This window comes from Doryrhamphus excisus, linkage group LG14 (genome assembly GCF_037039965.1).
Source record: "Doryrhamphus excisus strain RoL-2023G ecotype Guam linkage group LG14, RoL_Dexc_Guam_v1.1, whole genome shotgun sequence".
Classification (NCBI taxonomy): domain Eukaryota; kingdom Metazoa; phylum Chordata; class Actinopteri; order Syngnathiformes; family Syngnathidae; genus Doryrhamphus; species Doryrhamphus excisus.
The window spans coordinates 2,665,845-2,736,741 of record NC_136370.1 but is presented as its reverse complement, the minus strand read 5'-3'; the positions used below and the strand labels follow the sequence as shown (position 1 = coordinate 2,736,741).

The window sequence follows — 70,897 nt, the reverse complement described above, 5'->3', positions numbered from 1 at the left end:
GTATATGGGATTGGTTTTAGCATCTTTAGCATAACAAACTTGGCATAGAGACGTGTATATATGGGATTGGTTTCAGCATCTTTAGCATACCAAAGTTGGCGTAGAGGCGTATATATGGGATTGGTTTTAGCATCTTTAGCATACCAACCTTGGCATGGAGACGTACTATATGGGATTGGTTTTAGCATCTTTAGCATACCAACCTTGGCATGGAGACGTACTATATGGGATTGGTTTTAGCATCTTTAGCATACCAAACTGGGCATAGAGACGTATATGGGATTGGTTTTAGCATCTTTAGCATAACAAACTTGGCATAGAGATGTATATGGGATTGGTTTTAGCATCTTTAGCATACCAAACTGGGCGTAGAGACGTATATGGGATTGGTTTTAGCATCTTTAGCATACCAACCTTGGCATGGAGACGTACTATATGGGATTGGTTTTAGCATCTTTAGCATACCAACCTTGGCATGGAGACGTACGATATGGGATTATTTTTAGCATCTTTAGCATACCAAACTGGGCGTAGAGACGTATATGGGATTGGTTTTAGCATCTTTAGCATAACAAACTTGGCATAGAGACGTATATATGGGATTGGTTTCAGCATCTTTAGCATACCAAAGTTGGCGTAGAGGCGTATATATGGGATTGGTTTTAGCATCTTTAGCATACCAACCTTGGCATAGAGACGTAAACTACCGCTCAAAAGTTTGGGATCAATTGCAAATTTCTTTGTTTTCCAAAGAAAAACACATTTTCATGCATTTCACAAACATTTTTATCCGTTTCACAATCAATGAAAATGAATCAGATGATTAAAATAAGAAGAAGGAAGTACATTTTTGCATAGAGGCCTACTATCAACAACTGTCAGTCCTCTGCATCAATCTCCTGGTATGGCTGCTAATCCAAGTTCATCATTTCATAAGGCTAATAGATTATTAGAAAACCCATCTAAAAAAATCTAAATTAAAACTAAAATCTCTTACCATGCTGTTAACTACTCCCTTCAGACAGCAGCACAAACTGGGTCTAACAAGGACATAAAAACGCCGCACAACTGTGCAAGAAGACAAATATGTGAGAGTGTGTAGTTTAAGACAAAGACGCCTCACAGGTCGTCACCTGGCAGCTGCACTAAATAGTAGCCGTCAAACACCAGTGTCAGTATCAACAGTGAAGCGGCCACTTCAGGACTTTAGACTTCATGGCAGGACTGTCAAGAAAAAGCCATATCTCAGACTGGCCCAAAAATTTTTTCCAAGTGATCCCAAACTTTTGAGCGGGAGTGTACATATATGGGATTGGTTTTAGCATCTTGAACATACCAAATGTATCACAGTGACCCCCTCAGATGTCTGATGAAAAGGTTTTCCACAGTGAAGTAGTGTGTCTTAACAATGCAGGTACTGTAACACAACATGAGATGGAGAAGAAAGAGGACCCTTGAGGGGATATTTAATAGTCGTCCACGCCGTAGCAGACATCACGTTACATTTGGAGCACATTGATTTCCATCACGGAGTGTTTTTTTTCCCCTCCACTCTCCTGTGCGTCGTAGATGTCGTATGCCAGTGACAAGCTGTATAACGGCTACCTGAAGAAGAACATGTCGACCATTGTGAGCAAGGTGAAAGTGAGAGAGATCGTGGTCCATTTGCCCTGCCTGACTGCTCACGACAGGGTGAGTTCTCGCAGTCCGCTTCTTCCTGTCTACTAAACTCTCTGTCTTCACGGTGATTAGCCATGTTGTATTGTTGGTATTGAACAACTACAGTGCTTAGGGTTGAACCTGAATCTTAATAAAGCTCAAAACTGGAGTGTAACTTCATGAAAAAAACGTATAAAAATGTCTTTGCTAGCGAATGAGTTAATAATATATACGAAATTTGAGTGCAACTCCACTGTGCATTTTGTAGAAAATAAAAAAAAGAAATAAGAATATAATAAAAAATAAGACAAATAATAACAAATATATAATAAAATAATATAAAATAATAAAATAATATAAAATAATAAAATAATATAAAATAATTAAAAAGAAATAAAATAATAAAAATATAATAAAAATACAAAAAAATAAGAATAATGAAAATGATAAAAATAAAACAAGGAATAACAATATAAGTGGCAGGTGTCAAAATAAGTGTAAATATATGTACATCAAAAACAATAACCTATACAGTAACAAAATGTAGCATTGCAATTGTGGGCGTGGCTTGTCTTAGTGAACAGAAAAGTGCTGATGTCACTGTGGGCTGGCTAGCTGGCTCTGACAGCTGAATCTGAAAGCCGATTGGCTAAAAAAAGACCCAGCCTCCTTGCTACTTGTGTATTCATGACATGGATATGGCAACACATAGAAGCTGAACTCTGATAGGAAAACATATCTAACGTACACATAGGCTACTGGAAACAATAAGCAAGCAATAAAAAAAGTTTTTGTAAGTTGTAAAGTTGTAAATGCATGTCAGTGCTTCTGGTAGTGGTGCACTACTTCATAAATACTACTGGTATTTATGAAGAAAAGAACCATAAACAAGGTCAAGGTTGATTGCGGCAGACGTTATTAATGCTTTCATGTTAGAAAGAAAAAAAACTTTTTTCTTTTGCATTTATATGAAATAAGAATAATTACGAACATAATTATTATAAAACAACAGAAAAATATATTTTCCTATTTTTCTTCGTTGGGTGGTCCGTGGTTTTCCATTTGTCGCCAAACATCCCCCAAATACTGTAAGGGCTACACTAATTGTCATGGGGAGTACATGAATAAAAATCATTTATTAACTAATATACACCAACAGAAAAAACTGAGGACAAAATCATATAAATATTTAAAAAAGTTGGATTTTAAACAATAAAAAAACACAATGGATAAAATAAGAAAAGCATTAAAATAAATAATTAACCGAAGAACTATAAGAAGCATGAAGAGCTGGTATCGGAAGTATGAATATTTCAGGTTGTTCAGGAAGTTGTTCAGGTCGTCAGTTGTTGACGACCTGTGAGGCGTCTTTGTCTTAAACTACACACTCTCAGATATTTGTCTTCTTGCACAGTTGTGCAGCGTTTTTATGTCCTTGTTAGACACAGTTTGTGCTGCTCTCTGAAGGGAGTAGTTAACAGCATGGTAAGAGATTTTAGTTTTAGTTTAGATTTTTTAGATGGCTTTTCTAATAATGTATTAGCCTTATAAAATGATGAACTTGGATTAGCAGCCATACCAGGAGATTGATGCAGAGGACTGACAGTTGTTGATAGTAGGCCTCTATGCAAAAATGTACATCCTTCTTTGAAAATCATCTGATTCATTTTAATTGTTGTGAAATGGATAAAAATGTTTGTGAAATGGAAAAAAATGTTTGTGAAATGCATGAAAATTAGTTTTTTTTTTATTACAAGTGATCCCAAACTTTTGAGCGGTAGTGTAGATTTAGAAAATGTGTGTTTTAACCAATGACTGGATTAATCAAACAAAATAACAATTAAATTACTAAAATAATTGATAGCTGCAGTCCTATATTTTATTATATTTTTGACTTTAAAGCACCCTACATCACTGCAAAACATACAATAAATATTTTTAATGTTGTGGAACGGGATCTCATGTATGCTTGTAGGAAACGATTGAGGCCAAGAGGGAAATGTGCGGCAATCACGACAGCATGGTTCTTCTTCTGGACTGCCTAAAGAGGAGGGAGAGCTGGCCGGAGCATTTTATCCAAGCGCTGGAGCTGTGCGAGTACAGAACCATCGCGGCTGAGGTCCGGGCAGAATATGATGCTTTGAGAGGTGCCAACAGTAAGCATTCGGTTTTTGTAGTAGTATCATAGTATCCATAGTGCTACACGTAAGTGGTAGTACTGTAATACTGTACTATTTGCTTTGCCTTAGACGCCAACCCCAGCTCCTCTCCACCTGCCGCGGTAAAGGTTCATGTCCATCCAGCGCCATCCACCCCTCCCGTCAAGCCTGGTGGTCACAGCCCGGCTGCTGCTGCTCCGCCATCACCACCGCAGGCCACCCCTAATGCCACCCCTAATGCCACCCCACCTCCGGTAACCAGAGCACAGCCTGAACCTTCCACTGCGACTCCACCGCCTGCGCCCGAGCCTCCGCGTGCCACCGCAACACCGCCCGTGACGCCACCTCCCTCGCCCGATAGAGCACGTCCGCAAAAGATCACAGAACCAGAGAGACCACATCAGGCTTTCCAGGAGCCAGACGAGTACTCTGAATCCGACTTCCAGGGTATTTTGTCTCCTGATCCTGACGGAGTGAGCGCCGGCGAGGTTCCGGTTGGCTGCGCCGCATCTCCGCAACCCGACGAAGCGGCCGAACAGGGTGACACTGAAAGCCCGGATGTGACCGAAACGATGGAACTGACGCCCGAGAGGTTCCCCGTGCAGGACACCAACTTTCCTGCAGACAAGATCCCCGATGTTGACTCAAAGCCTAAAGAAAATTCAGAACCTCCAGCTACACGGGTGAGAAACACCTCATTGTCTTTGTGTCTTTTAGTCTTCATTCTTGCTACATTTCATCGTACTAGAATATAAAACATATATACTGTATAGTATATGACATACCTGTCTGTTGTTGATCATTTGGAATAACAACCGGAAGAGCCCATGTGCTTTGGTTTGGCCTCGGAAAAGTCATGGGTGTCCAAACTGCAGCCCCCTTACGATATACTGGGTTATGAGTTTAGTTTTCAAGTGGGCAGCATCAGAAAGTGACACTCACGTTATTATTTTTCCACCCGCAGACTGTCACCTGCTGCACACAGACAGGAAGTACATCCACAAGCTGCGCCCGTCCGGCTGGAGAAGACGAAACCGCATGCCTGAGCCCTCCCCGCACCCTCCTCACCATGCAACCACAAGAGGGCAGCGACACCGCACCCACCTTGACCTCCATGCCGTACTCGGGAAATTCTGACCGTCTGGAAATAAGCGAATCTGTACAGAACTCCGAGACAGCCGACCCCGAGGAAACCCACCTGGAAGAGGAGGAGGTGCAGGTGAACGTGGTGCACGTCGTCCAGCAGCCGTCTGTCCTCAACCTCGATGGCCAGCACATTGGCAACGGCGAAGCCTCCAAAGACGTTGCTTCTGCTGCCCAAGAGCAAGTGAGTACCCCCTCTGGAGAAAAGTGCAGCAACCCTGAGGTGATGCCTGCTGACATTGCCGCCAAGAAACCCGCCCATGGCAGGCTCGGCACCAACGCAAAGTACGTCATGACAGCAGTGGGCGTGGGCAGTTTGGCACTGTTGATGGCGTGGAAGTTGAAGCATTAAGGTGGAGATCAGGTTTTGGAGAGCGGAAGCGTGCCTTATTGCTGTGGCTCGTCATTGGTGAGTGTATGGTGTGTGTGTGTAGTTTCTCAAAAGTGTTGTATCCGTTAATGACAGAAATGTTTCCTAAGCACTTTGTTGATGAGGCTGGTTAGATATTATTAGATATTATAGATATTATCTTTATTTATTGGACATAGCTGGATCCTTCAAATAGATACTTTTTAAAGCACCCCAAAGTATAGCTGAATTTGCACAAAAAACTCCTGTCAAGCGTCAATGATTTAATTGGCGAAAGCAATAAAAGGTTGAAACAAGATGGAGTGAAACATCCAAGAGGTGTAAGAACGTAAGAAAGCGGTGAATACTTTTATAGGCATTGCAGTACTTAGCTTTCCTTTTTATGTTGACTTTTTTAGCATTACAGTCGAACCTCTAAGGTAAGGATGCCGGTCATATTTCCAAATTTTCACAAATCCATTACAGTCTTCATCTGTCGCCATCATGCAATATTTTATACTGCACGACGGTGTATCCATTTAACATGAATTGTGTAAAAAAAAAAAAGACGTCATGCCTAATACCTGACTGTGGAGGTTGCACTGTATTTTTTAAAGACTGCTGTTTAACTATACATCTTTTTAAATGTTACTTCAAAGTGATTTTTAATAGAAATGAACTTTTGATGTGAAGTTTTTTTCATCATTTCATGCTACATGTCCAAATGAGACAGAGGGTGCTCAAGGTGAACTACTATGGCGGGTACTGTTGCTTCTTACTGGTGTCAATCTGATGTGTAAATATGTACGACTGCTCCCACATAACTAGTGTCATTGTAAATATTGTTGTAGATGGTACAATAAAATATTATAGCAAAAATTTGACATTTTATTTTTTTCATCTTGGAATTCACCGGATCCCATTAGATATATCATCACAAATAACATCAGTAAAGTTAGAATTTACTATTTTACATAAATATTGAATTATGTGCAGCATAAGACTGCACTAGTTAACTGTGTTGAATGACAATGTTGAAAAGCCAAACAATGTTTATAGATATAGTATGTTCTAGGATTTGTAAATGTATAATTGTAAGCATCACTTCATGGGGTCATTTTTACAATCTAACGTTTTATAGGTTCGATTAAAAAAAGGGCAAATTATTAGCATCGTGGTTGGTTCTAACAGCCTTCGATCATCGGATGGCACCGCCCACCCCGGAGAACATAAGAAGGTAACTCGTCGGCTTAATGTAGCTTGTTAGCACGACAATTAGCCTTCTTCGTTGACCGCCAAAACACAACCAATTCCTCCAGTTTTACATCAACTACCGCCTCTATGTCGTAATGCGGACACTTTAATGGCGTACAACGGCCACCAACGCGACGATGACACCGCCGACGAGGACGAAACGCCCACGAAGCACCCGCGCTCCAACAAAGACATGCCCGGGTGCCTCCGCGGCTACGTGGACAAGGAGGTGGCCGCGCCCGCTGGACGTGCCTCGTCCTCCCGCTGCAGCTCCGACGCAATGCCGAGGCTTCGGAGCGACTCCGTGAAGAAGAGCAGGCCGCGTAGGTGTTTTTCTGGAGAAAGGACCATCATGTATGTGTGTGGTCGTATTATGAAGGCGTTATGTCCACATTTGACAGTGATGTTTTAGATTTGAAAGACAAATATGAATAATGAAATGAAATAAGAATGGAGGTGTCATTTTTGGGGGGTTTGTATCGTAAGCGATACACTCAGTGGTGGCTGCCATTGGCGTTACAAGGTAATATTTGCGTTATGGACTGTTGGTAGTCAGCTCCTGTTTAGCAACAAGATGGCGTTGGCGGCACACACTGTTCTGATGACGATGATGATGGTGGTGATGGTGATGAGGAGGAGGATGCTCTGGATGAAGACGCTCAGCTTTATCAGACATTTTCCCTCCAAAACACATCCAAACGTAGATCCACTTCATTAGGTACCCCTGCACAAACCATTGTGATGCAAGACAAAGGAAAAAGGATTGTTTCACTGCACATTTTGTTCCAGTTTTTGTTTTGGATTATGGAGGTATGGAATGTGTTACATATGCTGTGGTTTGATTGCAGCATTCCCATGGTTCGGTATGGACATAGGCGGCACGTTGGTCAAGCTGGTCTACTTTGAGCCCAAAGACATCACAGCAGAGGAAGAGCAGGAGGAGGTGGAGAACCTGAAGAGCATCCGCCGCTACCTGACATCCAACACGGCGTACGGCAGCACCGGCATCAGGGACGTGCACCTGGAGCTGCAGGAGCTGACGTTGTGCGGCCGCACGGGAAACCTCCACTTCATCCGCTTCCCCACGCATGACCTGCCCGTCTTCCTGCAGATGGGCCGCAACAAGCACTTCTCCAGTCTGCACACCAGCCTCTGTGCCACCGGCGGGGGCGCGTACAAGTTCGAGTCTGACTTCCGCATGGTGGGTTCAGGTTTTTATTTTCCCTTAAAGATTTGTTTGGCAGTGATATCATGTCATTACAAGACAACCATACCACAGCAAAGACAAAACATATTCACATATTTATATAAACTGATTAAAAAATTGAATTATTAGACTCATTTAGCTCTTCCCATATCACTTCCGACTTCCAATCCGATTTCAGTCTTAAATATTCATCGGATATCAGCACGGATCATACATACTTTTAACAGTTGTTTGAAAAGACATGATCAATAGTCAGTAACAATGACAAAACTCAGCCATGTGCTTGTGCATCTGCTGTAGTTTTATCCACAATAGGCGCTAAATCGGGGGTCTCAAACTCAATTTACCTGAGGGCCACTGGAGCTAGGGTCTGGGCAAGGCTGGGCCGCATCAGGTTTCCCCCCCCAAAAAAACGCATTTATTAAAAACAGAAAAATATACAAACTTTTTCAGTGCTTTGGTTCCGATTTTCTACAATAAAAGCTCTGATAAAACATTCCACTGTTCTAAAAATATCGTAATTTTTATTTTTCTGCACAAAATAAGATGAAAAAGAAATAAACAAATCAAGCATAAAGAAAATTAATCAGTAATAAATAAATTTAATAATAATAATAAAAGGGCAAATAATACAAACTTAAGAAAGCACATATAGTTGGTGGGTAGACAAATGATTTTTTGCAGATTAAAATGAACAAAGCATTATTAGAGCCCTGTAGACATGACAAAACACGACTATAGTCACATTTATACTCTTTTTATTTACAACATATTGCGCAACTGCAGGGTCTTGAGACACATGCTAACTCGCAAACTAGAGAGCTAGCGACCTAAACGGTAGCCTCCAAGTTATTTCCTTTAAACTTAAATAGCCAAAAATGTACCACTTCCACAAGGATAGGGAGGATAACTATTAAGTTATTTAACCTTTAACATGAACATTAACGTAATAATTTTTTCTGGGTACATGATACCATACAGCATCCATATCAAACTTGCGCGGGCCGCACTAACATTAAACTTTCATATCAAGGCGGGGGCCTCAAACTAGTGTCCTGCGGGCCACATTTGGCCCGCGGGCCGTGTGTTTCAGACCCCTTGCATTAAATAGAACAAAATGTCATAAGAAAAATAACTTCCTTTTGTTTGTTAAAAGTGTTTGACCCCCCTTCACCCCCAGCGAATTCACATGCCGACCTTCCTTCAAATCCAGATGGCGGACTTGCAGCTCAGCAAGCTGGACGAGCTGGACTGTCTGATTCGGGGCGTGCTGTACATCGACTCGGTGGTGTCGAGCGGCCCGTCGGAGTGCTACTACTTTGAGAACCCCACGGAGCCGGAGCGCTGCGTCCAGAGGCCGTACACGCTGGAGAACCCCTACCCTCTTCTGTTGGTCAACATCGGCTCCGGCGTCAGCATCTTGGCCGTCTACTCGGAGACCAACTACAAGCGCGTCACTGGGACCAGGTATTGTATTTCACACGTGAAGGTGTTTTGCTACAGAGCAGGGGTGAACGTAAAACGGGGTGTGTTTTTTGCAGCCTTGGAGGGGGAACCTTTTTGGGTCTCTGCTGCCTGTTGACGGGATGCTCCACGTTTGAGGAAGCTCTGGAAATGGCCTCGCAAGGGGAAAGCACCCGCGTAGACAAGCTGGTTCGGGACATCTACGGAGGAGACTACGAGCGCTTTGGACTGCCGGGATGGGCGGTGGCCTCCAGGTACATTTTGGAACTGTTTTACAAACACTTAAAAAACATCCTCATGATTTACAAAGAAATGTTAGTTTTGGTAATTATTTATTTACACAGAAGAAAACATTTCTGACACGGAGTTCATACTTAAATTAAATTTGTTAAAGTTGTCCTTGAACTATTTGGAGTACAGACATGAAGCGCAATTGTAGTTAGATTTCAATTTCCACTGACACCAAAGGGTAGGAGTTTGAAAAGTGTATGTATGTGCTAACTGTGGCTTCCCGACGTAATAAAGACCAAAAAACAAACTTCAAAGGCGCTCCATACGTGCACCTTTGATGCACAGTCCATGTTTTCATCTTCTCTATTACGTAGCAGTCTTTGTTTTTGGGACAGAAGCCCAACCATTGGGGAGCATTAGGGATGCTCCCAGACACATTTTTTGGCATCCCACACCTTGCTGATCCGATCCGGTACAAATTGTTTGAATAATGATTAGCTTTCGATGCAAACATGAATTTGTGGAATTCAATAAGGCTATCAAAATAAAATATAGTAATGGTAATGGTTTAATTTCATTTGAACATGCATCAGATTACAATTGAGTGCATCCCATAATCAGTTCCCAGTTCCACATGTCCAAAAGGAGTAGGAAGAAGCAAAGCTTATTAAATCCTACCCCTCCATCTGGTACTTTTACAATCAGTAACTGTTACATTTGTTCACTTCCTGCTTTCCATAATACAGTTTAAGGCAGGGGTCTCAAACTCACGGCCCGCGGGATGCTAATTTGAGGCCCCCGCGTTGATATGAAAGTTTAATTTGTTTTTTGATTTGCTTATTTATTTTTCCATCTTATTTTGAGTTGAAAAATAAAAATTAACATGAAACATTTATGTAATAATTTAATAATAAAAAAATTAATTTGTTAATTTGTTTTTTTGATTTGCTTATTTATTTTTCCATCTTTTGTGTCGAAAAATAAAAATTAACATTTATTTGATAATTTCATAATAAATAAAAATTAATTTATAATAATTTATAATAATTTAATGTTTTAGCAGAGCTTTTCCAAAGAACCAAAGCACTGAAAAAGTGGAGGGTATAGCAGAAGCATTGAAGACTATTATATATATATTAATAATTAATATTTAATATAAATAATGTTTATTAATATTTTTATTATATTTTTCTTTATATGTATATTTAATTATATTTTTATTTATTTATTTACCTGATGCGGCCCAGCTTCACCCAGACCCTAGCTCCAGTGGCCCCCAGGTAAATTGAGTTTGAGACCCCTGGTTTAAGGTTTTTTTATTATTTAATTTTTTAATTTTGTAATTTTTATTACAGGGCGGCACGGCGGTCGAGTGGTTAGCGCGCAGACCTCACAGCTAGGAGACCAGGGTTCAATTCCACCCTAGGCCATCTCTGTGTGGAGTTTGCATGTTCTCCCCGTGCATGCGTGGGTTTTCTTCGGGTACTCCGGTTTCCTCCCACATTCCAAAAACATGCTAGGTTAATTAGCCACTCCAAATTGTCCATAGGTATGAATGTGAGTGTGAATGGTTGTTTGTCTATATGTGCCCTGTGATTGGCTGGCCACCAGTCCAGGGTGTACCCCGCCTCTCGCCCCAAGACAGCTGGGATAGGCTCCAGCACCCCTGCAATTCTCGTGAGGAAAAGGCGGTAGAAAATGAATGAATTTTTTATTACAAAATATGGTTATTACAAATTATGCAACTAAAGTGTTGTTGATTTCTTTGATGACACAGCATGACCAACAATGTTTGGCTTTTGTGACAAACCTCTGAGTCAGGCCCCTAATCCGATAACAGATTCAATAAAAGCCAATTTATCTAATTAAAGATAAAACTGGGAAAATTGCACGCAAAATACTTTTAAGGTAGGCCTAATCATTTGACTCTCTTCAGCGCAATAGTCCGTAGTCGTAGTTATGGTCATGAAAGCAGTGGACAGCTAAATCAACAAGGTGGGGGGGTACTCAAAACTAATAATCATTTGGCATGCATGAGAAAGCAGAACAGGAAAACGCTTTCTTTGATCTCTTTGATTACATGGTCCAATAAACAATATGAAGATCCCACAGCACAGCAGCTACAGAACCAATGATGTAGTGGTGGGGAGGAGCCAACTACTCAGCCATCATTCATAGTGCTGATGGGTTGTTTACACATGAGTTTCACGCCACCAGTTGGGCGGGACTAATCCAGTTCATCACACCCATCTACTTAACCTAAAAGGGAACAGGCCAGTTTGAGGTTTTTTTTAAAGTGCTTGTTTCTTCTCGTCCTGCCAGTTTCGGCAACATGATGTCCAAAGACAAGCGTGAGTCTGTGTCCAAGGAAGACCTGGCCAGAGCCACCCTGGTCACCATCACCAACAACATCGGCTCCATCACACGGATGTGTGCGCTCAATGAGGTCAGTACGACAGCATCACGAACAAAGCGAGGTAAAACGCCAAGTGATGTTCCTGCGGTTTCCACGCGCGTCCTTGTGTGCGTTCAGCCTCTTTACGGTGCTGCCTTGTGGCGTCTTGATCAAGCAGCATTGTACAGGGCTATGAAGGCGCGAGGAGATAAGCCACGCCCAGGAAACTCAACAGCAGCCTCACAAACAGAAAAAAAATCATAAATATGGAAATTCTTCTTCAGTACAATACTATTGATTACACTTGGTCTAATCACACCCAGGAGGTGGAGCTCCATCTGCTGCTGCTTCTTTGTTGCCGATGTACAAATGTATTTGTTTGCTCCAACGCAAGTACAGCATTGAACAGCAAAATATGCAAACCACACTTAATGGAATACATACGCCACCTATACCAGGGGTCTCAAACTCAATTTACCTGGGGGCCACTGGAGCTAGGGTCTGGGCAAGGCTGGGCCGCATCAGGTTTTCAAAAAAAAAAAAAAAAAAACGCATTAATTAAAAACAGAAAAATATACAAACTTTTTCAGTGCTTTGGTTCCGATTTTCTACAATAAAAGCTCTGATAAAACATTCCACTGTTCTCAAATATCTTAATTTTTATTTTTCTGCACAAAATAAGATGAAAAATAAATAAACAGATCAAGAATAAAGAAAATCAATCAATCAGTAATAAATAAATATAATAATAATAATAAAAACTTAAGAAAGCACATATAGTTGGTGGGTAGACAAATGATTTTTTTCATATTAAAATGAACAAAGCATTATTAGAGCCCTGTAGACATGACAAAACACGACTATAGTCACATTTATACTCTTTTTATTTACAACATATTGCGCAACTGCAGGGTCTTGAGACACATGCTAACTCGCAAAGCTAGCGACCTAAACGGTAGCCTTCAAGTTATTTCCTTTAAACTTAAATAGCCAAAAACTCACCACTTCCACACGGATAGGGAGGATAACTATTAACAGTTATTTAACCTTTAACATGAACATGAATCAAACGTAATAATTTTTTCTGGGTACATGATACCATACAGCATCCATATCAAACATTAAACTGTCATATCAAGGCGGGGGCCTCAAACGAGTGTCCTGCGGGCCACATTTGGCCCGCGGGCCGCATGTTTGAGACCCCTAACAGCCACATTCTCAATTGGCAAGGTGATAATGGTCTGAAACCGGCTTTAGCTCACGAGCGCCCCCTGGAATGTAATTCCAACACCAACCTCAATGAATGACATGTAATTATATTTGCTTTTTGGATTTTGCATCTTTGCCTTTTTATTAATAAATCATGCTGCTTGAGCCTTTTCAAGCATACGAATGCCTGAATGAAGTGAACTCTAAATGACCCAGGCAGGTGTTGTGATGGCATGTAGTATTCTGCACCGGTCACTAGGTGTCAGTAATGTTAACGCAATCTTTCCGAATCGATCTCCGGAACAACAGACTTTGCAGTTTAGAACGATCTCCCAACAGGCACGGTCATCCCGAACACGATCACTCCAGTCGCCATCCATTCAATGCCCTGCGAATCCAAGGAACCGGACGCATGAAAATATTCACAGACCAAACACAACCGCAGCCCACGCCAAAATAACGTTTTTTTCCCCTTGACCATTGTCTCGCCATTGAAGAACATCGAGCGCGTGGTGTTTGTGGGCAACTTCCTGCGAGTCAACACGCTCTCCATGAAGCTGCTGGCCTACGCCATGGACTACTGGTCCAAAGGTCAACTCAAGGCTCTCTTCCTGCGGCACGAGGTGAGCGACATCGCCGCTTGGTCCAAGTCCAAAATATCTCGTTTGCCTGACTTGTGTGTGCTTTACTGTAGGGTTACTTTGGCGCCGTGGGGGCGCTCCTGGAGCTGCTGCATCCGTCCTGAAGCACCCCGATCCGAGGACTTTAACTTCGAAGGTCCACAATCATGACGGCCTCGGGAAAGATGCCCAAACCTTGGGGAGGGGGCTATGCAGAGGGGCCACTTTGATACGTTTTGTGCAGTAAAGACGGTAAAGGCAACGTATGCTAAAGTACTGTATCTGATATCTGAACACAACAACCATATATCGGTTTGTTTTACAGACATCAAAGCAAACTAGTGTCATATTTAATCTAGAATTGATCCATTTTGCTTCTACATTACACAGAGTCAATGAAAACTGAGCTGGCTCCATGATGTCTGGTAAGGATTTAAAACGTTCACCGTGTTGGCCTGGTAAAGATGTTAAGGGGTCACCAACTTAAAGGAAAACTGCACTTTATTATTTATCATGTCCTTGTCTGCTTTTAACCGTTTTTATATCTTTAGAATGCACAGTAAAGCGAAAGGTGTGTGTGTTCATGACTTGCATAAGGATTGTGGATGATGGCCACATCACAAAGTGCACTTTTCCTTTAAGGGGGTACCACATAGAGCAGGGGTGGGCAAACTACGGCCCGGGGGCCACATCCGGCCCGCCAAGTGTTTGAATACGGCCCGCCCAATCTTTCCAAAGTATTTCATTTAAACTCAACATACAACCTGGCATCATGGCCTGAGCCAACCTTTTGATGGTTTTATCAATTTCGTTTTTTGACATGGTCTGTTGTTTACAAAGTGCTCCTGAAAAAAGGGACACAAGCACATAATAATAATAATAATTATTATTATTATTACATTATTAGATTATTATAATTATGATATTAATGCAAATTATTATATTAATTATATATAATATTATTGTTATATTTTATTGTTATATATTATTGTTATTCCCGCGAGTCAAAACGTTTGCCCACCCCTGACATAGAGGGTAGAAGATCTGAAAAAGTCCAAAATAAGACAATCAACACGGCATTCAAATAAGTTGTGTAGATGACTAAACTAATGCTCCAAACACTGGATCTTTATTAGTGGACTTCACTGTCAGGTCCGCCAGGCTCAGACGCACCTGAAGGCTCTTGGTGTCGTCATGAAAGGTCAGAGATCATCTATAGCCGTGGTCACAGCATCTTGACGCTTTGTGCGACTTTTCACACAAATCCCCCTCGGGCTCCTTTTGTTGCGTTCAAGGCCCCGTCAAGCACATTTAATAAGATGCATGCACAGACATGCATCATCTTGTTAGCGTGGATTACGCCAGAACATCGTACCCGTAAGTGCCTGTCTGTCCGTTGGTTCTTAGCTGAGACAATCGCTTTTTCTTACTGTGATTTTTTTTTTCAGATTCCTGACTGAAATAATAATTCCTGACTCTAATAAACGTTATGACATGTGCTTATGTTTTTGTTTTGTTTTTTCCCTTGTACACCCACTTCATTGGCTCTATTGGGGTGTCCAAACCATCGAGGGCCACGTCCTGAACAATGAAAGGATGCAAGGGCCACGTTAGGACATGCTAAGAAGTTCCATAGATTTCAAGAAAATAATGCATCTCAGATTTGTAATAAAGGTGAAAATCAAATTTACAAATTTGTGCTGCTTTTAGTTATAATAGTAATATGACTTTTCCCTGACCTAATAATCCAAAAATGTGAAATTGAATTTTTCCCTTTGTTTATCATTATGGTGTTGATTATTTTTTTAATTAAGATTTCAACTTGTTTAATCTTTTCATTTTCTTTTTTTCTTGTAATATTTTTTAGCTTATTTCCATGACTGAACTTGTTTTCCACAACATAATTCCCCCAAATGTATTTTTTTTGGTTCATTTTGTTTTTTATTCATTTTTTTGTTAATTTTTTGTTTTTGTTTTTTTACAAATTTTTGCTGCTTTTATTTATAATAGTAATATAACTTCCCCCGATCTAATAATCCAAAAATGTGAAATTGAATATTTCCCTTTGTTTATCATTATGGCGTTGATTTTTTTTTTTTAATTATAATTTCAACTTGTTTAATCTTTAATCTTTTCATTTTCTTTTTTTCTTGTAATATTTTTTACCTTATTTCCATGACTGAACTTTTTCCACAACGTAATCCCCCCCCCCAAAGTATTTTTTTGGTTTATTTTGTTTTTAATTTTTTTTGTTCATTTTTCTTTAATAATTCTACTTTATGCGAGACATTTTTTCCTCATAAAATTACAATAGTCTCCTAAAAATTACATTTTTTTTCCTACCTTTTTCTTTTAATATTTTGATTTTATTTTAAAATTGCAAATTTTGCTGCTGGGTTATTTGTTATGTTATATTGTGTTATTAATTAAAATTATTGCATACTAATTGCAAACTAATTAAAATAATATAATATATATATAAATTAAAAAATATTATTAATATATATTATTATGTTATATAGTGCACGTTACCTTCATGAACTTTTATACACTATTACTATGTAGTGCCGATGATTTTAAAGTGGTTATTAAAATATATGTAGGTGTACCTAATGAATTGTCCGATGCCATTGTGTCGTCACTGTGGCTTGCCTGTGAACCGTCACGTGACCAGCATCGGGAACACCTCGCGGACACGCAAGACTGGAAGAAAATGAGTGAAAGTCAGCTTTTCCCTTCCTTTTCCACGTCCGTTATGCAAGCCAGAACGCCATGAAAGAGTCTGTGTGTTTCCCAGGAATTAGACCCAGCCTTCCCCTCCCTGCCTCCCCCCTCCCGGGCTGTACAGCTGGCAATCTGCTCTACAACGCAAGGCGACGAAGAGGAGTCCTCGGCGGACCTCTTGGCAACTTTTATAAAAATCATACGACACCAATTAACTGGAGTTTTTATCTTGCGTGGGACAATCCTCAACTTTTTGGGGGGCCGGAAAGCAAAAGGGAGCCCCCTGTGTGGCGTGGGACCGTTATATGCTAAGGTATGTCACCGAGATGTCACCTTTCACGGAGCTAATCAGGTAGCACTCATTTTAACTCATTTGTACACAATATGCATAGTTTACTGACATTACCCTCATAAACTTATTCATTCATATCATACAGACCACATTAGTATATTATTATATCAACTAATATGACAATGTGGAGCAGCACAGCAACCAAAGTTACGTCTTTACCAAAATAACTCACTTTATGCTACTTTACTATTCATTGTTAATCTAACAAGCAACCAGACCGCATTAGACCCGGTCCAGTTTGAAAACCACAGTTCCTAGACTTCTTAGATGTGGACCAGATTATCATACAAACCCTAAAGGTTCATAAAAACACAGTTTTTGATTTGTGAAACATTTATTCTATTTGTGAAAACGCAATAAAGGCGCATTCCATGTTTTTCAGCATCTAGCCCACATTAGACCAGGTCCACTTCCGAGACCACCGTACCAAGACTTCTCAAATCTGGACCAGATTCATCTAAAAATCTAAAAATTACAGTTTCTGATTTGTGAGAACTTAATTCTGTTCATGTAGACTCAATAATGGCAAATTCAGCATCTAGACCGCGTCAGACCTGGTCCAGTTCTAAAACCACTGTACCAAGACTTCTCAAATCTGGACCCGATTAATCTACAGACCCAGAAGTTTTAAAAAAATCACAGTTTCTGATTTGTGAGAACTTAATTCTGTTCATGTAGACTCAATAATGGCAAATTCAGCATCTGGACCACATCCGACCAGGTCCACTTCCAAGACCACCGTACCAAGACTCCTCAAATCTGGACCCGATAAATCTACAGACCCAAAAGGTTTTTAAAAATCACAGTTTCTGATTTGTGAGAACTTAATTCTGTTCATGTAGACTCAATAATGGCAAATTCAGCATCCAGACCACATCCGACCTGGTCCACTTCCAAGACCACCGTACCAAGACTCCTCAAATCTGGACCCGATTAATCTACAGACCCAAAAGGGTTTTAAAGAATCACAGTTTCTGATTTGTGAGACATTAATTCTGTTCATGTAGACTCAATAATGGCAAATTCAGCATCTAGACCACATCCGACCTGGTTCATTTCCAAGACCACCGTACCAAGACTCCTCAAATCTGGACCCGATAAATCTACAGACCCAAAAGGTTTTTAAAAATCACAGTTTCTGATTTGTGAGAACTTAATTCTGTTGATGTAGAGTCAATAATGACAAATTCAGCATCTGGACCACATCAGACCTGGTCCACTTCCGAAACCACTGTACCAAGACTTCTCAAATCTGGACCCAATTAATCTACAGACCCAGAAGGTTTTAAAAAGTCACAGTTTCTGATTTGTGAGAACTTAATTCTGTTCATGTAGACTCAATAATGGCAAATTCAGCATCTAGACCACATCAGACCTGGTCCACTTCTGAAACCACTTAATTTTTCAAATCTGGACAGCAGACTCTGAAGGTTCACAAAAACATAGTTTCTGATTTGAACATGGGCTACAGTTGTGGCTATAACCTAGCAAAAACTCAACTCAGAATCGCCGATGTCACTTCCTGTCCACACATCCCGAACACATGTACAGCAACACATGTACCGCAAAACACACGAGCACGTCATATTCATGACTCAAATTACTTCTTTTCTCTCGTTACATCTACTAAATGTGCTCATACAAGTGTAAATGTGACTATAGGGGTGCTATTTAGTGTCTAGAGGGCTCTAATGAGGTTCATTTGTAAATGGGTTTTCTATGCCATAATTATGAAAATACCGTATTCCTTACTGTGTATGTGCAAGGCACTGTTTGACTTCTGACTCTTTAAGGGAAGAAGAAGTCTAGGGACATTGGTTTTCAAAGTGGACCAGGTCTAATGTGGTCTAGATGCTGAATTAAAACAGTGAAATGTGCCGTTATTGCATTTTCACAAGTCAGAAACTGCCTTTCAGAGTCTGCAGTTGAATCCAGTCCGGATTTGAGAAGTCTATTTACATTGGTTTTGGAAATAGATCAGGTCTGATGTGGTCTAGATGCTGAAAAAAACAGAAAAATGTGTTTTTATTACATTTTCAGAAATAGAAAAAGCGCTTCACAAATCTATTGATGTACCTGAAATGTTTTCTCGTGAAAAAGTGTCACGGAAAACAAACATTGAGGACAAACAGACACACGGCCCCTTCAGGGACTTTTCCCTTCATTGGTCCTTGGGTGCTGAAACAGAAGCCAACTTTAGTGTTGTCAAGGTAAGTTTCATTTAGGGATACCTTTCAAACATGAAGGCAACATGATGTACATACGTCATCAATAGGAAAACATGATCAAACGCTAAAATATACATTTAGCGCTGTGATTTTCTCACGTTGGGTTCTCATAAATGGGATACTTTATGGACTTTATGCTGTTGTACATCGTTAAAAAGTCACTTTGGTGTATTCACTCACTCCCATGTAGTGCAAATAGTAGTTTAGCGCGTCCTTTCAGTGGGTCTGGTCCATGTTTTGGAGAGCGAGCTTCCAGTCCGGCGGCCTCTGTACAAACACATCACACTGCTGTATTTGTGTGTCTGCGGGAACACACACACACACACACACACACACACACACACACATGCTCTGGAAAAGCTGTGGAAAAAGCAAAGCCGCCTATCTGTCAATGTATCAAGAGCATGTCTATGTGGCATGCGACAACATGTGCATGGAAAAAAGCTTGTGATAGGAATGTTCGATGCCAGGGTGGATGTATTGTTGTACATATCAGATACACACCGACACACTGAAACATGCTGCATTTGTAGTGTGTGTCATGATTACTAAAAATACATATTGCTTATTGCTCTATGGTTCTACCATATCTTACTTATTGTGTGGAAATATGGGCTAATAACTATAAAAGCAATCTTCACTGGCTAAATGTACTCCAAAAAAGGTCAGTAAGGATAATTCATAATGCCGCCTACAGAGAACATACTAACTCCTTATTTCTAAAATCACAAATACTTCAACTTGCTGATATAGTTCATCTTCAAACAGCTAAAATAATGCATAAGGCTAAAAATAGCTTTAATTAGCTAAAAAAATTACCTAAAAATGTCATCCAATACTTCTCTACAAGAGAGGAGAAATATGATCTCAGGGAAGAAGAACATTTGAAACACTTCTATGCTAAGACTACGTTATGCTAGCCATAGCATTTCAGTATGTGGAATCAAACTATGGAATGGATTGAGTAAGGAAATCAAACAATGCACAACGATGAGCCAATTCAAGAAACAATACAAGCAGTTGATGTTTGCTAAATACAAGGATGAAGAGTCTTGAACCAGTCATGATGTGCTATATATATCACTATATTGACACTTACTATGGTACCCATTATGGCATTGGATGCTCAGATCCCCTCCTACTTTGGTACGTGACAAAATGTTAATTTAATTTAATTTAATTTAATTTAATTTAATTTAATTTAATTTAATTTAATTTAATTTAATTTAATTTAATTTAATTTAATTTAATTTAATTTAATTTAAAAAAATCTTAAACTATATTAAGAAAGCAGGAAGTGAACAAATGTAACTGATTGTAAAAGTACCAGATGGAGGGGTAGGATTTAATAAGCTTTGCTTCTTCCTACTCCTTTTGGACATGTGGAACTGGGAACTGATTATGGGATGCACTCAATTGTAATCTGATGCATGTTCAAATGAAATTAAACCATTACCATATAGTATCTGCCAAAGTGTGTACAGCACTCACTTTTGGACAATACTATTATTGGGACGGGGGTGGGTAATAAATGTGAACACCTTCACTGACGTTCCAATGTTCTTCTCCAGGTGAGAGAATGTTGGCATCAAAGCTCAGGCGTGGCTTTGCCCTCCTCCTCCTCCTTTTCTTCGTGTACTCGCCCTGTTGCGTTTCACAGTCAACCCCGCCCACCGTGACCACGCCTGCCAGCAGCGCTCGTCCCTCACCTTGGTCGGCCTCCCCCCAGCCACAAACACAGAGGTTAAAGGTCAGGCTGGCCGGATACCCACGCAAACACAACGAGGGACGCGTGGAGCTTTTCCACCAGGGCGAGTGGGGCACCATCTGCGACGACGACTTCTCCATAACCAACGCCAACGTGCTGTGTCGCCAGCTGGGCTTCGTCGCCGCCACCGCGTGGACTCACAGCGCCAAATATGGCAAGGGGCAAGGTCGGGCCCCTCTGTTACACCATCATGCAAGGATAATGGTTCATAAGAAAGTGGGAAGGAGAACTATTTGTTAGCAAGTACTGAATATTACACAGTAGTAACAGAGCCAATGTTGTAGTAGCATTGCTAGCACTAATATGTACAGCAAGTGTAAGGAGCCATACTGGCATTTAAAGTGCTTGTAGATGTAGATGAAACTAAAAACTTCATCAGGAGGTTGCCTACAGCCACAGCTGAGACCCATTGAATAAAGGAGCTACTTTGGTTCATTGAAGTTTTTTGTATAACAAAGTTGAAAAAATGTATGGTTCATGTTCGTCACTACGGGTTTCCATGGTAACGCTGACTGTGTGTTACTGATCTGCAGGTAAAATCTGGCTGGACAACGTTATATGCAGCGGCGGGGAGAAAAGTATCGACTTGTGTAAGTCTCGCGGCTGGGGCAACAGCGACTGCACTCACGACGAAGACGCTGGAGTCGTGTGCAAAGATGAGAGGATCCCCGGCTTCGTCGACGCCAATGTCATCGAGGTCAGCTGAGGCAAAGTCACTCATGTTGGCGGAAGCGATGGAGTCACCTTCCATGCCTTTCTCCAAAAGAAGCTCGACGGATGGGTCACCGAAAAGGGTGACATGCTAGCCCAGGGGTGTCCAAACTGCGGCCCGCCATCTATTTTTAACTGGCCCATATCTAAGTCTAAATAGGCAAAGCATTCATTGGTGCCTGCCGGGGCGCTGCGATGATGTCAGCCTCCCTCTGGGCTCCTCTGGTACCCTCTGGTGGGCAGAGCCAATATTATAGCGTCATCCATTAATTTTCTATGCCGCTTGTCTTCCGATTACACGCTTTGCTCAAACACAATGCATTATGGGAAAACGGTCAAATAGTATTTACACCAATAGAGTGTTAAGTTGCTGTGTGATGAGTTTAGTGTTCTTTGTAAAATTATAACAGTTATTTTGAGTAATGAGTAGTATTAAGTATATATACAAATCAGTTTTTTGTAATTTAGTGGGTGCAACTTTTTCACCCTCCAAAGTTGAAATCCATGTCCCTACCCACTGAGTGTTATCTTTACCTGTACCTTTTATCTCAACCGAGGGCCTTGGCTTGGAGCTAATTAGCCAAGCTAACCCTTTGCACTGTAGGCTACGTTCCCTCAGTGCCTGGCCAAAGCATTCATTGGTGCCTGCCGGGGCGCTGCGATGATGTCAGCCTCCCTCTGGGCTCCTTTGGCTCCCTCTGGTGGACAGAGGCAACATTGTAGCGCCGTCCATTCATTTTCTATGCCGCTTGTCTTCCGATTACACGCTTTGCTCAAACACAATGCAATATGGGAAAACGGTCAAATAGTATTTACACCAATAGAGTGTTAAGTTGCTGTGTGATGAGTTTAGTGTTCTTTGTAAAATTATAACACAGTTATTTTGAGTACTGAGTAGTATTAAGTATATATACAAATCAGTTTTTTGTAATTTAGTGGGTGCAACTTATTCACCCTCCAAAGTTGAAATCCATGTCCCTACCCACTGAGTGGTATCTTTACCTGTACCTTTTATCTCAACCAAGGGCCTTGGCTTGGAGCTAATTAGCCAAGCTAACCCTTTGCACTGTAGGCTACGTTCCCTCAGTGCCTGGCCAAAGCATTCATTGGTGCCTGCCGGGGCGCTGCGATGATGTCAGCCTCCCTCTGGGCTCCTCTGGCTCCCTCTGGTGGGCAGAGGCAACATTGTAGCGCCATCCATTCATTTTCTATGCCGCTTGTCTTCCGATTACACCTTTTGCTCAAACACAATGCAATATGGAAAAACGGTCAAATAGTATTTACACCAATAGAGTGTTAAGTTGCTGTGTGATGAGTTTAGTGTTCTTTGTAAAATGATAACAGTTATTTTGAGTACTGAGTAGTATTAAGTATATGTACAAATCAGTTTTTTGTAATTTAGTGGGTGCAACTTTTTCACCCTCCAATGTCCATGTCCCTACCCACTGAGTGTTATCTTTACCTGTACCTTTTATCTCAACCGAGGCTCACGTGGATGAGGACAAGCTGGAGGAGGTGCGTCTCCGGCCGGTGCTGGCGGCGGCCAAAAAGAAGCTGCCCATCACGGAGGGCGTGGTGGAGGTGAAGCACAAAGACGGTTGGGCGCAGGTCTGCGACGTGGGCTGGACGGTGAAGAACACCCGCGTTATCTGCGGCATGCTGGGATTCCCTCACGAGAGGAAGGTCAACAAGAACTTCTACAGGTGGGATCACACTCGGGCTGTCATGAGATTCAATACGGGAGCTCCTTCTTATTTCTGCCTTTACAAACATAACGACAATGTCTCTTCGTAAGGTTAGTAAGGACCTCTCCCAAGGCCTCATGATGTGAAACTAGCATGGTTGAACACCAGGATGCTACGTTCTAACTACATTTATAGGTCAGAAAGATGGTTACGTGGTTTGTGTAGCGAAGCAATGGCAACATTCCCTGCAGAATTCCTTCCTTGTTAAAGCATTTTTGTGAGTAGTGTGGGTGTTTTCCGGAACTGTAACGTTCCCGATTCCAATGCAGCTTGTAATTGGGACAAAAAACACATTTTGTCTCAGTCTGGTGGGTTTTTTGGACTGTGCAGAACCAGCAAGGCTTTCCGAGTCATTCATTCTTGCTTCCCAGACTACATTTGAACAGATGTGCTTTGTCACGGAACCCCGATGAGGATGTTTGTCTTTGCTGCTCACATTCCAGCCAAGGAGCTGGGAAAGGAACGCTTTTTATCCGTGCAGACGTCTCACAGTAGCACGAGGAGAATTGTGTGCGTTTTCTCTCAGCTGTGTGTGAAGGGAAAGGTCCCGATCCGAAGGTTTGGATGGACGGTGATCCTCCAGGCCAGGGGTTCCAAAACTCTACCAACTCAGGGACCACTTGAAAATCTAAAAAATGTCCGCGGCCAAGCTTTGTCTGATAAACAGTACATAGACGATGCTGTGTTCTCAGAGCACTAAACATAATAATAATAATAAGGATAATAATAATAATAGTAGTAGTAATTATTATTATTATTATGATTATTATTATTGTAAAATATTTATTTTAATAATAACAATTGTGATTATTATTATATAATATAATAATGATAATATTAAATAATAGTAATATAATAAATATAATTATAATAATCTTATAATATAATAAGCATAATCATAATCATAATAACAATCATAATAGTAATAATAATAATAATTATTATAATAATATTTTACAAACATATTTGTAAAAATTATTATTATTATTATTATTATTAATTAAATAATATTTAATAACAATAATATAATAATAATAATAAATATTATTATTATTATAAATATTTTACAATAAAAATAATTGTAAAAATTATATTTGCAATTATTATTCATTTGCAATATTTATATTAGCAATGTATTATTATTAATAATAATAATACAAAATTTTTATACAAATTTTAAAATTATTTTTATTGTAAAATATTATTATTATAGATATTTTACAATATAATAATAATAATTATTATTATTATTAATATTTTACAAGAAAATAATTTTAGAAATTGTATTAAAATTATTATTATTATTATTATTATTGTTGTTGTTATTATTAATAATTAAATAATAATATTTAATAACAAATAATATAATTATATTTATTATTATAAATATTTTAAAATAAAAATAATTGTAAAAATTATATTTGCAATTATTATTCATTTGCAATATTTATATTTGCAATTTATTATTATTATTACTATTATTATTATCCTTTGTTTTTAAATGTTATTTAACTACAGAACTTGAAGTTTTGACTTACGAGTGTTGCTTTCATTTCCTGCTGCGGTATACGCGTATGCGTGCGCCTCGTGCCGCATTATTGACGACCAGAGGCGTTAAAGCGGACGACCGAGTCAGTCGTGGTGTACTGTACGTATGAGGTGTGTTCAATGTTTGGAATACCACGCTGTAAGAAACTACGCTGGAATAACTGTGTGCATGTGACGGAATGTGTCGCTGTTGCAGACGTCTGAGAAAGCGCGCCGCCGCCGAGAAGGTCTCCAGGTCAAAGGTTATTGTGTTGGCAGGTGCCAGGTACACTGCCGCCGGGGAAGGAGTAGATGTTAACTATTTAGCAGCATGCTCGTCACTTTGGTGGAACCTCTAAAGTTTTCCTATTGGTTTTTTTCACATTTATACATGTTTACACTTTGGAGGTTCCACTGTAGTTGTTGTTTTGGTATGGAATATTCTCAGGACAATGAAAAGATACCAGCCATTGTTCAGGTTGTCTTAGAAGACGTTTGGCTTCTCCTCCTTCTCCTCATCCAAGCAGGCTTCATCAGTTCATGTTCAAAAGACTAGCTAAGCTCACTCTAGTCTGAAGGGCTCGGAAGTACTGATCCTCAAAGGTTCCCAAAGTGGGGTACACGTACTCACATACACGTGAATAAAAATTAAGCAGTCATGATGTGCTATATATATCACTATTGACAGTTACTATGCAACTCATTATGTCATTGGATGCTCATATCACCTTGAACTTCGGTCCGTGACAAAAAATAAAAAAATACAAATACAGATTAATTTTAATTTTAATTTTAATTTTAATTTTAATTTTAATTTTAATTTTAATTTTAATTTTAATTTTAATTTTAATTTTAATTTTAATTTTAATTTTAATTTTAATTTTAATTTTAGTTTTAATTTTAATTTTAATTTTAATTACATTTAAGATTTAAGTAAGTCAAAGTAGTCAAGTAAGTCAAATTTTATTAAAATTAAAAACATTTATTAAAATAAATTAAAATTAAAATTAAAATTAAAATTAAAATTAAAATTAAAATTAAAATTAAAATTAAAATTAAAATTAAAATTAAAATTAAAATTAAAATTAAAATTAAAATTAAAATTAAAATTAAAATTAAAATTAAAATTAAAATTAAAGGAGAAGAAAGCAGAGAGGAGACAAAGAGATGACGACGCCTGCTCACGTGCGAAGCCAAACGTCTTCTACGACACGTTGCTATCCATCCAGCGTCCGTAGATGAGAATATTCCCAGGCAAATATGGAATGTGATTTCTACGACTACTATGGAAGTTGTGAGTAGCGTGTGCCAAGTTAGAATTCCAACACATTTTGGGATGCTGGCCGTCAGGTTTTTGTATGCTATCTTCTTTGTGGAGTTCTTCAACAACAAACGAGTCACTTGACAACAAACAACTTGGTAGAATTTGCCAAATATTCCAAACTTTTTGAAAGCAAGACGTTCAAGAAAAAACTGCATCTATAGGTGAAATTAACTTTTTCCCCACAGTTTTGTTTTTATTTTAATGGCCCGTGGCCCCTGGGCTGCACTTTGGAGACCCTTGGTGTAAGGGATCTTGACACTGGAGTCAATTTAGTTGAATTTACAGCACAAGAACGCCTTTGGTAGACCAAAAAACTCCAACGAAAGCCCAGATGAGTGATGATTCGAGAAGATTCTAGAAGATTTGAGACTTTTGGGGAGACTATGATAAATAAATCCATGACAAGGTTTAATAAGGAACATTATTCCATCCTGCAACATGATTCATTCCTAGGATTAAAGTGCAAATTCTACACAAGTGTGTATTGTAGTGTTGAAGAACTTTTTAGTCAACCAAATCCATGAAAGACTAACTAACAAGTGTTTTTGATCACATTGTTGTTTTTATTTCATGGCATTTGTTGGGTCAACAAACCTGTCTAATTAACTTTACATTTGCATAAGAATAAGGTTGTGGGGAAGATTGTGTCACTTTTCAGCAAATGTGTGAATAATTCCGCCATTTGTCACAGAGCATTAGCCGCGTTAGCTTCACTGAAAACATGGATCAAGTAAACGTCTATCGGTACATTTGTTGAAAGTGACACTTTCCTTTCCCTTTTTGATCTGCTTCCTATTCACTTTAACTGTGACCTTCTTTGGTTGAGCTACGTGTGCAGTCTAACCCGTGTTTACCTTGCAGGCAGACAGCCAAAGCTAAAGCTAACGCTAAGTCTAAACAGAGCAGCCCAGGCCAAAGGTAAAGTGCCAGCTGACCGTGTTGTGGACAAATTGAAGCAGGCTTGGACAATCCCTAAAATGTGCATAAATTAGCATTACAGTGCTAAAATATGCTAAGGGCGGTATTTTGTCTTTTTTCAAACCTCGCTTCAGTTTGATAACGTTTTATCCACAGCTCTAGCTAGCATTCAAAGTGTATCAACAAATAAAGTGTGCTGTGCTTGGATCTCCTGCAGGTTGTTCTTGCAGCGTCAGAAGAACGTCTTCCACATCCACTCCGTGGCATGCACCGGCACCGAGGTGCACCTGGCAGCCTGCCCCCTGGAGTTCAACAGGCCCAACAGCACGTCGTCCTGCGAGGGCGGCTCGCCCGCCGTTGTCAGCTGCATGCCGGGGCCGCTCTTCATGCAGAGCAGCGGCTTGAAGAAGAAGCCCAAAACCTCGGTAAAGTCGCAACACGTCGATTTGGGGCAGTAGCGGTTATACTAGCTATGAGGCACATGGGCAATTACCAGACGGGCGCCCTCTATAGGTGTGGGCATGCCGGGGGACGGGCGCCCTCTATAGGCGTGGGTATGCCGGGGGACGGGCTGTGGGTGGAATAAATTAAATTAAATTCTGGAAGCTCTATAAAGCTTTCTGCTCAGGTTATTATGTGTACCTGCTCTTCAGGAGTCCACAAGTCAATACAACGCGGCAAAAATTTGTATAATTTTAAGCACCTTTTTAAGCAAACAGCAGGGGGCAGAAAAAAAAAAAACAAAAAATTGTTTCCTCTTTCTCAGAAAATAGGTCTATAATTTTTCAGCAGAAAACAAATTTAAATATTCATTATTTAGTTGGTAATAATTTACAAATACGTGATCATGCAGGACTGAAACTGAGCGATACCGATCACGTGGATGAATTATACATTTTTTTATTTTTATCTGATGAGTGCCAGCGGTGCTTTGTAATGGGGGAAAGTCAGGACTATTCCAAGGTGGGGGGAGGGCAAAAAATGGGTAATTTCTAATAAAATAAGTAATTGCAAGATGTCAGGATGTAGTTTGTTGATGCTACAATAATCGTCCATCAAACATCCACCAAATGAAATGAATGCACTGAAGTACCCCTTATTCTATATTTGAATGAAGGCCTTGGAAGTACTGATCCTCGAAGGTTCCCAAAGTGGGGTACGCGTACGGGGTACGTGACGTGACACTATTGACAGTGACTATGGTACTCATTATGTCATTGTCACCTCATACTTCGGTACGTGACAAAAAAATACAAATAAAAATAAAAAACAGATTTAAAAAATTTTATTTTTATTTTTATTTTTATTTTTATTTTTATTTTTATTTTTATTTTTATTTTTATTTTTATTTTTATTTTTATTTTTATTTTTATTTTTATTTTTATTTTTATTTTTATTTTTATTTTTATTTTTATTTGTTTTTATTTTATTTTTTTTTAATTTTTGAATAGTAATGTTTGGTTAAATCCAGTACAACCTAAAATAACACCCCCAAGTCCTTACAACCTGTGTGTGTGTGTCAGAGCAACGTGAGGCTGAAGGGGGGCGCAAGGCTGGGCGAAGGTCGTGTGGAGGTGCTGAAAGGCAACGAGTGGGGTACGGTGTGCGACGACCGCTGGAGCCTGCAGTCGGCCAGCGTGGTGTGCCGGGAACTGGGCTTCGGAAGCGCCAAGGAGGCCATGACGGGGGCACGCATGGGTCAAGGTGGGCTACAAACAAACAAAACACGCACACAGACCCCAACTAGAAGAATTTACACACTTTGAGAGGCGTCATTCCTCTCTTGGTGTCTCCTTTGGAGCTTCTCTAGCTGAGTAAAGTCATGACAATCGGAACGTCTGTGCTCTGGTTTCACCTCAAGATGTCTTAAGATTCTAGCATGGAGCTAACAAAAGTTCATTTGACAGGAAATCTGGCTTGAAGTATCTGCTGCGGTTTGTGTACGTACGTGGACATAATCATTTGGACCACACAGGAGTTTGTGCCTCATAAATGTTACGTTGACATCACACTTCACCGCAGCCACGTGGCCACATCCCTTCCAGGAATATCCCTAAATATTCCCTCACAGAATCTTGCACAACTCCTACTATGTCAAGTATTCATCCACAATTTACCCACTTCGCTGTGTGCAGGAATGGGCCCCATCTACATGAACGAGGTGAAGTGTGTAGGCAACGAGAGGTCCATCTGGAGCTGCCCGTTCAAGAATATCACATCGGAAGACTGTCAGCACACGGAGGACGCTGCCGTGCGCTGCAACATTCCCTACATGGGCCTGGAGAACTCGGTCAGACGTGTCTTTTTGTCGCTTTACGTAGACATGTTGTGTTTTAGTTTACTTTGAGCGTACGTCGGCGCAGCGCAGTCAGAGGAGTCTGCTTCACCTTGTAATGACGTGTGACTCCCCATACATACGTATTCCTATCATTTTTTGTACACTATTAATGATTCGTGAGAATGAGTCATAACTCATTTCACATCGTGAAATGAGCATCGCCTGTACTTATAAGGTGTTGCAGCTCTGATGGTTGACACAGGAAAATGTGTTTTTAAACTAATGCATGAAGATGTCACATGTACAACATCACTACTATGCTGACATCTTCTATAATATCTGCTAACTAACTCCAAGCAACATTAGCCACGTTTACATGAGGAGTTTTTCATGGAGAAGGAATATTCCAATCTCTTCCAATTCATTCATTCATTCATTTTCTACCGCTTTTTCCTCACGAGGGTCGCGGGTGTGTTGCAGCCTATCCCAGCTGTCTTCAGGCGAGAGGCAGGGTCCACCCTGGACTGGTGGCCAGCCAATCACAGGGCACATATAGACAAACAACCATTCACACTCACATTCATACCTATGGACAATTTGGAGTGGCTAATTAACCTAGCATGTTTTTGGAATGTGGGAGGAAACCGGAGTACCCGGAGAAAACCCACGCATGCACGGGGAGAACATGCAAACTCCACACAGAGATGGCCGAGGGTGGGATTGAACTCGGGTCTCCTAGCTGTGAGGTCTAGGTGCCAAATGTGTAAATGTGCAAATATACCAGTGTACAGTGACAGTTATGATGTTGTCAATACCAACAGCACTAAATTCATCACATAGCAACTTAACACCCAAAAGGTGCACCTGATACAAACATGTATCAGGCACACCCTGGACTGGTGACCAGTCAATCACAGGGCACATATAGACAAACAACCATTCACACTCACATTCATACCTATGGACAATTTGGAGTGGCTAATTAACCTAGCATGTTTTTGGAAAGTGGGAGGAAACCGGAGTACCCGGAGAAAACCCACGCATGCACGGGGAGAACATGCAAACTCCACACAGAGATGGCCCAGGGTGGAATTGAACCCTGGTCTTCTAGCTGTGAGGCCTGCACGCTAACCACTTGACCACCGTGCCGCCCCTCTTGTCTACATGCGCCGCTATAATCAACCAGAATAGTCAATGGGGCATGCGCAGTAAAACGTAAACATCAACATCACATGATATCGACTTCCTCAAAATTTTCTTTCACTTATTGGAATAACTCCGTATTGCCAGTTTTCCTTAATCCAGTCTTCAAAAGAAGGTTCCCGTACACTGTGTCGCTCTCGTTCATCACTTTATTCAGGTAACGTTTCGGTCCGTTTGACCTTCATCAGACATATTCAATCACATCTCTGCCCTACACACACATATATATATATATATATACATGTTTTGGGGGGACATGTTTTGATGAGTATCACCTGTCGAAGGACAATCACATTCTGTTAACAGGGTACAGAGTTTCAGATAATATGAAAAAAAAATGTTTACATATAATTTGATTTATACAGGCACAATATATGAACTAATGTATAGATGGGGCAACCATGTCAGTAATTTAAAAACAATTTATGGATTTGTGCAGACCTCACAGCTAGGAGACCAGGGTTCAATTCCACCCTCGGCCATTTCTGTGTGGAGTTTGCATGTTCTCCCCGTGCATGTGTGGGTTTTTTCCGGGTACTCCGGTTTCCTCCCACATTCCAAAAACATGCTAGGTTAATTAGCCACTCCAAATTGTCCATAGGTATGAATGTGAGTGTGAATGGTTGTTTGTCTATATGTGCCCTGTGATTGGCTGGCCACCAGTCCAGGGTGGACCCCGCCTCTCGCATGAAGACAGCTGGGATAGGCTCCAGCACCCCTGCGACCCTCGTGAGGAAAAGCGGTAGAAAATGAATGAATGAATGAATGAATGAGGCCTGTATAAGCATCAGTAAATCCTCAACATCTTTTATAGAGGGGGGGGGCATCCAGTCTTGAAATTAGTTTGTATGAAAAACCAACTTTCCGCAGATTCCGATTGCTCGCCTCCATTTTTAAAACGGAAGAACGTCTGGATCTGCGTGTTATGTCGTAGTTGACACCAGTGATTAATATGCATGCATATTTCTGCTACTACATGAATGATGTAACCAGACAACACGTAGCATGTAGCATGTAGCATGCTTGTCACTACTCCCAAAGGCGGCATGCAGTGTGATACGAATGCCACAGTTTTTATCCCACCTTGCCTTTGTGCGAGACTACGCTCTAACCGCCCGCCCACACACGCAGATCCGCCTCACAGGGGGTCGCACCCGCTACGAGGGCCGCGTGGAGGTGCTTGGCAAGGACGCCAATGGCACCGAAGGCTGGGGGCTGATCTGTGGAGAGACTTGGACCACCAAGGAGGCCATAGTGGCCTGCAGGCAGCTGGGTCTGGGCTACGCCAACCAGGGCGTGCAAGTAGGTCACTAACACTTAGCGTCGTTAACGCTAACATGGATATGCTGACCTCAGCAACAAGATAGTATACTGTCATGTTCACACTCAAACGGGAACCACAAACTAAACTATCTAAACTACACAGACAGCAACCTCATAACTAAAGTAGCATTTTAGCTAGCAAGTTTAGCAACGTAAATCAACAAAACTGCATGTAGATGGTTCGGTCCACCATGCACTGGATGCCGCCAGCATCTTCTGCAGGTCCCAATCGGTGGCCTCGCTGAAGACTACATGGTGTCCAGGACACAGAAGGTGGTCCATCACAGGGAATCCTGACATCAAAAGGCGACTTAGGCTGGTGTAAACAAGCAGGAAATGGGGGGCCGACAGAGCTGTGGGGGTGACTGAGGCAAAAAGCGCTGGTTGGGTCGACGGGCAACAGGGTCGGCAAGGCCAAAGGCAAAGAACAACAACCACGAGTGCAGGATGGAACTTGGAGGACATCAGGAATGGGGCAACAGAACAATGACAGAATGTTCTGGAACATAAGATCACTTGGTCTAATCTCTAGAAAGCAGACTTCCATGGAATCAGGTTTGTAGTCCAGTCTGTTTACTACCAAGTTCAGCTAACCTCCATGTCTGGGGAAAAACCAATCCTGTCGCCAAGAAGACCTCAAACAATGCTGACCATCAGGGACCACCACAAGCCACAGACCAGATTCCCAACCAGGATAACATCAACACAGCTTTGACCAGATATGATCATTGTGTCAGATCCCACCATTCTAAAACTAAGTGCCCTGAGAACAGGGGCGGAAGACCCCAAAAACACCATGACTCCACAAGACATCGTTCATCTGCAAGATGTTCTGCATCTTCTACCGTCTACCTGTTGGTAGACGCAACTTATGTCTTCCAAATTAAGTCCAATTTTAAGACGATTACAAAACAATCATGCTAATGATGCCGTTTACCATGACTCAATCTCTGAGGTGTAACGCAAAAGGAGACCTAAAAAGCCAAAGAAAAATCAAAACAGCCAAGAACTGAGGTCTATTTTGCTTGAAGACTCTTTGAACTGCGAGGTCTTGTACAATATTAGAGGCATATATTTTTTTTAAATTGATGAAAATTAGCGAGGCCTCAGAGGCAGCTGACTCTTTGAAGCTTTTTGCACCACAGCGCCATCTGCTGGATGAGGTGGAACACTTGCTCCCAAATTTAAAACAATGGATTAAACCCAAAAAATAAAAATTTTAATGATACTGACCAGGTGCTATTATGATTTGCATTTGAGTATGACAGTATATTATGAATTCTACATCCAGTAGAATTTTTCTTTGTGCCGTACAAAGAAATACCACATAGACTTCCCAATCCAAGTGGAAGGAACAGCGAGCTGGCCATCGGAGCCAAGTGATGAGCTCATGTTAAAAAAAACCCACACTGAGGTTTTTGGTGGCCAGCGAAGACTAACCAGACCGCCTGACTCACGCGACACATTTTCCACAGCCGGCGCACGACTGAGCGCGCCCAGACAGTTGAGATGCAGGACAGGAAGTCTGTCCCCTCACTGACTCCCAGCAGGGCGTCTCCGCAGATCCGGATAGTGGGCGGCCGCAGCAGTTATGAGGGCCGGGTGGAGGTTCAGGTGGGGTCCAAGTGGGGAACAGTGTGCAGCACTGGATGGACCACAAAGGAGGCCATGGTGGTCTGCAGGCAGCTGGGCCTGGGATACTCCATGCATGCCATCACTGTGAGTAGGAACTGCAATCGGGATTCCAGCTTTGGCCTTGAAAAGAAAAGCAGGAACGTCATATCGACCGTTTCTTAGTCACGCCAAAGGCCAGCTCGCCATTGTTTCCTGTCGTGTTTATTGAGTGGGCTCTGAGCGCCGTGTGTCTCTGTCCAAGGAAACCTGGTACTGGGACAGCAGCAATGTCACCGACATGGTGATGAGCGGCGTCAAGTGCACGGGCGGCGAGATGTCTCTGACGCAGTGTCAGCATCACAAGACGGTCAGCTGTCAGAAAGCCGCCGCCAAGTTCGCCGCAGGAGTCATCTGCTCCGAAAGTGAGTCACGGAAATGTTGCATATCCACCCACCCACCCATCCAATCCACCCACCCACCCACCCATCCATCCATCTATCTTTTATTTATTGTTTTCCTTATTTCTATTTTTTATTGTTTTCCATATTTCTATTTTTTATTGTTTTCCTTATTTCTATTTTTTATTGTTTTCCTTATTTCTATTTTTTATTTTTTTCCCTTATTTCTATTTTTTTCCCTTATTTCTATTTTTTTATTTATTTTTTCCTTATTTCTATTTTTTTTTTCCCTTATTTCTATTTTTTTCCCTTATTTTTATTTATTTATTTATTTTTTTCCTTATTTCTATTTTTTTATTTTTTTTTACCCTTATTTCTATTTTTTTCCCTTATTTCTATTTTTTCCCTTATTTCTATTTTTTTATTTATTTTTTTCCTTATTTCTATTTTTGTATTTTTTGTATTTCTTCCTTATTTCTATTTTTTGTATTTTTTCCTTATTTCTATTTTTTGTATTTTTTCCTTATTTCTATTTTTTCCTTATGTCTATTTTGTATTTTTTGTCCTTATGTCTATTTTTATTTTTTTTCCCATATTTCCATTTTTGTATTTTTTTTCCTTATTTCCATTTTTCATTTTTTTCCTTATTTCTATTTTTTATTTTTATTTCTATTCTTTTTCCTTATTTCTATCTTTTTTGTTTCCTTATTTCTATTTTTTATTTTTTTTCTTGTTTCTATTTTTTATTTTATTTTTTCCCTTATTTCTATTTTTTCCTTATTTCTATTTTTTATTTTTTTCCTTATTTCTATTTTTTATTTTGATTCCCTTATTTCTATTTTCAGTTTTTTTTCGTATTTCTATTTTTATTTTTTTCCTTATTTCTATCTTTTTTGTTTCCTTATTTCTATTTTATGTTTTTTGCCTTATTTCTATTTTTTATTTTATTTTTTTTTTCTTATTTCTATTTTTTATTTTATGTTTTTTTTCTTATTTCTATTTTTTATTTTATGTTTTTTTTCCTTATTTCTATTTTTATTTTATTTTTTTCCCCCTTATTTATAATTATTACTTTCTACAAAATGCACCGTGGAGTTACATTCAAATTTCATTTGTGTCCAATACAATGACAATAAAGGTGATTCTGATTCTCTCCTGTGCAGCCACCTCCGACCTGGTCCTGAACGCCTCCCTGGTCCAGCAGACGGTCTACATCGAGGACCGGCCCCTGCACATGCTCTACTGTGCTGCAGAGGAGGATTGTCTGTCCAAGTCGGCCGCCAAGGCCAACTGGCCCTACGGACACCGCCGCCTGCTCCGCTTCTCCTCTCAGATCCATAACATCGGCCGGGCCGACTTCAAGCCCAAGGCCGGCCGCCACTCGTGGGTGTGGCACGCGTGTCACGGGTAACGTAGAACCAATTTATGTTTGCATGGTGTCTTATTCTGATGCAGAAACCTTTTAATAAATAAAAGCATGTATGTGCATCCCACAGGCACTACCATAGCATGGACATTTTCACACACTACGATCTGCTCAATGCTAACGGAACCAAAGTAGCGGAAGGACACAAGGCCAGTTTCTGTCTGGAGGACACAGATTGCCAAGAAGGTCGATAAAAACATTTGACTCTGATAAATTCTTCCGAAAAGTATGCTCAGCGTTTTACGGTCCACAATATCGTCCGCACAGGAGTTTCCAAACGCTACGAGTGCGCCAACTTTGGCGATCAGGGCATCACGGTGGGCTGCTGGGATTTGTACCGCCACGACATCGACTGCCAGTGGATCGACATCACCGATGTCAAGCCCGGAAACTACATCATGCAGGTGAGGGACTTCAACCACTGGTTCTGTGTACATAGTTAGAACCTTGAAAACCTGTTTTTTTTAACATTATTAGAGCCCTCTAGACATGAAATAACACCCCTATAGCCACCTTTACACTCGTATTATCCAATATAGTAGATATAATAAGAATAAAGAAGCGATTCAAACTTGTACTCATGTATGTAAAGGTGATTGGGTGTTGGGGGAGTTGAGTGGCAAGTGGACAGGAAGTGACGTTTGGGGTTCAGATTTGCGTTTTAGCTAGGCATGGGTTACGACCACAACACTCGCCTGTTTATTAATGATGTCTTTTTTCCCCGTTGGTCTGGTCAGGTGGTCATCAACCCAAATTTCGAGGTGGCCGAGAGCGACTTCACCAACAACGCTATGAAGTGCAACTGCAAATACGACGGCCATCGCATCTGGTTCCACAACTGCCACATTGGTGAGACACCCATCCTGATTGGTCACACCAGGCACAGCGAGCATCCCCGTCTCAACGCTTCTTTCCCTGCTTTTGTTGCAGGAGACGCCTTCAGCGAGGAGGCGGAGAGAAGGTTTGAGAAGTACCCGGGACAGTTGAACAACCAGATTTCTTAATCCTTGAGGGATGTTCCGGTGAACATCTTCCATGTCTTCTGAGTTGTTATACTTGAACATTCAAGTGTTTTTGCCACCAAATGCCAAAAATGGAGATTGACTTCATGGTAGCTTTTAGTCCAGCTTTTAATTTGATTGTGCACTTGCTGAGATTTGTCTCCGTGCAAAGACCTCAGCATCTGGATGAAGGTGCTCCTCGGCTCTGGTGAGAACTTTCTATGTTTGGACCACTCAGTCGAGCCATTATTATGATATCTTATTTTTGTTAATGTATTTATTATGTCAAAGGTGCTCCAGAGATGTTTTGTTAATGATCTCCTGCTGCGGTTTTTGGGGTACAAATTGGACAAAAAGGGTCAAACCAATATACACTAATATAATCATAAATCATAACTGCTGCCCTCAATTAAAGGAGAGGAATAATGATGAGGACATCTGTCCCCGAGTGTCATATGTATTCCTTCTTTGGAAGCGTTACTTCACGACTGTTTACATGTTGAGCGACGTCGCCGTTAGCATCTTTCGCATGTGTATGGTGCAGAGTTTATTTCAATCTACTTAACCGCTTAACTGTTAACTCGCTACTGCAATCCCATTAAGCTCGCTGGCCACATTGCACGGTGGCCCAGTGGCAGCTCTGTGGCGCCGCCGTGTTGCTGTCTGTCAGTTAGCATAGCGCTCGCCGTGTATGTAGATTGTGAACCCTACAGATAGTTGTTGGATTTAGCATTGCTATTACTTTGCGGCTGCACGGCGGTGGAGTGGTTAGCGCGGAAGCAAATAGCAAAAAAATGGAACAGTGGTGAATCTTCCAAGGAGTGGCCGGCCAACCAAAAGTACCCCAAGAGCGCAGCCAAGAGGTCACAAAAGACCCCACAAGAACTGCAGGCCTCACTTGCCTCAGTTAAGGTCAGTGGTCATGACTCCACCATAAGATAGACTCAAAAACAGGTTCCAAGACCAAAACCACTACTGGAAAAGAAGAACGTTAAGGCTTGTCTCAATTATATCAGAAAACATCTTGATGTGGGGCTGCTCCCTTCAGAGAGCAGCACAAACTGGGTCTAACAAGGACATAAAAACGCTGCACAACTGTGCAAGAAGACGAGTGGTTAGCGCAGCGAGTAAACCCGAGTTCAACTCCCCTCTCGGCCATCTCTGTGTGGAGTTTTCATGTTCCTCCCACATTCCAAAAACATGCTAGGTTAATTAGCCACTCCGAATTGTCTATAGGTATGAATGTGAGTGTGAATGGTTGTTTGTCTATATGTGCCCTGTGATTGGCTGGCCACCAGTCCAGGGTGGACCCTGCCTCTCGCCCAAAGACAGCTGGGATAGGTTCCAGCAAACTGCGACCCTCGTGAGGAAAAGCGGTAGAAAATGAATGAATGAATTACATTTTGCAAATTAGCTTGACATGGCCACACATGAAAACGGGTTGGACAAAAAAAAACAACCAAGTAGTGGCGTACTAATTAATTCAAATAAACGTGGTCCATTCATACATTTATTACATCGGCTGAAGACAAACCAAAATGCAAAACGACAGCGGGACCTTGTGAATGAATGACCTTAATTGCTGGTTTGAGGTACACGATCATTTGTATTCATTTGTATGTTCCACTGTACTGGGAAGAAAATCCACTTCCTGTGTAGACTTGGAACGGCGTTCAGACGCACAAACACACAAGCAGGCTGCTTCATTGCAACACAGTTTGTTTCACGGCTCTCCCTTCCTTGTCGATCGCAAAGTTGTAATTCTTGGGGTTGTCCAGAACTTCCTCTATGCGCTGATCCAAGTTCTCCAGAGTGATGAAGTTCTTTGCCTCCTCCTGTCGCACAGGGGGCGAAAAAAATTATACCAACTGTAAGATCTATACTGAGAAATCAACAAGCATCTAAAAAATGAGACGGTAAAGTCGGATGCAAAGCGTTACCTGCAACTGCATCACTTCCTCTTCTTTCCGTCTGATGAATTCTTCTTGTTCTTGTTCACGTTGAAGTGCTACTTCCAGTTCTTTGCGTTCTGCCTCTTCTGTTTCTTTCTGGAGCCTCAAAATTCTGCCAAATAAGGGACAAGTAAGTTTACTAACTCAACAGCAGAGAGTTCCAGGAATCTTAAATTTATAGGGGTCAAGATCGTTATTAGTTATTATTGTATTGTATTGACCGTAGTTGGAGTAGGCGGCGGTTCTCCTGCTCGTTCCACACCATGAGGTCACGATGCTCCACAGCCTCCTGTCTCGCTCTCTCCTCCGCCATGGAGCCAGTCTCCTCCTCATACTTCTTGCGGAGCACTTCCTCCTTAAACTCCAGACTGAAAAACAGGCAACATATCAAATTAGTCAGCTCATTAATTGTATCGTCTTTAAAAGTTTTTAAGACACAGTTAGGCATAGTACATTACTTAGTAGTAGTAGAACCAATAGTAACTACACAAATAGGCAAAGAATGTGTGGCCATGTGGAGAAAAACTCTCCCACACCACGTAACCTGACATTGTCCGAGGGCCCTTGAACGTACCGCAGCGCTCTCATGATGAGCTTGTACTCGGTGTATCTCTCCCGCAGTACTACCATCTCCACCGGGTCCACCGGAGGAGGTACTTTGATTCGGCCCTGCTTGGACTTGGCCACCGGGTCCGTACGCGACTTTCGCCCGCGTACAGCCTCCACCAGCACCGTGTGCCTGGGCGCCAGGAGCCGGGCGACCTGGACGCCTCTGTTGCCTAGTGCCTGCAACATTCCCGTTGTTCGACGAAGCGTTTGAAGGTTGGAATTTTTATTTGTTAAATATATCCGTTCTCCGAAACTTGCATGCTGCCTGGAAGGAAATGTGTAACATTGACACTGTCATACAAAACATCAACGTCGAAAGGCGGCCGCCATCTTGTTGTATTCTGACCCGGAAGTGATAGGCCAGGATGAACCTCTGTTGCCGCCGAGCGGTGGGGATATGTATTTTACCTCAATAACGTTCAAATATAACTGTTTTGTGTTGTCCTTCTTCTTATGGCGTAACTATTTTCTTTAACAAAAATAAGCATAAAAGTATGGAAACGGCTTCCATACAAAATGGAGTGCCCCTATTTAGATTACCGACAATGAGATTTAAAGCACATCGGAATCTTGGTTAGCGTCAGTAATTTGTTCCAAACGGTATGAAAGGGAATGGATAAATGAACATTTAAGGCAACTTCTACATTAATTAAAGATGTGATTCTTGACAACTTTCCTCAAATACACTATGTGGCAGCGAGATCAACCTACCATCGACTTCCGGTTTTGACTTGAGTTCAATAGTTGGAAGTACGAGCATTTTCATCCAGAATGTGAGAAATACTATTGAATTGAACAAATAACTCATGACAAAACAGGAACATGGTGTTTGTGTGTTGTTTCACTGCAGTTCGTTAGTTCAAATGCTTTTGAAATTGTTCTATGCATGTAAAACTATAATTATAAAACTGTAAAAATGATGCTAACAAGGGAGGACATTTTCTGATTCCGGATGGACTCGTGCAGTGTATTAATAACATGGCATAAGCTAACAGTATGTACGCCAACCGAGACAAAATTGTGGCTTTGACGTTAACCAAAAAGCATGCTCACTGGAGCGGATGCTAACTGAGATTTTGCTATATGCCAGAAAATGTTTATAATACGATGTCATTTACAGTATAAGCAAACACACATTCCAAAGAAAGAATGTTCAAAAACCGTCATTAATTTGTCCCAAAAGGTATGAAAGAGAATGGATAAATGAACATTTAAGGCTACTTCTACATGAATTACATTCCAACTACATTCCAACTACATTCCAACTACATTCCAAATTCCAAAGAAAGAATGTTCAAAAACCGCCACGAAAAAGATTGTAAAAACAGAATGACAGGAACCTGAGTTTTCTAGATTTTACCCCGGGTTCACAATGAATCCAAAGTGCCTCTCACATTGACTCCGGTAGACGCAGCGGCAAGCTCCTGCGTCGGCTGAGGAAACCCACAGCTTGACCAGAAAGTACTACGGAGTCTGCAGTATCTGAAAAAGAGTTAGACCGAAAAAACTGATTTTTTCCGTTGTGCCGTACGGCCGCTGGGAACGGAGCTGTATCTCACAGAGCTAGTATGAGCGGGAGTATAAGTAGATATTTTGGTAATGGTAATGGTTTCATTTCATTTGAACATGCATCAGATTACAATTGAGTGCATCCCATAATCAGTTCACAGTTCCACATGTCCAAAAGGAGTAGGAAGAAGCAAAGCTTATTAAATCCTACCCCTCCATCTGGTACTTTTACAATCAGTAACTGTTACATTTGTTCACTTCCTGCTTTCCTAATATAGTTTTAAATTAAATTAAATTAAATTAAATTAAATTAAATTAAATTAAATTAAATTAAATTAAATTAAATTAAATTAAATTAAATTAAATTTTTTTTTGTCACGTACCAAAGTAGGAGGTTACATTTGTTCACTTCCTGTCTTTCTAATATAATTTAAGTTTTTATATTTTCATTTCATTCATTTTCTACCGCTTTTTCCTCACGAGGGTCGCGGGAGGTGCTGGAGCCTATCCCAGCTGTCTTTGGGCGAGAGGCGGGGTACACCCTGGACTGGTGGCCAGCCAATCACAGGGTACATATAGACAAACAACCATTCACACTCACATTCATACATATGGACAATTTGGAGTGGCTAATTAACCTAGCATGTTTTTGGAATGTGGGAGGAAACCGGAGTACCCGGAGAAAACTCACGCATGCACGGGGAGAACATGCAAACACCCGCCCTTTTTATATTTAAAAAAAATATATTTTTAAAAATTGTATTTTTAATTGTTTTTTCTTTTCACTTACCAAAGTACGAGGTGATATGACCATACAATGACATAATGAGTACCATAGTAACTGGATGTTACCATAGTAACGGGATTTTGGATGTAGATATTTGATGTTTCTGTTTCTTAATGTAATTATGTTTTTAAATGGAGGGGAAAGAAAAGACCCAAAATTGGAGGTCTGGTATTTGTTTATTGGGCTTGTTGCTAGCGGTTACAGTTACGCCAGGTGTAACAGTGTGCTCCTTCAGTTTCACAAAGCTAAGCATGAATTCCCTAAACAGAAACAATCTGACTCAAACAAGCTCAGAGGCACTAGGTCATAATCAATGGTATCAATCAATTAGATAGAAGATAGAAGATAAACAAAAAGAGTCTCAAATATCATAGCAATAAAAATAAACGTATAGTTTTCCTACTGGGAAGCTGCAGATGTTTTTACCACATATTGAAAATTCAAGCGTCAAGTGAGCACTCATGCCCTTTTACAAACAAATGGTCAAGTGTTTGCACAAAGAGCTTCAATCAGCTGCGTTGCTTGGACTTTAGCGTGAATAACAACAATGGCGCTTGATGCCGTGCAGCCATTCTGTACCAATGTTGTTTTAGTCACACTGTGTGGAGAAGAAGGGGGACTTGTGGTGGACCTCTTGTTTTGGCACAAGGGCGCGTCTGTCTTGACATGGTTGACCTTTTGATGATGTCTGCGACATGGATGCTTGTTCATGCTTGCATGTTTACTGTATGCTAGGGAGGTAGGGATACGACAGACGCATCTCCTCCCCTTCCAGGAGTTTTCTGAAAACAAACCGGTGAAAATTAAGAGTTTTTTGGGGGTGAAAAAAGCAGATAACTGACATAAATGAAAGAAACACTGTGCTGATGTCTCACCTGTATGCGGCTATTTCAATGTCCAGAGCCATCTTGACATTGAGAAGGTCTTGGTAGTCTTTTAGGTAGCGCCCCATCTCCTGCTTGGCTTCATGGATGTCTCTCTCCAGTTCATTGATCCTCAGCTGGAAATAGCAAGGAAACAATATTTGTTACTTCCATGTTGTGTAAATGATCATGTTGTGTTCAAGTAAATGGGATTAAACAGTGTTGTGTGTGTGGTAGGTCCCGCTACCGCCACCTACAGGACTGGAGAGGAACAAAATGAGCATCCAAGTTGAGTAGGTCTCATTCACCTGGTACTTCTCCACCTCCTTCACCTGCGTCTCCTCCAGCTCCGCCAGCTGATTGTTCAGGGAGTCGATGACGTTTCGGAGAGCCTCGATCTCGGAGGAGCGGGACAGGAGCCGTCTGCGGTAGTCCAAAGTCTCCTCGCGGATGGCGTGCGCTGCCTCGTTGTTCTTGCTGGCCACCTCCGCCACGCTGGCGCACTTGCTCCTGTACCAGTCCTCTGCGGCCTGCATGTTCTTGCCGGCCAGCCGCTCGTACTGGGCCCGGATGTCCCGCAGCGCCACCGATAGGTCAGGTCGGGTCACCTGCACCTCCTCCACGCTGATGTTGACCACCTGGAGCTGGGCCTCCAGCTCCGTGTGCTCCTCGGCAAAGACTTTCCTCAGGAAGGATATCTCATCACACAAGGAGGCCACAGTGGCCTCGGCGTCGCAGTTGGAGAGCGCAGCCCGGTCCGCCTCCTCCCTCAGGCGCCGCAGCACCTCCTCAGCGTCCACACGTCTCTGAACCTCCTCCTCGAAGCGCATCTTCATCTGCTTGCGCACGTCATGCAGGTAGCCCCTCTCCGTTTCCATCTGTGCCTTGTCTTCATTCTCAGACTCGATCATTGCCCTCAAAGTGCGCACCTCCCCCTCGTAAAGCGCCTGCAGGCGGGACGGATGGTTCTGCCGCCTGCGCAGACCCTCCAGCTCGGACAGCAGGGCTCGGTTCTGCAGCTCCAGATGCCTGACCTTCTCAATGTAGGTGGCGAAGCGGTCGTTAAGGTCCACCAGCTGCTCCCTCTCCTGTGAGCGCAGACCGAGCAGCTGCGAGTTGAGAGAGCTGGCCTGACCCAGGTCCATCCTTTGGTGAGCTCCAGGAGTGGAAGAGGAGACCAGCTTCAATTCCCTCCTCTCCGACTCCGGAGCTGGATGTAAGGAGTAGAGCCAGGAGGACTGGGATGCTTTCAAATGGAGTCGGGGCTCTCTGTAGTTGTCCCAAGGTCGGCGGTGGAAGATGGCGTCGTGGCTCATGATGGATTTTTTTTGTGGATTTTCTGAATGAAACTGAAATGGATGTTTTAGTTTCAGAAGATTGTTTTAAGTCCCCCTTGTTCTGCACACCATCGGTGTGGATGACTGAGCTTTCCTGCACTGCAGCAACTCGGTGATGCTGCAGAACCCTCACTTTTTATAGCACAGAATAGACCCCCCCCCTTCCTCTTCCTCTTCCTCCCCCCTCACACACACACACACACGAGTGATGTCAGCATTGGATGGGCCAATAGCAGACTGCTGCAGTGACGAGAGCAGAGAATTGAAGTTTATACTGTTAAAATGCTTTTTCATCTCCGTTCGTTTTACCGTTCATCGGGGGGGGGGGCTAAGACAAAAAGAGTCTGACAAGAAGACGTTAAAACAAATAAATAGTGTGTAAAAATGTTAATATGTAAAAGAATTGGATTTAGCTAAACGCTAGGGGGCAGTGTTTTTCTAACAACTCTTCTTGACTAAATTGAATACATATTTAGCGTCCTGTGTTGTGGTAATCCACAGCTGGGATAGGCTCCAGCATGCCCAGCATGAGGATTACAATGGTGACTCAAGCCGCATCCACATGCAGCATCAATGCATAATAACGCCACTTTTTTTTGGGGATAGATAGACTTTCTTTATTGTCATTGCACAATAACACAGCAGTGAAATTTCCAACGAAATGTCGTTGCTTGGCTCCTGTGAAATAATAAATAATAATGTGGAGAATAAATAGATGACATCAAATATGAACAATGTACAGCGTAAACTGTCATTTGTACAGATAATATAAATAATAATAATTTAAAGTTTTGCGTGTGCATGTGGGCAGGTAGAGGGGCTTATTTGGCATTCAGCAGTCACATTTTAAAGAATCACTAAATAGATGACCTGTCTCTGGAAAACAATAATGGTGTCAGTAACACTCTTATTTTTAACGTTCTTACTCTCAGAACTGGTTATGAATGTTTCCTCTTTTCCACTTGTCTGACCTATGTTGTTACTATGTTGTATTCTCATGTTAAACGATGCCAAAGCATCAGATAATGAGCTCTGCGCATTTGGAAGGGAGCCCTGAAAGAAGTTTCGGATGGCTCTGCATGCTGGGTTTTATTTTATATATTTTTTATATATATTAGGGTGCATCAAATTTGAATGGGAAATTTTAAATTCATAATATCAATTTGGCTGGCATTCCATTTTTTTCTAATGAACATAAAAATGTCTTTTGCAAAGTTTTGAGGAAATCCATTGAGATTTAGGGGTGCCACTTCACACATAAACTTTTGTACAATTTCGGAAAATGTGCAATTTCTAGTCTAATTGCCAAAAAGTTGATCTGGAAATGTTGAGTACAATGAACTTCTATACAACATCATTTTCTATAGGGTTATCAAAGGGGGCCCAGACCAAAGACCAAGCTGCGACCGCTAGTCTGAAAGTGCCTAAAATAATACATGGACAAGTGTATATCAGATTATGTAGTACTACAGTACCACTCTCAATAAATATGAGGCATCAGTAATACTGTCTACTCTATATTACTGTTATTGATGTTATGCTTGCTCAGCTATTAGCTAACTGTCATTAGCAAACTGTAGCTAGCTAATGTTAGCTACAGTAGAGCCAATGAGCACTAAACAGTGTCTAAAATAATAAATGGACAAGTGTATATCAGATTATGTAGAACAGTACTACTCTCAATAAATATGAAGCATCAGTAATACTGTCTACTATATATTACTGTTATTGATGTTATGCTTGCTCAGCTATTAGCTAACTGTCATTAGCAAACTGTAGCTAGCTAATGTTAGCTACAGTAGAGGCAATGAGCACTAAACAGTGTCTAAAATAATAAATGGACAAGTGTATATCACATTATGTAGTACTACAGTACTACTCTCAATAAATATGAAGCATCAGCAATACTGTCTACTATATATTACTGTTATTGATGTTATGCTTGCTCAGCTATTAGCTAACTGTCATTAGCAAACTGTAGCGAGCTAATGTTAGCTACAGTAGAGGCAATGAGCGCTAAACAGTGTCTAAAATAATAAATGGACAAGTGTATATCAGATTATAAAGTACTACAGTACTACTCTCAATAAATATGAAGCATCAGTAATACTGTCTACTCTATATTACTGTTATTGATGTTATGCTTGCTCAGCTATTAGCTAACTGTCATTAGCAAACTGTAGCGAGCTAATGTTAGCTACAGTAGAGGCAATGAGCGCTAAACAGTGTCTAAAATAATAAATGGACAAGTGTATATCAGATTATAAAGTACTACAGTACTACTCTCAACAAATATGAAGCATCAGCAATACTGTCTACTATATATTACTGTTATTGATGTTATGCTTGCTCAGCTATTAGCTAACTGTCATTAGCAAACTGTAGCGAGCTAATGTTAGCTACAGTAGAGGCAATGAGCACTAAATACCTATAAATATGACTACAAATCATTCAAATTACAAAAACAAAACCACAAATTTGGTAGTAATATGTAATAGGAGTATAAATACCAACAAAAACATAAAGATCATTTCAAATCTCCATGGCGACCATTGAACTGTTCACCACTTTATTCCACAAAAACAGATGTATGGTGGCACCCCTAAAATAATCATGTATTGGACAAATATTTTGTATGTGTTGTTTCTACATATATTGGAACACTTTTAGTACCCAGCCATATCAGAATTCAATAATTGTGTTTTTTGATGCACCCTAACACACACACACATATACATATATATATGGGTTTTATTAGTTTTTTTCTAGCACCAAGTTGTACTTCCGTCAATGCAATCCGGACTCCCTTATATGGGCTGTAGACTTCCTGCATTCAGTAAACGCGGACCTGCGTATCTGGAAGTCCTCGGGAGCGCTTTGGAGTACCTGAAGGATGGGGTACTGGGGGTGAAGTAAATAAAACACAGTATGGTTTGGAAGCAGGAAATCCGTGGAAACACTGCAGAAAGAGGTGCAGAATCTGGAAGATCTAGAAAGCTTTCTGTTTAGGTTATCTTGTGTAGCTGCTCTAGGAGTCCACAACTCAATACAATAGTGAATAGGTCCCCTTTCAAACTCAGATACTACAGTACATATGATGCGTACTGTACATCCTTGACGTCACAGTACAGTACTCTATGCTTTGACCACTAGGTGGCACACCTTCACCACATGTACAATTGTCAGCAATCACCAGAGGAGACTCTATTTAGCCCAAACAAATGCAAATGACATTTTTATTCAGAGCATATTTAAAATGAATATATCCCCCAGTAATACAGGTAAAAAATTAAGTACATAAAACATTTTCTATTAACAGATAAAGACTTTGGAATGTTGCGCTTCTCATCGCTAAAACTACTCTACCCTTTATTAAACATTTACAAATTCAATTTAGCATTTTTTTTACCAGTAAATGATATAGCTCATATAGTGAACTGCATGTCACATCAATATTCAACTTTTTTTTTTTTACATTCGGTCAGATATGCAAAATACTATCCACATAAAAATCGAACACGTAAAGAATATATGACATCCATGATGCAGGAAGTATAGGCTACATACATAAAGGTGTGTTCCTTTGGTAGAAAATGCCACATTACAGTGCTGGGAGATGTATTTGTTTCATGCAGGCCTGAGTGGCAGGTAACATGACTGACATTCGGAGTGCAGCATCATGTCATCACTAGAACAGAAACTAGAAACAGCCAGTGTGGTCACTGATCCGTAATCGCCATAATCATGCTTTGGTTCTTTCTTTTGTTTTTCAGATCTTCACAGAGTGCCGACCGAGACGTTGCAGATCTCCACGGCTTCCTCATTTGTCACTATTGGAAACCAGTGAGTAAGATATCTTGATTTGATCACATCTGTGTATCGAAACATATTCATTTTGGGTTCAATTTACATTTGGTCCAAATGTACAGTGTGAATGCATTCTAGTGAAACACTTCTATGCTAGGACTATGTTAAAAAGCCATAGCATTTCAGTATGTGGAATCAAACTACGGAATTGATAAAAAAAATTAAACTATATTAGGAAAGCAGGAAGTGAACAAATGTAACAGTTAGTGATTGTAAAAGTACCAGATGGAGGGGTAGGATTTAATAAGTTTTGCTTCTTCCTACTCCTTTTGGACATGTGGAACTGGGAACTAATTATGGGATGCACTCAATTGTAATCTGATGCATGTTCAAATGAAATAAAACCATTACCATAGTTTGGTATTACACCTCCCATAACAATATTAATCATTATCAATCAGACTTGATACATTTGTTATTCTTTTTTCAAATGATGTCCTTTAACCAGAAACGTCACGTTGGACTTTTCTGGGTTGAATTAGCATTGGTTCCGAATGTGCAGTCTGGATTAGATCCGGATCAAAAGTGGTTTGACAGTTTCTGAGCCTGCATTTAAAGGAGCACGTGTCATTCTAATGCGATGTGGTTATTTCCGTAATCAAATCGAAACTTGCCATCATCATCATCATCATCACTTCAGAGGGTTCATGTGAAGATTTTGAGTCTCCTGCCAGCCACCCTGCTTCCTTTAGCCAGCACCCTGTGGCCCCCGGGCGGGTCCCTGGACAGCGGGCAGTACTTGATGGTGTGCGCGTTGTCTCCGTTGGCGCTGCACAGGGGGCAAGTGTACGCCCGCAAGATGGGGCACAGCACCTTGCCGTCCGCGGTCTTTAGGATGTGAGTGCCGTACACCTCCTCCGGCGCGCCGTTGTTCCGACAGAACACGCACACTTTGGGCTCCGGCTTGCCCCGCTGGGCTTGCTTGCGTCTCCGGTCCGCGGAAAGCAGCTCCAACCCCACCAAGCTACCGCCCCCGTAGGGAGCCGCGTCTCTATCGGCGCTCCGGAGGTGTCCGTACGGCCGCAGGAGCGAGATCTGCTCCTGGAGCTCATAGAGAGAGATGGGCGGGGAGCAGCAGTCCAGGTGACCCGCGTCGCCGTCCCTGCTCGGCACCGAGTCGTCCAAGCCCAGAGTGGCTTTGAGTGACTCCGTTATAGAGTTGGGGCTGCAGGGGGGGCTGCGGATCTTGTTCGGGGCCACAAGTGTCGACAGACCCAGGTAGTCGTTCCAAAAATTGAAGGTGTAATCGTAAGGAGACCGCGCGTCCAAATAGCCGTGGGTCACAAAATCCATGATGTACAAAGTGTCAGCATGGGGGGGTCTCCGCAGTGAATGCCCCTCTTCCAGCCGGCTCCGGTGTGCGGCTCAGACAACATGCAGGCGAGGATAAGTTCCCCTCGTTAGCGGCTTGAGGAGGGGGCGTGGTTTGCTTCAAGTTGACGATCAAGCGGAGGAGGGTCCACGCTGATCCAGCAGGGGGGCCACCAGGCACACATTCAGTGTGTGTGTGTGTACTGTTGTGTTATGTAGTCCATTCTAGTGTCACCGCTTGTTTTGTTCAGGAAATTGGACCTTTGCATTTGTTACACAAATAATGTGGTCCACAGAAGAAGCCATTGCATGGAGTCACCAACTATCCGCCCCACAGAATAACAGGGGCACCATTCTGCTCATTATCCTTTTCTAACTAACTCAGATGGTGCCCATGTACCTAATGTTGTGGTGTTACTACTTGATTGACAGTCCTATCAAACACACGGTGACCTTTTGACACTGGAGATGAAGACTAAAATAAGCATGATTGTACAGTTAGAAACCGTGATGCTCCAACCGCACCTGCTCTGCCTCCCCCATCCCTGACTGCCCCTTGATACCACCCTCCTCTGCCCCATTGTCTCCGTCGCTTTACTTCATCAATATGCATTAAACCTGTGTGTGTGTGTGTGTGTGTGTGTGTGTGTGTCATTAGCCAGTAAGGCCGTCAGTCACACACAAAAAGAGAGCCTGATAACTAACTTGACTGCAAGGACAATGCCTACGCTATTATCTGCAGCACACGTTCAAGTCTTATTAAAGGAGCATGTCATTTGCACATCTGATGATCCAGTAAACGACCACTTTGTGTGTGTGTGCGTGTGGGGGGGGTGTGCAATTAAGCTTCATGTTGTGTAGAGTGCTCTTGGTTTCTGCACATTCATCAAACGCATTCTAAAGTCTGACCTGGAGATGTAAAAAAAACTTTGCTGATGCCTTTGTGAAGAAAAAGCCGTTGCTAAGGCAGAATAGTCCACACGGTCCGTTTTCAAGGTCACTCTCTGTGCACAAAAAAAGACACAATGAGAGCACATTTGAAAGATAAACGGTTGTCATATCGGAATATTTACCGCACAGGCGCCAATACATTGCTCCTAATTCAAAACCCCTTTAGAGTATTGATCAGAATAGACCAGTATTTTCAACCACTGTGCCGCGGCACACTAGTGTACCTTGAGAAACCATCAGGTGACCTCCTATATCAGTTTTTATAGTTAACATTGATTAATCATCATTTGTAAATATTATGTCAATAGCCATGAATACATGGACCCAAATATTCCAATCGCATTTGGTATATTTACTCAAACGGAAAGAACTGAACAGGGATGGAATATTCCTTTAACCAATCCGATTGAGGTATCTTGTATCCGTTCAAACGGAAATTTGTCAGGGTGCCTTCTTCTTCCTGGTGTTTTTCTTCTTCTGTTGTTTATTAGCGGTTGGCAAGCAGCTTTCGTGTGCATTAGCACCACCTGTGGAACAGAATCTAAACCCTTCTATACGCCATTCACAAGTCCACTTTTATTAAAAAAGAAAATTTATATCTATATAAAACATGTCCCGAGTTGAATTATAAAATATTAGCAAGATTGAATTTGATCCTTTCCTGGTTAAATTTATCATATCGCATGCTCAGATATGACGTAACACGCAGATCCAGACGTTCTTCACTTTTAAAAATGGAGGCCAGCAATCGGCACTGGACTAAGCAAAGTTTGTTTTTGATTCAAACTAAATTCCAAGACTGGACAGACGAAAAACTGGCAATACGGAGTTATTCCAACAAGTGAAAGAAAAACTCTGGGAAGCCGGTATCACGTGATGTTGATGTTTACGTTTTACTGGGCATGCCCTATTGACTATTCTGGTTGATTTTCACGGTGCATGTAGACAAGAGATTGGAATATTCCTTTCCATGGATACCATTGTTTCCCGAAAGGTCATTTCGAAAGAGAAAACTCGTCATGTAAACATGGCTACTGTGGAGTGTCTGTGGTGTAAAGACTAGCATAGCAATGAACACCTAGCTTGTTCCTCTGATAGACTTATTGGTACACGTGTGAGGTCGTGGTGACATTTTGGAATATTTTTGGTTAGTGGTGTGCCACAAGATTTTTCCAATGTAAAAAACGTGGCTCAAAAAAGGTTGAAAAACACTGAAATAGACAATAAGTTCATCCTATTGAGGAGTTTTTATATGCAGCTCAGCCATCATTGAATGACCTCTGGTGTAAAAGCTTTGTTTTATATAGCTACTATGTGGAAGGGCGCATGCAGTAAAAGATACAATAAAACATATAGAAATTGTTCACAAAATTTGTAGCCATAAAGCGCTGTTCCTCTTGTGGCAGGGCATTAAATAATCCTAACTTTAACAGAATCAATCTTCTACTTCTCATTTGGTCTACCAATGCAATACTGTGACCATGGCGATATAGGACTATATATATATATACTATTTAGGATATATAACATAGGACTACTACTAGTAATAACACTACTGATACACTCATTAGCATGTTTGCCCCTCATTGCTGGTTCTTTCTTTTCCACTTTAAAGAGAACAATTTACTTAAAATGAAATTAATACTCTTTAATTAAAAGTGTGTGTGTGTTTAGCACGTGCCGGCTTCAAACAAGCCCCCCCCCACCACCACTCACACAGATCCCCCCCTCCGCATTAATAGCCTAAACTGAATAATGCGTGCACTCACTCAGCATCATCTGCAGACGCCCCCCCCCCAGACACCAGGCATGGGTGGGGAGTCAGTTGGGGGGCTCTGATCCCTGACCTCTGCCCCCCTCCCCACCGCCACCTTCTAAACCCCCCCGCCCCTGGGGGAATACGACACTGCGTCTCTTAACGGTTCGCCCATCTGCACACGCAAAACCCTGCCCTGCCTCAAATCCCCCTCTGCCCCCCCCCCCCTCACTCCCATGACCCAGACACGTGTCACTATCACCAGCAGCCACGGGGCCCCGGTGCACAACCCAAGGTCAACCCAGAATTAGGGATGGGAGAGGAGGGTGTCTTTTGGCCTGTGGAGTGTTTTGTCATGACCACAAGCACTCTAAATGATCCTCGCTATTACTTAACCCCGAAAACCCCGCCCCCTGCAGCACCAGCTTAACTGTTCATCTTTTTACGCACACCCACCTACTCCTCATGAGGTGGAAGGGTGTCGGGTGTAACTCAGATAAATGTCAATCAATTCTTGGACGCCCCTAAAAACCTGAGTGTGCACTTAAATGAATATATGGAATCTTTTTATGAAGAATGTCCTTTTAGCACATGACATATCTCTTTGACAGTGAAAGCCATAAGGGGAGTCATACAAAAAAATAATATTAAGATTTGTCAATTGAACTGTCATAAATGTATTTTCTGTATGATTTCAATGATTTTTAACATAATCTTAAGTAAAAATTGCTGGATTTGCGTTGTCTCTCCTCTCAGTTTACCGCACAGCTGAGCCTCCCGTCTGATTGTGCTGGGTTGGATAAGAAACTCTGTCAGCATTTTGCCACTATAATGTTTGCAGAACATTGCCTGTGCGGCGTCTTTAATGCAAGTGTGACATCATTATTATTGCTAATTGGACAATAAAACCCAGAGAAAGTCATACTATGCTGAGGCAAACAGTACTCTCCTCACCGTGAAGGAGAAGGAGGGGACATGCATGAGCAGGCAGGTACTTGTCCATCCTTCTATAGAGAGGAAAAGCCAGTGCCTGCTAGAGCTTGAAAGACGAGTTTTATGTAGTATTCTGGTTGCTAGGCGTCAGTAAGTTACATTGGTGAGACATGACATTATATTACATTACCTTCACACTATTACTTCAAGTCACCCATGGCATGTCCAACATGACAAAACAAAAAACATGAAAAAACAAAGCTGTGCTCCCATTTCGTGTGGAAGTGGTTAATTTTTTTTCTTCTGACTTTGTTCTTCTTCCTCACTCTGTTTGGCTAATGTTAGCAGCTCTTATGTATCTTCAGTCATTCCGTAGCCTGCGCCATGTGGTGTAAACAAAAAGGCATGTAAAGGTGGCATTTATTAAAAACAGAACTTTTTCAGTGCTTTGGTTCCGATTTTCTACAACAAAAGCTCTGATAAAACATTCCACTGTTTTCAAATATCTTAATTTTTATTTTTCTGCACAAAATAAGATGAAAATAAATAAACAAATCAAGAATAAAGAAAATCAATCAGTAATAAATAAATATAATAATAACAATAAAACGGCAAATAATAAAAAGTTAAGAAACCACATATAGTTGGTGGGTAGACAAATTATTTTTTCCACATTAAAATGAACAAAGCATTATTAGAGCCTTGTAGACATGACAAAACACGACTATAGTCACATTTATCACATTTAGTCACATTTATTTACAACATATTGCGCAACTGCAGGGTCTTGAGACACATGCTAACTCGCAAACTAGAGAGCTAGCGACCTAAACGGTAGCCTTCAAGTTATTTCCTTTAAACTTAAATAGCCAAAAACTTACCACTTCCACACGGATAGGGAGGATAACTATTAACAGTTATTTAACCTTTAACATGAACATGAATCAAACGGAATCATTTTTTCTGGGTACATGATACCATACAGCATCCATATCAAACTTAACATTAAACTTTCATATCAAGGCGGGGGCCTCAAACTAGTGTCCTGCGGGCCACATTTGGCCGGCGGGCCGCGTGTTTGAGACCCCTGCCTTAGGCTTTAGATTCGAGTTCTTGTGTTTAAGCACAGTCATCAGACACCTGATTTAAGAAAGTGATTTAAGAACTGCTCAGAAAGAAAGCGAAGGGGAGGGAAAGCTGAATCCTCACGGATCAGAGGTTTTTCTAATTCAGGCAAAATCCGCCTAGTTTAGAGTGGGAAGTAGTCGTAGGGGTAAGGGTGTATCGGCACAATGAGGTAGCGAGGATTAGAGGTGGATTCGTCCGTGCCCCCCCGCCCACGTCCACCCACCTCCCTGCCATGCCCTTCATCTCTGGGGTTCCGCTGCCAGGGCACTTTTGTTGGGTTAACTAACGGCACTTCCCACGAGCACGGCAAGCCGGACAATCCCTTTTTAATGATGCGAGGTAAAATTCCATGGGCCCTGATCTGCACAATGCCTTAAAGGGCCGCCATTGTCCCGTGCACCATGTGCACCTTTTAAACTGTGCAGCCAGGCGAGATGAGTGAGGGCTATTTGAAGTCGACTTGGAGTGTTTAAGGCCGCTATACCGAAAAAGTACAATACTGATAGGTGCATCGGCTTTACGGTTGACACGCAATGTTAACGCTTGTGCTTGAAGTGGGTTTGATCGCCATTGTGGCCACCCAAGGTAGAAAAACAATGTCATACTAGTTTGTTTACATTGACTCGACTTCTTTTTACACTTGAATGAGTGCAACGGCCGGTTTTCCACATTCACTTAAAGCGGGGGTCTCAGACACACGGCCCGCGGGCCAAATGTGGCCCGCAGGACACTAGTTTGAGGCCCCCGCCTTGATATGAAAGTTTAATGTAAAGTTTGATATGGATGCTGTATGGTATCATGTACCCAGAAAAAATTATTACGTTTGATTCATGTTCATGTTAAAGGTTAAATAACTGTTAATAGTTATCCTCCCTATCCGTGTGGAAGTGGTAAGTTTTTGGCTATTTAAGTTTAAAGGAAATAACTTGAATGCTACCGTTTAGGTCGCTAGCTTTCTAGTTTGCGAGTTAGCATGTGTCTCAAGACCCTGCAGTTGCGCAATATGTTGTAAATAAAAACAGTATAAATGTGACTATAGTCGTGTTTTGTCATGTCTACAGGGCTCTAATAATGCTTAAAAAAAATAATTTGTCTACCCACCAACTATATGTGCTTTCTTAACTTTTTATTATTATTATTATATTTATTTATTACTGATTGATTGATTTTCTTTATTCTTGATTTGTTTATTTATTTTTCATCTTATTTTGTGCAGAAAAATAAAAAGTAAGATATTTGACAACAGTGGAATGTTTTATCAGAGCTTTTATTGTAGAAAATTGGAACCAAAGCGACGCTTTTTTAATTTTTTTGTTTTTAATAAATGCGTTTTGTTTTTGTTTTTTGTAAAACCTCATGCGGTCCAGTCTCACCCAGACCCGAACTCCAGTGGCCCCCAAGTAAATTGAGTTTGAGACCCCTGACTTAAAGTAATGTTTGGCCATAAGCTGAGCTGCTGTCCCATCTGCGAAACACAGACACTCACAGGACCGCAGATGGGGCCTGGTGCGGTGGAGCCACCGGCTGGCGCCGCAGCCGGGACGCCAGCCAGATGGGCCACCCTGTTAGGAAGGGAGAGTCTCAGCCTGTCGGGTCCAAGTAGCCTGATCTTGTTACCGCCGGACCCAGACCGGAGTCTGCTGCAATGCATACTCCATGCATCGTCAACACCATCAATGTCACCTTGCATGTGAAATCAGGTTCCAGAACAATTTCGGTATAATTAATATGTAATAAATGTGACGATTAATATAATCATAATTTAGATTTGCAGAAGCTAGCGCAAACATAGCAATGACTCTGACTGGATTCTAAAGATTTAACAAACGAAGCTAAAACAAGTTGGCGTTCTGGCGAGACGAGCACTGCTGAATGTGAAACGGGACGTCCACGTCAACGCGGTCTCTCAAGCGTTGCCTCGGATCAAGGTTTCAACTTTAAAAAGACCAATTTCACCGGGATCAAAGGTCCCGCAGCGGCGGAACATTCCCGATAACAGTGGACCGTCTGGGATTACAAGAATGTCGATGTCCATATGAGCGGCAATCTGCTTTCACCTCGTGTGCAATTACTTCCTGTCTTCCATCTCGGCTGTTGTGTGCGAGCCAGCTGGGATCAGAGGAATAAGATAAATAACTGAGGAAATATGTGTGTGTTTTCTCAATCTGTGCCCACTGAGCAGTTTGCCTGATGAGCAGTATGTCTCATTCCTTTGAACGCATCATTAAATGTGATTTTACCTGACAGTCTGACTAAGAAATGTGCAAAAAAAGCAATTGCACACCACATAAATGTGGTCTGATGGACAGCTTGACATATCCGACTTGTATTAGATAAGACAGGATCCTGATTGACTCGGCTCTCCGGTAGTACAAACCGTTCCGGGTTTTGTCCTCACAATGACACCTCAGAGATAAATGAGATCTACTCGGGGTCAAGGTCACGTTTTGGGCCAATTTAGGCAGTGAGGCTTTATTTGAAATTCATACATGACAAAGTGAGCTTGGACCAGCAGTGCATGCTGGTGGTGGTGGTGGTGGTGGGAGGGGGCGGTGGGTGTAATACCGTATTTGATAGATATGGTAGATGGACTTACTGCCCCCTGACTTCCACATTCGGGTGATTAAGTTGAATTCTTTTGGCTACATTAGCATGCTAAGGAAGGAGGCTTATTTCAGGATCATGTAAAGAGAAACTACACTCTTTCTTTCCATCCCTTCCTGGCAAACATTCCTCCCCGACTCTTTTGTTTGCCGGGATCCGGGTTACCATGGTGACCAACTGGCGCTTTATGAGCACCTCATCCCTCATCTAAATATCCCTAGTTATCTATGGTAATGAAATGCACACACCATTATCTGGCTTAATGAAACACTCTATTGTCTATGATTAGATGCAGGGAGTTTTATTTGGCCTGCTCCCTTTCAGCCTGCGTTCACTTTCACGAGCTTTGCACTGTGAAAGAAACAGTGTCCAGTTGCCATGCTATGCGGCTCGTGTGCTGGATGCGCCGGGTGCGCTGGGTGTTTGATTGCACTAACTGGCCGGCCTGCACTCCCTTTGACTTGTGATGGCTCTAAGCAGATGCCGTGGAATAAAAAAAAAAAAATCACAACAATCCAAGTAAAACATCACAACAACAAAATGACATTTAGAATAGTGGGCTCCTTTTCGTATGCTCTGCTTATAGGCTTCGCTTTTCGCTGGAAATTATTTCAACAAATATGTCTTGGTTTTTGTACACTGTCTTGGTTATTGTACGGCCAAACAGTATACTCTCTAACAAACTAGTTGAGTGCCCAAATCAAGACCAACTAGACTAGGGGTCTCAAACTCAATTTACTTGGGGGCCACTGGAGCTAGGGTCTGGGCGAGGCTGGGCCGCATCAGGTTTTCCAAAAAAAAATGCATTTATTAAAAACAGAAAAATGAATAAACTTTGCTTTTGTTCCGATTTTCTACAAGAAAAGCTCTGATAAAACATTCCACTGTTCTCAAATATCTTTTTATTTTTCTACACAATGGAAGGAATTATGCAATATCACTTTTTATAATTAACATTCATTAATCATCACTTGCAAATATTAGGTCAATATCCACGTATACGTGGACCCAAATATTCCAATTGCATTTGGTTTATTTGCTCAAACTGAAAGAATGTAACCTTTGTATACGCCTCATTCCGAAAGAATAGTGCCAATCCCAATCAATATATAATGGGATTAACAGGGATGGAATATTCCTTTCCCCAATCCGATTGAGGTACAGTAAAGTCTCGTTATATCGATAACGGTTATAACGAATTACTACTTATTACGATACTATTTTCATTTCCCGGCAAATTTCTAGTCTTTTATGATATAATTAGTTCCGTTAGTACGATACCCGGTTATTATGATAATCCGGTTACTACGATGCCCTTTTCATCTCCCGCCAGCCAATTTGGTCTGCTTATATCGATACAAAAGCAGCTTAAATCAATCTTTGCTTAAGGATTTCAATACCAAAAAAGAACACGGCGAACGGCTGCTTCCAGTCAACTTTATTTTTCACACTTCCACCACCAGAGCGCAGCACACACACCGATTCCCGCACTTCCTGGTTCACAGGTCATGCTCAACCCGCCCCACATAGCTGGCCAAACACATGCCTGCAACAGAAGAACCAACTGACATAGCATACACACCTATTCCAACGAAGACACAAGCGTTGCAAAGTGTTATGGAATTACGAGGTTACTTAGAGTCGAGAGAAAATGCATCAGATTGTTTAGAAATGTTAAACAATATTGAATCGTTTGTGTTAAAAGGTGAAAAGAGGAAGCAGAAGAAGATGGAAGATTTTTTTAAAGTACGTATTGCAGAATAAGTACAATAATAGTCATGTAAACGTTGCAGTTTTTGTTTTCCATGCATGTACTCATACATGTACTGAGTTGCAAGAGTGCGTTATGAAAATAATAAATGTTGGAAAAAAATGTGACCCATCTGACTTGAACCGAATTGTGTTATGTATATGAATGCAATCATTTTTTGCAACAATGTTTATGGTTTTGTCTGCTGAAGCGTGAGGATTTTGCATTGGTTGAATTTTAGAAAAGTAATAGTCATTAAAAAAGCGTAAAGACGTTTTTATTTAATGCATTGAAGCGCCGAAGAACTGGAGTCTGAGGCAGAGTGTCGAATTTGGGAGAAAACTTTATTTTTCTTGCCAACAATAACTTGCACTCTCTTGCTACGTAAAGGCATGAAAGACATGAAAGCCACAACAGGAAGCGGAAAACCCCCGTCCCTCGCGCCTACCCCTCCGGGTGGCAACACCTTCCCTATCGATAGTTCCGGGGTGAATTATGTCCCGGTAACCTATCACTACAGCGTAAGTTTATTTTTATTTACTGTAGTACAAAATGTATTGTAGTACAAAAGCATGCTAGATACGCAATCCATGAACTCAAGGAGAAAATTACATGCCATATCAAAGATCCGCCCACTTTTAATGCAGTTCGGCGCAGGATCGGATATATGGATAGTCCGGTTATATCGGTATTTTTTCCAACTCCCGAGAATATTGATATAACAAGACTTTACTGTATCTTGTAGCCGCTCAAACGGAAATTGTCAGGGTGCGTTTTTCTTCTTCTGTTGTTTATTGGCGGTTGGCAAGCAGCTTCGGTGTGCATTAGCGCCATCTGTGGAACAGAATCTAAACCCTTCTATACGCCATTCATAAGTCCATAAGTGAAAAGAAAATATATATCTATATAAAACATGTACCCAGTTGAATTATAAAATATTAGCAAGATTGAATTTGATCCTTTCCTGGTTAAATTTATCATATCGCATGCTCAGATATGACGTAACACGCAGATCCAGACGTTCTTCACTTTTAAAAATGGAGGCCAGCAATCGGCACTGGACTGCTACGGAAAGTTTGTTTTTGATCCAAACTAAATTCCAAGACTGGACAAACGAAAAACTGGCAATACGGAATTATTCCAACAAGTGAAAGAACAACTCAGGGAAGTCGGTATCACGTGATGTTGGTGTTTACGTTTTACTGGGCATGCCCCATTGACTATTCTGGTTGATTATAGCGACGCATGTAGACAAGAGATTGGAATATTCCTTTCCATGGATACCATTGTTTCCGGATAAAGTCATTAGGAAAGAGAAAAACTCCTCATGTAAACATGGCTACTGTGGAGTGTCTGTGGTGTAAAGACTAGCATAGCAATGTAATATTGGTAGCTTGTTCCTCCTATAGACTTAGTGATGTTTTCCAATGTAAAAAAACATGCCGTGGCTCAAAAAAGGTTGAAAAACACTGCCGTACATGAAGGAAAATAATATATGACAACAAATGCTCTGACACAATAGCAATGCACAAAGGTACAACATTGTTCCCTGATAGAATATCGCTGAATATAAAAGAATACTGTATGTGTTGTTGTGTGCTGAGAAACATTCAGTGCGTCACCAAGCAGATAAAAAATAATTCAATGCGCATCTGCTAGTTGAAAAGAACGTCAACGGAGCTGAGTAATATCTGCAGATTGGGCTGTTAAGCCACTCTGCATTTCATGAGGCAGCCCCGTCACTAACAGTTATCTCCTCGCCAGCCTCCCAGGACTCGTCGAGGTTGAAACCGTTCTCCCCGCCTCTGAATAATGCATGAAATTACGTAATGCAAATGGAGGCTTCATCATTTCCTTCCCGCCCCCACTGTTGCACACTGAGGGGCCAGAAGCCACCGCCGTATTAGAAAGAACAGTGGGGGAGTCCCTTGAGCGCAGAGAAAAAAAAAAGGGTCTGCGATAAAAAAAAAACCCCAAAGGCTGCATCTGAAGTGCAGTTATTGCAGACTTCATTCACGGGGGATGACACGGGAGGCTTACTGTGAGGAGGCGGTGAAATATTCATCCAGCAACAGCCTGGCTCGGCTCCACCGCTTATAAACACAGACCCGATCAAATATAAATAATAACACAAGAGGAGGGCGCCTTGACGATAGAACACAAACTATGGGTGGTTTACACAAGGCTATAAAATAGAGCTAAAAACAATATTGATTTGGTCATTTGTTTACACTACAGTGTTTTGGAGTCTAAAAATAGAAAAGTCTGAAAGTGAAAGTGTTTGTGTTTATGGAAATAACACAATGTCATTTTGACGACACCACTCGTGTCCGGCACAGTCATATTAGTTTGACAAAGGGTATTCATTCATTCATTCATTCATTCATTCATTCATTCATTCATTCATTCATTCATTCATTCATTCATTTTCTACCGCTTTTTCCTCACGAGGGTCGTGGGAGGTGCTGGAGCCTATCCCAGCTGTCTTCAGGCGAGAGGCGGGGTACACCCTGGACTGGTCACCAGCCAATTACAGGGCACATATAGACAAACAACCATTCACACTCACATTCATACCTATGGACAATTTGGAGTGGCTAATTAACCTAGCATGTTTTTGGAATGTGGGAGGAAACCGGAGTACCCGGAGAAAACCCATGCATGCACGGGGAGAACATGAAGATAGCCGAGAGGGGAATTTAACTCTGGTTTACTCGCTGCGCTAACCACTCGTCTTCTTGCGCAGTTGTGCAGCGTTTTTATGTCCTTGTTAGACCCAGTTTGTGCTGCTCTCTGAATGAAGGTGTAATATATGCTAACACAATGCTTATTCAGCTACACAAAAAATAATCATGAACACAAAAGGTGTCCAGTGTTTATGTTCCATAAACACTTTTTTCATTTATAAGTCGCTCTGGAGTATAAGTCGCAGGAACAGCCAACCTATGAAAAAAAGTGTGACTTATAGTCTGGAAAATACGGTACTTGTTTTGGTTCAGACTTGGAAATACAAGGAGTTAGTACATCACACAACACAACTAAAGCTAACACAACTAACATAACTATAATTTCCAAATGCCCGCAAGGAATGCTGGGTAGTCCAGCAGTAACAACAATATGAACGTTGAACATGTCCAGTGTTTATGGAACATAAACAGTTTTTTCATTTATAAGTCGCTCTGGAGTATAAGTCGCAGGAACAGCCAACCCATGAAAAAAAGTGCCACTTATAGTCCGGAAAATACGGTACTTGTTTTGGTTTAGACTTGGAAATACAAGGAGTTAGTACATCACACAACACAACTAAAGCTAACACATGACTTAAAACTGTCATTTCCAGATGCCCGCAAGGAATGCTGGGTAGTCCTGCAGTAACAACAATATGAACTATGAACAATAAAACCTTGTTTACTTCTCTGATAACAGTTTTTTCATTTATAAGTCGCTCTGGAGTATAAGTCGCAGGAACAGCCAACCTATGAAAAAAAGTGCGACTTATAGTCTGGAACATACGGTACTTGTTTTGGTTTAGACGTGGAAATACAAGGAGTTAATACATCACACAACACAACTAAAGCTAACACATAGCTAAAAAAGTGCCACTTATAGTCCGGAAAATACGGTACTTGTTTTGGTTTAGACTTGGAAATACAAGGAGTTAGTACGTCACACAACACAACAAAAGCTAACACATGACTTAAAACTGTCATTTCCAAATGCCCGCAAGGAATGCTGGGTAGTCCAGCAGTAACAACAATATGAACTATGAACGTGTCCAGTGTTTATGGAACATAAACACTTTTTTTCATTTATAAGTCGCTCTGGAGTATAAGTCGCAGGAACAGCCAACCTATGAAAAAAAGTGCGACTTATAGTCTGGAACATACGGTACTTGTTTTGGTTTAGACGTGGAAATACAAGGAGTTAATACGTCACACAACACAACTAAAGCTAACACATGACTTAAAACTGTCATTTCCAGATGCCCGCAAGGAATGCTGGGTAGTCCAGCAGTAACAACAATATGAACTATGAACAATAAAACCTTGTTTACTTCTCTGATAACAGTTTTTTCATTTATAAGTCGCTCTGGAGTATAAGTCGCAGGAACAGCCAACCTATGAAAAAAAGTGCGACTTATAGTCTGGAACATACGGTACTTGTTTTGGTTTAGACTTGGAAATACAAGGAGTTAATACATCACACAACACAACTAAAGCTAACACATAGCTAAAAAAGTGCCACTTATAGTCCGGAAAATACGGTACTTGTTTTGGTTTAGACTTGGAAATACAAGGAGTTAGTACGTCACACAACACAACAAAAGCTAACACATGACTTAAAACTGTCATTTCCAAATGCCCGCAAGGAATGCTGGGTAGTCCAGCAGTAACAACAATATGAACTATGAACGTGTCCAGTGTTTATGGAACATAAACAGTTTTTTTCATTTATAAGTCGCTCTGGGGTATAAGTCGCAGGAACAGCCAACCTATGAAAAAAAGTGTGACTTATAGTCCGGAAAATACAGTACTTGTTTTGGTTTAGGTTTATAAATACAAGGAGTTAGTAACACATGACTTAAAACTGTCATTTCCAGATGCCCGCAAGGAATGCTGGGTAGTCCAGCAGTAACAACAATATGAACGATGAGCAATAAAACCTTGTTTACTTCTCTGATGACCTCCTCCACATATGTTGCATATTGCATGTAGATGTTTGCTAGTATGCCCACATGGCGCAGTAAGTAGGTTACTTTGTTCGTCATGCGTGATGACGTGATGTTTGGGTGGCTTTTTTTTACGAGCTCCAGATCGCATCAGACTATTTAGGCGACTCAAGCGTGCCACAATAGTACTGCACGTCATGTTGTCGGCTACATTTTCCTTGTGAAAGGTTTTTTTAAAAAAAAGCTAAAGTCTGTTCCTTACGAGATTGTTATCATGTAAACATCCCGTTAGCTTATCCTATGTTAAATAAAGTTTTTAATGATGTTAATAGCGATCATTTCCCTCCCAAAGATGATGGCACATGAAAGGGTTTTGGTTGGCTGGTTTCAGCGCTCCCCCCAAAAATAGAACGCCTGTCAGGTCTTTGCAACTTCAAAAGCAGATAAAGGATCCTTTTACACAAAGGAAGTCCTTTTCCTTTCTTTTTTTGTGCTTAATCTTCAGATTCAGGGGTTTTATTCATGCCTTTGTCCACTTTGTGTCACCCTTTAACACCAAGGGGATTAAATTGCTGTAGCGGAAGTCATTGTTTGTGTTTTCTTCCGGCCTGCTAGCTCCTCGATTGTTATCAGCCGCGCTCCAACAATGCGGGAGGTTCATCTCCTTCCTCCAGCGAGAAGAGGGTGCGCTCACCTTGTTTGTCTGGGGGGAAACGGAGACACAATATGTCACTCATTTTTGCTCTTGACCCCAAGAAGTAGTGGAAGTTTGTTTGGAGGAAACACTACTCAGGTGGTCCTCGGGTTACGGAATTCTGGGTTATACCATTTTGTGGTTATGCAACCTAATTGGTGGCGTGTAAACGTACGTGTGGTGGTAAATATGTGCTGGGCGCAGTGCAAGAATGTCGTGTTTTACTTGCCTTGCATGCTACAGATGTGTGCTTCAATGGGGTGTCAGAAGAGATGGCACAACACGCATGACCTTGTCTTGCTCTTGACCTTGGGCTGCACTCTTCTGCTGCTTCTGTGTGTACTGTGGAACAAACGTGCTAGACGCTGAAATGTCTTTCTGCTTAGAAAAACATGATGATGATGAATGATCAAGTTCAAGTTCATTCATTTTCATTGCTTTTCCTCACAAGGGGCTGGAGCCTATCCCAGCTGTCTTTGGGCGAGAGGCTGGACTGGTGGCCAGCCAATCACAGGGCACATATAGACAAACAACCATTCACACTCACATTCATACCTATGGACAATTTGGAGTGGCTAATTAACCTAGCATGTTTTTGGAATGTGGGAGGAACATGAAAACTCCACACAGAGATGGCCGAGAGGGGAATTGAACTTGGGTTAACTCGCTGCGCGAACCACTAGTCTTCTTGCACAGTTGTGCAGCGTTTTTATGTCCTTGTTAGACCCAGTTTGTGCTGCTCTCTGAAGGGAGCAGCCCCACATCAAGATGTTTTCTGATATAATTGAGACAAGCCTTAACGCTCTTCTTTTCCAGTAGTGGTTTTGGTCTTGGAACTCTGCCATGCAGGCCGTTTTTGAGGCTTTCTTATGGTGGAGTCATGACCACTGACATTAACTGAGGCAAGTGAGGCCTGCAGTTCTTTGGATGTTGTTGTGGGGTCTTTTGTGACCTCTTGGCTGCGCTCTTGGGGTACTTTTGGTTGGCCGGCCACTCCTTGGAAGATTCACCACTGTTCTATGTTTTTGCTATTTGTATATAATGGCTCTCACTGTGGTTTGCCGGAGTCCCAAAGCTTGAGAAATGGCTTCCCAACCTGATAGTTCTCTTTTGGACCCCAATTTGGAATGGCCAATTAACCTAGCATGTTTTTGGAATGTGGGAGGAAACCGGAGTACCCGGAGAAAACCCACGCATGCACGGGGAGAACATGCAAACTCCACATAGAGATGCCCGAGGGTGGAATCGAACCCTCGTCTCCTAGCTGTGAGGTGCTAACCACTAGACCACCGTGCTGCCCAAAGTTCAAGTTAATTTTCAATTACTGTGGGATTAATCAGCTCTTTGTCTCTTGTCACAAACCCAAATAACATCACTTATTAGTTTACATTTTGCACTTCATTGTGTCCCACAAACACGAGACAGGTTCTTCTGGGGTCAGTGCGGGGGCAGCAGAGTCCCCTTGCCACTCCCCTTCCAGTTTGCCAAACAACCACACGGATAAGCGCTGTCTTTTTGGTTTAATTCTTGTATGAAATATTTTTACTGTATTTCGTATTTCTATCACGTGTTCTGTGTGCAGATCGAGTGATTTCGGCCTGAATTCTACAATCACAATCTAGGATCATTAGTGATTGAACTATTCTGAGTCTACATCAGGGGTCTCAAACACACGGCTTGCGGGCCAAATGTGGCCCGCAGGACACTAGTTTGAGGCCCCCGCCTTGATATGAAAGTTCAATGGCCCGCGCAAGTTTGATATGGATGCTGTATGGTATCATGTACCCAGAAAAAATTATTACGTTTGATTCATGTTCATGTTAAAGGTTAAATAACTGTTAATAGTTATCCTCCCTATCCGTGTGGAAGTGGTAAGTTTTTGGCTATTTAAGTTGAAAGGAAATAACTTGAAGGCTACCGTTTAGGTCGCTAGCTCTCTAGTTTGCGAGTTAGCATGTGTCTCAAGACCCTGCAGTTGCGCAAGATGTTGTAAATAAAAAGAGTATAAATGTGACTATAGTCGTGTTTTGTCATGTCTACAGGGCTCTAATAATGCTTTGTTCATTTTAATATGAAAAAAATCATTTGTCTACCCACCAACTATATGTGGTTTCTTAACTTTTTATTATTATTATTATATTTATTTATTACTGATTGATTGATTTTCTTTATTCTTGATTTGTTTATTTATTTTTCACCTTATTTTGTGTAGAAAAATAAAAAGTAAGATATTTGAGAACAGTGGAATGTTTTATCAGAGCTTTTATTGTAGAAAATCGAAACCAAAGCAAAGTTTATTCATTTTTCTGTTTTTAATAAATGCGTTTTTGTTTTTTTTTGGAAAACCTGATGCGGCCCAGTCTCGCCCAGACCCTAGCTCCAGTGGCCACCAAATAAATTGAGTTTGAGACCCCTCGTCTACATCAAACCAGTGTCGTTAGCGTATAGCGCTCCAGGGTTGTCATTGACAGCGAGAACAGCAGGCGATGTGTTCCTTCATCATCTCAGCAACAGGAAGACTCACAGATGGGCCCTTTCTGCTCGTTGCCCCTTGTAATCCATCCATTAATCCCCATCATAAACAGGCAGGTGAACATTCGACTCCAGTAACTGTGCAACAGTGACAGCTGGGCGGCTTGGAATGTTCGGAGGCGAGGAGGCGGGGCTGCCGCCTTAACTCCCTTTGGTGCAGGATACCAGAGAGAAAAAAAGGGGCCACAAATTGTATTGTTTGCAAGAATAAAAGCAACCACTGCATCTTGGCCGGGTTGAAAGCGGTCCTCTGTTACTGTCCAAGCCATCTTAAAGGAAGCATGTAGTAGGAATGGTGATGAAGTGTAATTAGCTGTGCCGTACCTGGCCCGCTGAGCCAGGTGGCAGCCTGATGAATGAATGTGCTGTAAACACAACAAAAGCTCACATTTTCCAGGTAATGAATTGCAGTGGTACTAATGCATCTTCACAGCGCTGCGGCCCTGGGGAACGTTCACAACAACACTGGGCTGAGAACACAATACATTGGAACATTTTCACATTTAATGAACAGGAAGCCCTCATTTATCGCTGGTGAATTTCCTTCATTACGGCAATCATCAAGACACAAAATAACACCCATAGTCAATTTGACATGCCCAATACAGTAGATATAATCACAGAAGAGAAGCCATTTAATACAGTTTACCTTGTAGGGGCGGAGAATCCACAACGGACAGGAAGTGATGTTGCATTTTCAGAACTGTGGGCTGCGGCCACAACAGTAATCCGTATTATCAGTAATATGATTATTAGGTCTCAGTTTACAAGATACAAGATACATAACAGGAGGAACTAATGAGTAGTTAGTTCTTAGTGACCTATAGTGACCAACGTAGAATACTACATTGACAAATTGTGGTCTTAATGGCTTATACCAGTGATTTTCAGGAAATTGTCAGGTGTGCCGTAAGGAATTATCTAATATCACTTTTTATAATTAACATTTATTAATCATCATTTGCAAATATGTCAATATCCACGTATACGTGAACCCAAATACAGTAAAGTCTCGTTATATCGGTTATAACGAATTACTGCTTATTACGATACTATTTTCATTTCCCGGCAAATTTCTAGTCTTTTATGATATAATTAGTTCCGTTAGTACGATACCCGGTTATTATGATAATACGGTTACTACGATGCCCTTTTCATCTCCCGCCAGCCAATTTGGTCTGCTTATATCGATACAAAAGCAGCTTAAATCAATCTTTGCTTAAGGATTTCAATACCAAAAAAGAACACGGCGAACGGCTGCTTCCAGTCAACTTTATTTTTCACACTTCCACCACCAGAGCGCAGCACACACACCGATTCCCGCACTTCCTGGTTCACAGGTCATGCTCAACCCGCCCCACATAGCTGGCCAAACACATGCCTGCAACAGAAGAACCAACTGACATAGCATACACACCTATTCCAACGAAGACACAAGCGTACAAATACATGTATTTAATTGTGTTGTATTCAGATATCTTTTTATCGCTTGCAATAATCACTGTTTTTCATATGTACATGCTGGCGTTTGTGGTTTCTCTTGTGTGTATAGAATCTATACACACGAGAGAAACCACCAACGCAGTTGGTTCTTTTGTTGCAGGCATGTGTTTGGCCAGCTATGTGGGGCAGGTTGAGCATGACCTGTGAACCAGGAAGTGCGGGAATCGGTGTGTGTGCTGCGCTCTGGTGGTGGAAGTGTGAAAAATAAAGTTGACTGGAAGCAGCCGTTCGCTGTGTTCTTTTTTGGTATTGAAATCCTTAAGCAAAGATTGATTTAAGCTGCTCGACATTGTTCTAGAAGCTGCTCGACATTGTTCTAGAACAATGTCGAGCAGCTTAAATCAATCTTTGCTTAAGGATTTCAATACCAAAAAAGAACAATAGTATAGAACAATGTCGAGTGCATTATTGCCCACTTTTAATGCAGTTCGCCACAGGATCGGATATATCGATAGTCCGGTTATATCGATATTTTTTCCGACTCCCGACAATATTGATATAACGAGACTTTACTGTATTCCAATTGCATTTGGTTTATTTGCTCTAACTGAAAGAATGTAACCTTTGTATACGCCTCATTCCGAAAGAATAGTACCAATCCGAATGAATATATAATGGGATTAACAGGGATGGAATATTCCCATCCCCAATCCGATTGAGGTATCTTGTAGCCTCTCAAACGGAAAGTTGTCAGGGTGCGTTTTTCTTCTTCTGTTGTTTATTGGCGGTTGGCAAGCAGCTTCGGTGTGCATTAGCGCCATCTGTGGAACAGAATCTAAACCCTTCTATACGCCATTCATAAGTCCATAAGTCAAAAGAAAATATATATCTATATAAAACATGTACCCAGTTGAATTATAAAATATTAGCAAGATTGAATTTGATCCTTTCCTGGTTAAATTGATCATATCGCATGCTCAGATATGACGTAACACGCAGATCCAGACGTTCTTCACTTTTAAAAATGGAGGCCAGCAATCGGCACTGGACTGCTACGGAAAGTTTGTTTTTAATCCAAACTAAATTCCAAGACTGGACAGATGAAAAACTGTCAATACGGAGTTATTCCAACAAGTGAAAGAACAACTCGGGGAAGTCGGTATCACGTGACGTTGGTGTTTACGTTTTACTGGGCATGCCCCATTGACTATTCTGGTTGATTATAGCGACGCATGTAGACAAGAGATTGGAATATTCCTTTCCATGGATACCATTGTTTCCGGAAAAGTCATTAGGAAAGAGAAAAACTCCTCATGTAAACATGGCTACTGTGGAGTGTCTGTGGTGTAAAGACTAGCATAGCAATGTAATATTGGTCCGTGTGGCAACACCTAGCTTGTTCCTCCTATAGACTTAGTCATGTTTTCCAATGTAAAAAAACGTGCCGTGGCTCAAAAAAGGTTGAAAAACACTGGCTTATACTGTATGTGCATATTTTGTGACTAATAGGCCTTGGTCAGCCACGAAACATCGATTATTTATTAATTCATGATTGAAAAACCCTGAGAGTGAGGGAGCAATGGAGTGAGGGATGACTTATTTTTTTTACATGAGAAACTGCAAAACCTAATATCATATGATTTTTGGAAGTACAGTGGAACTTTTTGCAGAAAAAAATTGTCAACATTTTGCTTCGGTTCTCATAGGCTGTTTTGGTTATGGTACGATAGCCATAACAAACCGTTGTATTTGACCTTTGGCTCGTCGGTTGAATCTTGTCGTATTAAGAAGCATATGACTCATATGTTGGTGACTCAGTCTTGAGTCCAAATGTCTTCGTAACATATCTTTATTACACAAACGTGTTTGATATCACATTCTCAAATGCGGTTTCATCACCAGTTGAGTCTATGCTTTTTTTATGGCTGCAAAAAAACCCACCATGGGGCCAAATTAAAGTTGCTAGTACCAGCATTTTCATAAAACACATGAGAATCGCTATCGAAAATCAAGGAGGAACTCATAGCAAAGTAGGAAGATGGTGCCCCAACATGGGTCCCGCTCATGGGCGACTTCCGCTTGCGGACAACCACTTCGGTGCAGGAGGTCCCCTTGTTTGGAGTTGAGCAGGCCGGTCGCTGACATGACGAGGACGGGTCCCAGAGTGCCAGAGTGATGTTCTGTGGTGCGGGCTCACCGGTTACTGAGGACTCTAGCCAGTTGGATAGCGTTGGGAGACGAAATCTGATGGTGGTCAGCATGGAATCTTTCCTCTGCGGCTCGCCCGACATTCTTTCAATGTCCTTGAGAAGGTCAGCAATCCTTCTTTAGCAGTAGTTCCACTTCTCCAGGCGAGTCAGAGTCTGATGTTGGCATGGCGAATGTAGCTAGCCTAGCCTCCAGGCAACGTGAGAGATCCAAGTTAGCAACACAGCTAACCGATGTTCTTGCGACAAACTTTTCTTGTCAAAGCAGGGTCGGTCCCGGTTAGTACTCGGAAGATCCCCAGTTGCACGTCTGATGTCGTACGCCAGTGTGATGAAAAGTAACCGTTGCTAAGCAACCTTGCAAACAATCTGGATCTTAACCAAATGTTTTTATAGTTTTACACATGCTTATTTTAGTTTTTATTAATGTTCTTATATATTTCACTTTTCTTTTTTATGTATTATGATTATTTCTATATATACTTTCTATATTCTTATTTTATGTTTTTATATTTCTTATATACCTCCATCTGGTACTTTAACAATCACTAACTATTACATTTGTTCACTTCCTGCTTTCCATAATACAGTTTAAGTTTTTTTTTTTTTTTTAATTTTGTAATTTTTATTACAAGGCGGCATGGTGTGGAGTGTTTAGCACGCAGACCTCACAGCTAGGAGACCAGGGTTCAATTCCACCCTAGGCCATCATCTCTGTGTGGAGTTTGCATGTTCTCCCCGTGCATGCGTGGGTTTTCTCCGGGTACTCCGGTTTCCTCCCACATTCCAAAAACATGCTAGGTTAATTAGCCACTCCAAATTGTCCATAGGTATGAATGTGAGTGTGAATGGTTGTTTGTCTATATGTGCCGTGGGATTGGCTGGCCACCAGTACAGGGTGTACCCCGCCTCTCGCCCCAAGACAGCTGGGATAGGCTCCAGCACCCCCCACGACCCTTGTGCGGAAAAAGCGGTAGAAAATGAATGAATGAATGAATGTTTTTTTATGTTTTATGATTATTTGTATATATACTTTCTATATTCTTATTTTATGTTTTTATATTTCTTAACCCATATAGCCAGTGTTTCCTCAGTGGGGGCTCTCTGCGCTGGGGGCTGTTCTCGGTTGGGGGCTGGGGTGTCTCCTCTCGTGGGGCTTACCGACTGGGGTAGCTGGGAGCTCTGTGGCGGTGCCCCTGCCTCCCTGTTGTGTGGTGGCCCCCTGAGTTGCAGCCCCCAGCGCAGATGGCAGCGCTTCCTGAACTGGTTCCTCTGTACTCTGGCAAACAAACTTCTTATGTGTGTGTGTGTCTTGTTGTTGTCTTTTTTTTTAACATGTAAAGCGCTTTGTGCTACATTCTATGCATGAAAAGTGCTCTAAAAATAAAGTTTGATTGATTGATAGGAAGGTGGCGCCCGTGTGGCTCTCCCTCCATTGCTAGCTACCTCGTCTTTGTCAACAAGTCTTCCATCAAAGTGATTTTTTTCCTGTAAAACTAAATTGTTCTGTATATTTTATGTTAACATTTTAGTGTGTCCAGAACACATTAATTGGATTTACCTGTAAATGGGTTCCTGTTGGTAAAATTGTTTCAGCGTTTATATGATTGACTGTTTGGAACAGATGAATCCCAACATTTGTACATGTTATTCCCATTTTTCCTGAGTTGATAGTGTTCTTTTCCGGAACTGCTTTGGATTTCAATCATGCAAAGCAAAGACACAGTAGTCTTTTGTATTTGAAGGTCACTGAAGGTGATTTTTA

The 70,897-nt window shown here is 41.4% G+C and overlaps 5 protein-coding genes and 1 pseudogene across 8 annotated transcripts in view; 3 read left to right on the top strand and 3 right to left on the bottom strand.

Moving 5' to 3' along the window:
* mavs (mitochondrial antiviral signaling protein) overlaps positions 1-6,194 on the top strand; it is an 8,326-nt gene extending 2,132 nt beyond the window's left edge. The window contains exons 2-5 of the mRNA XM_058077546.2: positions 1,570-1,692; positions 3,635-3,815; positions 3,909-4,501; positions 4,783-6,194. Coding sequence (XP_057933529.2) covers positions 1,570-1,692; positions 3,635-3,815; positions 3,909-4,501; positions 4,783-5,313 — 1,428 coding nt within the window. The 3' untranslated portion in view covers positions 5,314-6,194. The remainder of the gene's footprint in view (positions 1-1,569; positions 1,693-3,634; positions 3,816-3,908; positions 4,502-4,782) is intronic.
* Positions 6,195-6,499: 305 nt separating this feature from the next.
* Positions 6,500-15,417, top strand: pank2 (pantothenate kinase 2). Of its 2 annotated transcripts, none has more exons than XM_058077547.2 (7): positions 6,500-6,887; positions 7,413-7,765; positions 8,985-9,238; positions 9,313-9,489; positions 11,789-11,912; positions 13,568-13,693; positions 13,765-15,417. In XM_058077547.2, the coding sequence occupies exons 1-7, from the start codon at positions 6,674-6,676 to the stop codon at positions 13,813-13,815; spliced, it is 1,299 nt and encodes a 432-aa protein (XP_057933530.2). In that variant the 5' UTR covers positions 6,500-6,673; the 3' UTR covers positions 13,816-15,417. The 2 variants fall into 2 exon arrangements, with proteins under 2 accessions (XP_057933530.2, XP_057933531.1); XM_058077548.2 differs by having other exon boundaries at positions 6,772-6,918.
* A 1,177-nt stretch (positions 15,418-16,594) lies between these two features.
* On the top strand, positions 16,595-36,682 carry loxl3b (lysyl oxidase-like 3b). Of its 3 annotated transcripts, none has more exons than XM_058077531.2 (15): positions 16,595-16,727; positions 20,566-20,928; positions 21,296-21,459; positions 22,959-23,176; positions 27,205-27,412; positions 28,511-28,691; positions 29,123-29,277; positions 31,600-31,770; positions 33,355-33,510; positions 33,668-33,827; positions 34,967-35,210; positions 35,300-35,415; positions 35,497-35,633; positions 35,967-36,078; positions 36,160-36,682. In XM_058077531.2, the coding sequence occupies exons 2-15, from the start codon at positions 20,574-20,576 to the stop codon at positions 36,231-36,233; spliced, it is 2,451 nt and encodes an 816-aa protein (XP_057933514.2). In that variant the 5' UTR covers positions 16,595-16,727; positions 20,566-20,573; the 3' UTR covers positions 36,234-36,682. The 3 variants fall into 3 exon arrangements, with proteins under 3 accessions (XP_057933514.2, XP_057933510.2, XP_057933512.2); XM_058077527.2 differs by lacking the exon at positions 33,355-33,510 and adding an exon at positions 26,931-26,987; XM_058077529.2 differs by lacking the exon at positions 33,355-33,510.
* Positions 36,683-37,712: 1,030 nt separating this feature from the next.
* mrps26 (mitochondrial ribosomal protein S26) lies at positions 37,713-39,156 on the bottom strand. Its single transcript, XM_058077573.2, has 4 exons — positions 38,757-39,156; positions 38,404-38,550; positions 38,171-38,294; positions 37,713-38,065 (listed from the first exon to the last, which is right to left on the bottom strand). Exons 1-4 carry the CDS (start codon positions 38,975-38,977, stop codon positions 37,934-37,936), a joined length of 624 nt encoding a protein of 207 aa, XP_057933556.2. The 5' UTR covers positions 38,978-39,156; the 3' UTR covers positions 37,713-37,933.
* A 2,088-nt stretch (positions 39,157-41,244) lies between these two features.
* On the bottom strand, positions 41,245-43,414 carry neff2 (neuronal intermediate filament family member 2). Its single transcript, XM_058077552.2, has 3 exons — positions 42,259-43,414; positions 41,963-42,087; positions 41,245-41,869 (listed from the first exon to the last, which is right to left on the bottom strand). Exons 1-3 carry the CDS (start codon positions 43,264-43,266, stop codon positions 41,809-41,811), a joined length of 1,194 nt encoding a protein of 397 aa, XP_057933535.2. The 5' UTR covers positions 43,267-43,414; the 3' UTR covers positions 41,245-41,808.
* A 3,901-nt stretch (positions 43,415-47,315) lies between these two features.
* LOC131132179 (nanos homolog 1 pseudogene) lies at positions 47,316-48,550 on the bottom strand (annotated as a pseudogene).
* Between the last annotated feature and the right edge of the window lie 22,347 nt (positions 48,551-70,897).

What these genes read in the sequence shown, in the direction of transcription:
- pank2 (XM_058077547.2), top strand. Translation starts at nt 6,674, where the DNA reads ATGGCGTACAACGGCCACCAACGCGACGATGACACCGCCGACGAGGAC. An exon ending in TCGAGTCTGACTTCCGCATG is followed by an intron (nt 7,766 to 8,984) that starts GTGGGTTCAGGT and finishes CTTCAAATCCAG; the next exon opens with ATGGCGGACTTGCAGCTCAG. An exon ending in GGATGTGTGCGCTCAATGAG is followed by an intron (nt 11,913 to 13,567) that starts GTCAGTACGACA and finishes TCGCCATTGAAG; the next exon opens with AACATCGAGCGCGTGGTGTT.
- loxl3b (XM_058077531.2), top strand. Translation starts at nt 20,574, where the DNA reads ATGTTGGCATCAAAGCTCAGGCGTGGCTTTGCCCTCCTCCTCCTCCTT. An exon ending in CAAATATGGCAAGGGGCAAG is followed by an intron (nt 20,929 to 21,295) that starts GTCGGGCCCCTC and finishes ACTGATCTGCAG; the next exon opens with GTAAAATCTGGCTGGACAAC. An exon ending in GTCAACAAGAACTTCTACAG is followed by an intron (nt 23,177 to 27,204) that starts GTGGGATCACAC and finishes GATCTCCTGCAG; the next exon opens with GTTGTTCTTGCAGCGTCAGA.
- mrps26 (XM_058077573.2), bottom strand. Translation starts at nt 38,977, where the DNA reads ATGTTGCAGGCACTAGGCAACAGAGGCGTCCAGGTCGCCCGGCTCCTG. An exon ending in CTCATCATGAGAGCGCTGCG is followed by an intron (nt 38,551 to 38,756) that starts GTACGTTCAAGG and finishes CCTGTTTTTCAG; the next exon opens with TCTGGAGTTTAAGGAGGAAG. An exon ending in CGCCGCCTACTCCAACTACG is followed by an intron (nt 38,295 to 38,403) that starts GTCAATACAATA and finishes CTTATTTGGCAG; the next exon opens with AATTTTGAGGCTCCAGAAAG.
- neff2 (XM_058077552.2), bottom strand. Translation starts at nt 43,266, where the DNA reads ATGAGCCACGACGCCATCTTCCACCGCCGACCTTGGGACAACTACAGA. An exon ending in AGGAGGTGGAGAAGTACCAG is followed by an intron (nt 42,088 to 42,258) that starts GTGAATGAGACC and finishes TGCTATTTCCAG; the next exon opens with CTGAGGATCAATGAACTGGA. An exon ending in ATTGAAATAGCCGCATACAG is followed by an intron (nt 41,870 to 41,962) that starts GTGAGACATCAG and finishes GTTTGTTTTCAG; the next exon opens with AAAACTCCTGGAAGGGGAGG.